The sequence below is a fragment of the Tursiops truncatus genome, chromosome 3 (assembly GCF_011762595.2).
Source record: "Tursiops truncatus isolate mTurTru1 chromosome 3, mTurTru1.mat.Y, whole genome shotgun sequence".
NCBI lineage: Eukaryota > Metazoa > Chordata > Mammalia > Artiodactyla > Delphinidae > Tursiops > Tursiops truncatus.
This window is the reverse complement of record NC_047036.1, coordinates 127,254,699-127,307,718: the sequence shown is the minus strand read 5'-3', so window position 1 is coordinate 127,307,718 and position 53,020 is coordinate 127,254,699. Positions and strand designations below refer to the sequence as shown.

Below are 53,020 nucleotides of genomic sequence, written 5' to 3'. Positions count from 1 at the left end.
TAAGATGATAGGTGTTAGGAGGACACAGCAAAGATGGTGAAGGCGGTGCCCAATGACTGAATCTGAGAAGCCCCGCTCAGGAGGACACACTGCCTCCTTGTATTTTAGGAGAAAGCCTCCCCTCTCTCCTGGTTCCCCCCGGCTGCCTTTCCTCTGGACCTCTGAGAGTTGCTGAGAAACATTAGAGAAATGATATTTTTCACTGGAAAGAGAGGAGAGGCCCTGGGAGGTCACTGGGTGAAGGACTCTGAGAGCCCCTGAAATGGATCTGTGCTCGCCTGGGCCTTCCACTGCCTGCTCCCCGCACCCCAAGCCCACTCCCTTGACTACTCTACCGGGGAGCACAGGGCCTCCTTTCTTATTCCCTGATCAGCTGAGCCACTGAGGGAAGGTGGATGCTGCCTGTCCTTGGGGCTGAAACCCTGGGCTGGAAACCAGAGAAGGACTTAAAGAGGTGGAGGATCCCCTGCCTGTACTCAGTGCAAGCCCCCTCTGGCCCTGGCTCACAGCCGCCATGGCCTGAGGGCTACGTGAGGACCTCAGAGAAAATCTCTCCAAGGATGGGGGAGCCAGAAAGCTGTATGATTCCAGGGTGGAAGGGATAAAAGAGACCATTCTAAAAGTAGGGAGCCCTCCTGCCTTTTCTTTGCCTTCCACCACTAGGTATAATCTCCTTTACTCAAATGAGCCATTGAGTCCTTCCTCTGGGCCCGGCACTGTGCGAACGCTAGGGACACAATGGAGAGCAAGGTATCATTTCCACATGCCCCCCCCCCGCCCCCCGCCCCCTTCGCCGGCATGAAACTCAGTATAGTGCGGAGGAGAGATGAGTAAATACTTACAGAGCCTGTAGGGAAGGTACCTAACCCAGTCCTTGGGAATCAGAGAAGCTTTCCCAAGGAAGTGATGTCTAGGCTGAGCACTGAAGGATGGTAGGAATGAGCAAGTCCATAGGGAAATTCTCCTACGCAGGGAAAATAGGATACACAAAGGCAGCTGCAGGTTCAAGAGATCCTGGTGTCATAGAGCAATTACAAGTGGGTCAGTTTACTAGAATGTGTGTGTGTGGGGGGGTGTTGGGCAAGGGATGGGAGGTGTTGAGGGATGAGGCTGGAGGGTAGGCAGGGGCCAGGCTATGCAGGAACTCAAGCTGCCTTAAAGGAGCTTGAAGGGTATATTCTGCGGGGAATGAAGTGTTTAGGCAGGGGAGTGACACCAGATTTGTGTTCAAGAGACTCTTCATGCTACCCTAGAGGTAGCCCTCAAAAGTGCCTTGATACTTCCATCCCCACTGTCATTCCCTGGACCCCTGCAACAGCAAGTTCTCCTCCTGAATCCCCCAGCATGTTGTGTTTCTGCTCTAGGTGAACCCCTCCCTCCCTCCTTCCTTCCCTCTCTCTCTCTCCCCAGTACCTCAGAATGTACTCTTATTTGGAGATAGGGCCTTTAAATACATGCTTAAGTTAAAATGAGGTCAATAGGGTGGGCCCTAACCCCATATGACTGGTGTCCTTATAAGAAGAGGAAAGTTGGACACAGACACACACCGAGGGAAGACCATGAAAAGACACAGGGAGAAGACAGCTATTTACAACCCAAGAGGAGAGGCCTTGGAAGAAACCAACCCTGATGACACCTTCATCTCAGACATCTAGCCTCCACAATTGTGAGAAAACACATTTCTGTAAAGTCACCCAGTATGTGGTACTTCGTTATGGCAACCCTAGTAACTAATACACCATGCAATTCACCTATTTAAGGTGTATAATTCAATGGTTTGTCGTATATCCACAGAGTTGTGCAGTTGTGCAGATCACCACAGTCAATTTTAGAATCTTTTCATCATGCCAGAAAGAAACCTCATTAGCATCCATTCTCCCTAGGACCCACACTACCGTCAAACCCCACCCCCAGCTCTAGGTAACTACTAACCATCTTTCTGTCTCTATAGATTTGCCTATTCTGGACATTTTATATAAATGGTATCATGCGATGTATGTATGGTCTTTTGTGACTACTTCTGTCACTTAGCATACTGTTTTCAAGATTTCTGTGGGCTGCTGACTATAGTGTCTCTCAGCTATGTGTACGTGTGCTTTTTCACTCCCAAAGCCATCAGCCACCTATGAGCACAATTCATGTCGGATTCATGCCTCTACTGCTCATAGCGCATGCCTGGAATATGGTGAATTCATTTTTCTGTGAAATCATTTTTATTGTGAATAAGGGGGAAAATATACATTCAGAAAAATAATGTAGAGTCTTTAGAAAAGATTACATTGTGTGACTTTGCCAGTAGTTAAAAACCAAATAAGGTCAGGGGAGGTGGGGGGAGAAGTGATAAATTAGGAGTTTAGGATTAACAAACTATTATACACACTACTATATGTAAAATAGGTAAACAACAAGGACCTACTGTATAGCACAGGGAACTATACTCAATATCTTTTAATAACCTATAATGGAAAAGACTCTGAAAAAGGATTTATATATATATATATATATATATATATATATATATATATACACATGAATCACTTTGCTGTACACTTGAAACTAACACAACATATACTTCAATTTTAAAAATACACTAAAAAACCCAAATCAAATTCCAGTTAACCTTAACATTCATTAGTGTTAATTTCTTAAAAATAATTATATCGCTATTCCTTAAGCCTTCTAACCTTTGCACCTAGTAAGACTGATTTTTTAAAGACTGTGATAAAACAAACATTCATATGGGGAGTTCTTGAAAATGGAAAAATCATCACCGTCGAGCAAATGTAGGCATTGTGTGAGGCCACAGGGCTGTACTGGTGATCAAGACATACAAGGTCCCTGCTCATGGGACACTTAGATTCTGGGGAGAGGGAGACAGAGAACAAGCCCACGAATAAACACACAAGGTAAATTTATCTTCTGATAAGTGCTATAAAGAAAATCTCCCCAGGGTGGTATGACAGAGTGACTGGAGATTAGGGGGTGGGTCATGAATCTTTTTGAGATTAGGTCATTAGTGAAGGCTTCTCTCAAGAATTAGTTGAGCTGAGATCAGATGGCTGGAGGGTAGCATGTCTGTGAATTCCTGGAGTTAGAACATTCTGGATGGGAACAGCTAGTGCCAGGTCCCTAAGGTAGAACGAGGATCTGCTTCGCAGAGAGAAGACCAGTGCAGGTAACGAGTATAAAGTAAGGGAGTGCGTAGTTTGAGCTGGAGGCTGATAGCTGGGATCAGATTACATAGGGCTTTGGGGGCCAAGAAAAAGAATTTGGATTAAAGCAAATGTTTAGGAAACATTAAGGGTGAATCAATTAGAATTAAGTTTGACTGCATATAATGGGAAACCCCAAAATAATAGTGCCTTAAAGAAGATAGAAATGATTTCTCTATCAGGTAAAATTCCACAGTTGATATGGCAGCTCCTTGGTCATCAGGGCCCAGGCTCTTTCTATCTTAGCTAATGGCTTCCATTCTTAAGGTCATTTTGTGGTCCAATATAGCCGCTGGCACTCCAGCCATTATGTCTGCATTCCAGGCAGCAGGAAGAAGGGAGGAAGGAAAGGCCAAAGGGATAGATTTCCAATCGCTAGATGAAAGTATTGCTGGAAATAACAACTCTGTCCTTTGGAGTCCTTTTTCATCCCACCAGAAATGAGTGCCTACCACATGATAACTTCACCACCTTGGGAAGGAGAAGGGATGAAGAGGACCAGCTGAGTCTGCTCTGCCTGCCAAGAGTGAGCATTTGAAGGATCTGAGGGGAATTCCCTGGAGGTCCAGTGGTTAGGACTCTGCACTTTCACTGCCGAGGGCCCGGGTTCAATCCCTGATCAGGGAACTAAGATCCCACAAGCCGTGCAGCATGGCCAAATTAAAAAAAAAAAGATATTACAATATCATTGAAGGACCTGAGGAGGAGAGTCCATGTCAAGAGTCTATTGAGGACACGATACATAAGATATTTGGATTTAGCCACAAGCAGAGCTGCCTCTAGGGTGTACATGGCCTTGGCCAAATTTTCGGGGGTGGATTAGAGCCCCTATCTATATAAATAATTTGATTTTTTAAAAAAGAAATAGATGGACTTCCCAGATGAGTCAAATTCCTGAAAGGATCCTTCTCAGAAACTCCATACATCTCATTGGCTAGAAAATGGATACTGCGGGAGAGAATTCTGCAAGGGTTTCAAGCAAGGCAGGGACATGAAGTGATGTGCATTTTAAAGGAGTCATTCTGGTTGCTGTGTGGAAGGGGCAAGAGTGGAAGGAATATCAAAGAGGGAGTTGCAGACTCAGTTCCTCATCCTGATGATATTCAAATTAACCATGTGACCTTGAACAAGTCTCTCCTCCTGCCTGGGCCTGAGTTACCTCATTTCTTAAATTGGGTTGGACATGACAAGCACTCAGTCCCCCTTCCCCTTAGGAGGCTGACGTACCAGACGTGGTTGCCTGTGGGCCTGGCAGCTCTCAGGGCAGTTTCCATGCCCTGGAGAAGCACCTCTGGGAGGCTCTCCTGTCCTCTATCTCCTAAACCCCACAGCTCTGAAAGGCACCTGCCCTCAGGCCTTGGCGCCCAGGTTCCGGAAGGAGGGAGAAGGCCCGGCCCTGGCTCCTGTGTGCCCCTCCACCTGCCCCGGATCTCCTGTTCCTGCTCCATCTGTGTCCTCCACGTCTGCCTCTTCTCTGCTTTCTCCGGCTCCCTCCCAGCCTCCCACCCAGACTTCCAGCAGTACCACACCCAGCCCGTGCCAGCCTCCAGGGCCTCCCTTCAAATGTCGCTTTCCCTACTTGTGCTGCTCTTGATGCCTCGTCTGTCTCTCTTTGGTGGTTTCTTCCTCACAGTCTCTCTTTGCCTTTCCCTCTATGTCTGATTCCCTCTTTTAAAACCATAAAATAACAGGCGATTACATGTCCATAAAAAATGCAATACAGAAGTATTAAGAAGTGAGCATGAAGTCCCTTTCACCTCGATTTTCCACTCCCATCCATCCCCTCTCCAGAAGCCACCACTATTTACGGTTTTGTGCGATGCATGTCCAACACTACATTCTGCTTTTAGCCCTTACGTCTCTCTCTCTCTTTCTCTCTCTCTCTGATTTTGTGTATGGGTTTGACTGGGTCTCAGTCTCTCTGCCTTTATCTCTCTTTTTTTTTTTCTCCTTTTGGCTGCACCATGACTTGAGGGATCTTAATTCCCCGACCAGGGATTGAACCCAGGCTCCGGCACTGAAAGCACTGAGTCCTAACCACTGGACCGCCAGGGAATTCCCATCTCTGCCTTTGTCTCTTTCTGTTTCTCTGTGTTGCTTTCTCCTGCCGGTCTGCCAGTGTCTCTCTCTCTTTCCCTTTCTCTCTCTGTCTCTGCGTCACTCTCACTCTTTCTTTATCTGTCTCATTCTATTTTTGCTTCTCTTGTCAAAAATATAGTTTCTTTAAAAGTTAAAAACACAACTTGCATAAAAATTTAAAATGGGCACATGTCAATGATTTATTTAACCTGTTAATGAGGAAATAAGCAGGGTGGTAAAGTTGATTCAAGGAGAGTTCAAAGAGAGATCATGTCTACAAAGGCATTGAAGGAAGGCTGGAAAAAATCTGCTAGGACATATATGAAACTGGTTAATGTCCTACAAGGCATTAAAACTGTAACCTCTGGGCTTCTTTCTTTAACTGGACAGAAATCTATGAGTTAGTATGTAACTTCAGAGCCAACCCCCAATCAATAGTAAACAGCAAGTCAAACAACAATATATCCCCTAGAGCAGCAGATCTTTGGACAGGCGTGTGTAAGCTTCAGTCTAACGTCAAGAGGATACACAGGGACTTCCCTGGTGGTCCAGTAGTTAACACTCTGTGCTTCCACTGCAGGGGGTGCGGGTTCGATCCCTCGTTGGGGAACAAGCCATGAGGCACAGCCAAAAAATTTTTTAAAAGATAAAAGACCTCTTAGCTTAGTACATTCATTTATTAAAAAAAAAAAAAGAGGATATGCAGTTACCCTTTTGTCTTATTGCTAAGTTTTGAGTCGTTTTCTCCACATCTGTTTCTCTGTGTCTGCCTCTTCCCCTCTCTCCTCACCTCTCTTGATCATGACAAACTCTGTCGGTGTCTCTCTCTTCCTCTCTCCGAGCCTGTCTCCCTTTCTTGTTTTGACTGTGTCCCTCTGTCTTGATTTCACAAACTCATTTTAGTCACCTTTACCTGGGAGTCAGCCATGTGCCAGGACCCGCACAGGAGCTACAGGGAAAGGCCAGAGCTGAATCCCAGAGCTGACATGCCCCTGCCACTCTGTCTGAATTTCTTTTTAGCCTTGGAAGGACATCAGATGGAAATTCTGAGCACTTGGAGGAAAGGAGCTGAGGGTGTGGGACGTGGCAGGAGAAGGGAGGGCCGGTGAGCTGTTGTGGGCTGCAGCAAGCTCCTGGCTTCAGCTGGCTGGGGCAGAGATGATTTCACACCACAAAAATGTCTGAATCAGGAGAATAATCCAACTTGGGATAAGGCTGGGAAGCTGGCCGTTTAGTGGGGGAGGGCAGGGGGTGGAGATCTCAGTGTTGCAACCAGGGGCCAAGATGGGTGGCTGGCTACAATTCCTCACGGCCCTGGGATTTCAGGAAACAAACCATTTTTTCTCCCACGTTGCAAGTGAAGGCGCACAGCCTGGTCTCTCGAGAGACAGCGGGACAGACTTAGGGTTGCCACCCTGGAGGATTGTTAAGTCTCCACTAGCAAACCTGAGGACCTGAGGGAGGGAGAGACGCAGGAGCAAGAATAGAAAAAGAAGAGGAAACACTGAACTGAAAGGCTGGAAGGCCTTGAGTTAAATGACTTGTGATTTTCAAGAGTTATTTAGCTGCAGAGCCTGATTAAAATAGCCAAACAGCTGCCTCTGGGGGTCTAAGGAGAGAACCTGAGTCCCCTCATCTTGGTCCTCATTCCCTGCTGTTTTGAAATTATGACCTCACCCAACAGCCTCATTTTACAAGTGAGCTAACTGCCCAGAGAGGGGAGATGACTTGCCCAAGTCATTTACAGAGTGAGGAACTCAGGCCCCTTGATTCTCGGTCCACTGCTCTTTTCAAAAAGATGGGAAGGACAGAAAGAGGAGGGGCCCAGGCAAAAAGGAAGAAGAAAAATGAGAAAATGGAGGCGAAGAGGAACAGATTAGCAGAGAGAAGGAAGCAAGAGGCTATGTCTCTTTAAAGTTTTCAAAACCAGAAAGTAAGATGTTGGCCCTTCTCCCAGAAGAATACAGAAGAGGGATGGTCCATTCCCTTAAAGAAAGGTGAACCAGCCCCTATCAGTAAAGGTGCCAAACTGTGGCCAATGGAGAGATTCCTCCTGAAGTTGCATTTTGTTTGGAGGGCAAAACATTTTTAAAAAGGGCAGAAGGGGGACTTCCCTGGTGGTCCAGTGGTGAAGACTTTGCCTTCCAATGCAGGCGGTGCGAGTTCCATCCCTGGTCGGGGAACTAAGATCCCACATGCCTCGCAGCCAAAAAACCAAAACATGAAATAGAACCAATATTGTAACAATTCAATAAAGACTTTAAAAAATAAATTCATCAATTAATTAAAAGGGCTGAAGGGATCTGAGCACCTCTGGGCGGGGCATGTTCTCTCCAGGTTGCTCAAGGCCCAGCCAATCCTTAGAGGGGCTGCTCACATCCATCACCACCTGCCCCTGAAGATGATAAATTTACCTCCCTGGTAACCCTTGTTTCTCCTCCAGGGATGTACCGGGCTGGTGGATGGAGCCCCTTCCTCATGGCTGCCTACCTGGGATGAGCGGACTGCAAGCTTCCGGGGAGTGGGTCTGACATCCTCCAGGGCTCATGCGTGGCTCTCGGAAACCTCCCTTTTCCCGTAGGGCCTGGTATAGTTTGTGAGTTTGTGATACACCGTGTCTGGGACAGATTACCCTCTTTTTCTCTATTCATTTTTTCTTCACCCATAAAGCCAGTGGATGAAAAATAAATTTGTACATTTCAATTTTTTTGTTAAGCAGCGAACCCATTCTAGGAAATGAAATGACATCTTAGGCAAAAGTCTGATATGTCAGACAGATAAAAGTAGTTCTGCTCTAGATAACTAATAAGAACCTGCTATACAGCACAGGGAACTCTACTCAATACTCTGTAATGACCTATGTGGGAAAAGAATCTACAAAAAAAAAAAAAAAAAGAGTGGATATATGTATATGTATAACGGAATCACTTTGCTGTACACCTGACACTAACACAACAGTGTAAATCAACTCTACTCCAATAAAAAAGTAGTTCTGCTCTGGTTGAAGTCAGGGACGGACTGGGACCTAGAGACCTGCCCCTTTGGCCTTCTTTCCATCCCCTTAAGACTCCTGCATGAAACTCCTATAGAAGGCAGTTTGAACACCACTGGCTTGGAAAGTCTTGAAGATTCATCACAAGAAGTTGCTGTCTGAGAACAGAAGCCAGAAGTGGGGAGAGGTGACATATTGGGGCCGTGTTAGATCAGTCTCAGAAGAGTGACGCGACCTGCTTTATCCAGGCAATGGTGGGGAAAAAACAGACTTGTGTTGGAGATGGGGGTAGAGGTTCTACTGGTTAATCCAGATCTCCCTTCCATGTTCCCTATCTGCCCAGCCCTGGGACCCGGAAAAGACCAATGGAGGCTCCAGGCTGCCCCCCAGGTCGGCTGAGCACAGCACCGGCTGCCACGTCGCTGGCCTGGCGGGGCTGTCATTACTCCTGGGTCTACAGCTGCTAAAACTGAAGAGAGGCTTGGTTTGCGGGCCACGTCAGGGAACATGTAAGAGCTGCCACGTTGTTGGGTTGGGTTATTGGGCTTTCCTTCTCCTTCAGAAAAGATTTCCAGGCGTGTGGGGTTTCCGAAGAAAATTGGTGCCTGCGTGGGAGTGTTCCCTGGACCTGGACCAGCAGCTGCAGTGTTACAGAGCCAGGAGTGGGAGGAGGCAGAACTAATCCATAGTCGAGCTCCTCCAACCCCACCCAGGGCTGCGGGGAGACAGCTCAGGCCAGAGGGAGCCTGGCATCCTCAGTCATGGATACAGAACCTCAGAGGAAGAATAAAAGGCTATGAAACCAGTATAGAAATCTTTGACATTTAGAGAGTCAAACAGCAGGAGGTGTTTTCTCAGCGTGCTTTAACAGAGCAACAGCCCAAAGAATTCGTTAGCTTGGGTCAAGTCCCAGCTCTGCCATTTACTGGCCACGTGACCCAGGACAAGTCGCTTCACCTTCCTGGACTTTAGTTTCTTCTTTGGACAAGGGCATTGGATCAAATAGGCATTCCCCTAAAGGTATTCTCATGGAACACGAGTTCTGTGGGACGCATTCAGAAGTTCATGGAAAAGAGAGATGTGTAAATGTTAGATGGAGTTAAACAGGCTTCTTTTCTGCAGAAGTTTTCAGAGGCTTTTATGCTCTCATGTGCCTGAGGAATAGCTATGAGGAAGGTGGCAGATGCCACATTTCCCAAACTCGCTCGAACCCAGGGTCCCCCTTTTTATCTGAGGACTAATAGTTTGTGGACATGCTTTGGGAAATGTTTAATGATCTAATGGTAAGATAGCTCACGTTTATTGATACTGTAGGATATGAACAGTGAGCCAAACACGTTACCTATATGATCTTATTTAATCCTCACAAGATAAAGGGGAGAGTTACACGTTACACTTGAGAAAACTGAACGTGGAGGTGAAAATAACATGCCCCCAGTTTTAGAGTTAAGTCACTTGCTACAGGATCCAGGCCCAGAGATCTGACTCCCAGGCTGGGACTTTTGACTTTGCTCATGCTAACTGACTCTCTGAAACTCATGCTCGCTTGAATCTTACACTGACCTTGCACCCAGGAGGCTCAGATAATTATGCTCATTTAACAGACAAGGAAACCGAGGTGGGGGCTTCCCTGGTGGTGCAGTGGTTAAGAATCCACTGCCAATACAGCAGACACGGGTTCGAGCCCTGGTCCGGGAAGATCCCACATGCCGCGGGGCAATTAAGCCCGTGCGCCACAACTACTGAGCCTGCGCACTAGAGCCCGCGAGCCACAACTACTGAGCCTGGGCTCCTAGAGCCTGTGCTCCGCAACAAGAGAAGCCACCGCAATGAGAAGCTCGTGCACTGCAATGAAGAGTAGCCCCCGCTCGCCTCAACTAGAGAAAAGCCCGCGTGCAGCAACAAAGACCCAGTGCAGCCAAAAATAAAATAAATAAATTTTTAAAAAAGAAAAAGAAAACCGAGGTGGAGAGGAAAGATGGGTCACTCAAGGACAGACTACAGGCAGGGCCACAGGGCACAGGTCCTACTAAGGGCAGAACCTAACTGGAACTCAATCACTTCTCCTTGGGTGGGTTTGTGTCAATGCAAGGAAGTGCAGCCAACACATTGTGAACAGTTTGTCACCTCAACGAAGAAGGAGATGGCTCGGTAAGCTCTCCCTGGACCCTGGGTGGAGGCAGCTGGTTAGTGGAAAGAGCCTCGGACCAAGGGTTAAGTTTGGAATTGTCATTTCAGTGCTACATGGGCCACCAGGGTGACCATGAGCAGGACATTCTGTCTGCTCAAGCCCCGAAAGTGCTTAGTAAATTCGGACTTTTCTACCTGAGAGACTGACTGTGCCGCTCTGTAAGACTAAGGGAATAAGAGTTCTTTGTGAATAGCAAAGAGCTGAGGGAAAATCTGAATTTGCCCAGTGGGAGTGTGCAAGTGGGGAGGGGTGCTGACATGAAATTTCATCCTCCTCTCCCTTTGGCCTTGCCCTAGTCAGTGGCCACTTTGCCCAGGGGACCAAGGGCCAGATGACAATGGGGTCTTTGTGCCCTTCAGCCAATAGGAGGGCTGGCCCAGGAAAAGATACAGTAACAGGACAACAGGCTGAGTCAGTCTCCATGTGCCCAGGCCGTCTTAGCTTGGCAGCCTTGACCTTCAGCCAGATGCACAAAGGGTGCATTTCAGAGTTTTGATACATAATCTTCAGCCCAAAGGATCAGCGGGTCCAGTCCCTGACTCCAGAGACTTGGAACAGCCAGAGCTGGCCTCCCCCTGGGCCTGGAGTTGGGAGGCCAGGGCTCTAGGCCTAGCTGTCTACACTGTGACCTTGGGCTCTACGATCCTCAATTTCCCCAGCCATACAAGGAGGTGCAGGGTTGGATAGGGCTGAAGGGCCTTATCAGCTCAAAACTTTGAAAGACTAGGAGAGAGTCAGCCTGAGCTCAAAGGATGGATGGGGGGCTTCCCCGGTGGCCCAGTGGTTGAGAGTCCGCCTGCCGATGCAGGGGACGCGGGTTCGTGTCCCGGTCCGGGAGGATCCCACATTCCGCGGAGCGGCTGGGCCCGTGAGCCATGGCCGCTGAGCCTGCGCATCCGGAGCCTGTGCTCCGCAATGGGAGAGGCCACAACAGTGAGAGGCCCGCGTACCGCAAAAAAAAAAAAAAAAAAAAAAGGATGGGTGGGTTTGGGGCAGATGGGGGAAGGGAGGCAGCCTCACCAAGAGCATGGCATAGACAGAGTTCTGATTAGGGAAGCTATGGAGAGGTGAGGTCTGGAGTTAAGCTACTTGTGTGCATTCCTGGCTTGACCACTGTGGGACTTTGAGCAAGTTATGTAGTTCCCTGAACCTTTGTTTCCTCATCTTTGGAATGGAAATGGTCATGGTACCTACCTATGGTAGGCTAAATCATGCCCCGGCCCCCCACCAAAGAAGTCCATTTCTTATTCCTGTAACTATAAATATGGCTAAAGGGACCAACTTTGCAGGTGAAGTTAAGGCTTTGGAGATGGGAAAATTATCCTACATTATCCGGGTGGGCCCAGTGTAATCACAAGAGTCTCTATAAGAGGGAGGCAAGAGGGTCAAAGCCAGAAAAAGGAGATGCAACAATGGAAGCAGAGGTTGGAATGATGTGCTTGGAGGAATGGAGAATGGGCCACAAGCCAAGGAATGCAGGTGGCCTCTAGAAGCTGAAAAAGACAAGGAAGCAGATTCTCCCCTCAAGCCTCCAGAAGGAACACAGCCCTGCCGACACCTTGATTTTAGGACTTCTGACCTCCAGAAATGTAAAGTAATAAATGTATGTTTGAAGTCACCAAGTTTGTGGTAATTTCTTACAGCAATAATGGAAAACTAACATCCTACGTAAGTGTGTATATTAAGTGAAGATTATATGAGAGGATGGACATCAGTGTCTTGCCCAGTGTCTGCTAAGAAATATTGGATATTATTCTCTCTCTTCCCAGTTTACTCATAATTGTTCCAACGGGACATGGTCCCCCCATAGGCCTTCAAGTTCCCACATGCAAAACTCAGTAAGTTTTTTACCTGCAAGCCCCCTTAGGATTTACAGCCTGGAGATCTGAACCACTGAGATCCTGACACTGTTTCCGATGTGAGGCCTTAGGGGATGTTTCCTGGCACTGCTTTTATTTACTTAACTTTCTGCTTGGTGGCCTTCCTTCCTGAGAGAAGTTAAATCGACAAGCGCCTCCCTGATCTATTCCAGAGATCAGACCTCTCGCTCCCTGTCCTGGTATTTCTGCCCGTACATGGGAACACTGGTTGCCCACCTGGCCCCAGTCCAGCCCCCAGAGATGGTCCATCAGGTGGTGCAGGTGACACAGACTCCGGAGTTACGAGCAGAAGGACAAGCAGGTTCTCAGTGGGGTTGAGACTCTGCCTCTGAGCCAGGGCTCAGGAGACCTGGTTTTGAGCCCTAGCTCCACTGGGTGACTTGGGCCTCAGTTTCCCCATATCTATAACATAGGTTCTAAGCCCTAGCCTGACTCCCTCACAGGATGGCTCTGTCATTCACTGAGAAAGTAGACGAAGAAGTACTTTGGAATGGCCGAAAGGGTGTAAAAATAATACGCATGAAGCAGAGGAAGAGGATGGAGAGAAGGAAGAGGAAGGCCAGGAGAAGGGAAATCTCTGATCGGTAATTCTAGCTACACTTTCAGTCACTTGAAGAAGCCAAGCTCTCCTCGCCTGGAGTCTTGGCACTTATTCGCCCCTTGCCTGGAACACTCCTCCCCCAGCCCTTCTCACTGACTCATGATTCAACTTTTTTTTTCTCAGAATTGGCCTCCTCCAAAGGCTTACCCCAGCTACCCTATCTAAATAGTCCCCCCCACTGCTTTCTCAAGTCATCTTGTTTATTAGTTCATTATAGAATTGATGACAAGCTGAAACTCGTTTATCACCTGCCTCCGGCTGTGAGAATGTAAAAGGCAAGAGGACAGCCTTTGTCCTACTTATTGCTATGGCCTCTGTGCAGTGGAGTCCATGAATGAGTGACAGAGGCCAGCCGATGTCCTGGGAGGTGTGGGGAGCCTGGATGCCGTGCACCTGTGGGTATTGCCCTGGAGTTCTAAAGCTGCGCTGGGTGCTAAGTCAGGAAGGGCGGGACCAAGGTAGCGGGGGTGGTGCCTAAAGGAACACGGCTGGTGAGAGGGTGGAAGGGGTGGTGGGCAGCTGGCACAGACCCCAAGGCGCTGACTTCTCATTCTGCAAGCTGAAAAGTTGATCCAATCTGATGCTGGGTCAGCAACATACTCAGCTAGGGAGACGGGCACCCAGTGGCTGTGTAGTCCAGAGTCCACAGATAGCAGAGCTGGAGAAGAACTTAGCAGAGGGTAGAGTGTAGTGGTTAAGGATGTGGGCTCTGGTATCCCTTAAACCTGGATCTGAATCTCTGATTTGACCATGTATTCGGTGCGTGAGCTTGGGCAAATTATTGATCTGAAATTCACTTTCCACATCTCTAAAATGGGGATACGAATAGTTCCTATTTTATAAAGGTTAGGTCAGAAAATACGTGCCAATCACCCAGCTCAGTGCTCGGTATATAGTAGGTGTTTAATAAATGCTGGCTCTCATTACTACTATTATGCTGTCCAATCTACTTACCGATGGAAAAAGTGTAGCTCAGACGGGAACGGGGATGAGCCCTGTGTCACTTGGTGACTCAGTGGCAGAGCGGGGACTGGCACCCCGATCTAGCACATCTGGCCCGGCTGCACGTCTCTCCCTTCTCTTGGTGGTGCCCTTGCTGGTGGCAGGAGGACCAGCCTCAGTCCTAATGGTCTTAGGTCAAAGTCATCTTGCTTCAGAGGCTCCTGTTCTCCCAGGGTGCTCTCACCCCTAGATAGAAAGCCTACCAAGTATTCCCCTGAGGGATCTGGGCTCTGGGTTCCCCCACAGGGGCTTGGGAGTGGCCCCCAGACAGGCTCTCTGTCCCAGAGCTTTAGCCTGGCCCCAACCGGCTTTCCAGTTCCTGAACCGAAGGTCATATGGGAACTCCAGCGAAACACTGGGAACGGTTCCATCAGCTCATTCTCATCAGCATCATTATCTTAGTTCATGAAGGAAAACACAAAGTTTAAGATAATTTTCGGGCCCCCGCGATCCCTGGGAGCTATAGCAACCAATCCTATGAAAACATACATCTGTCCACACTGCAAACAGGTACCTGAGGAGTCTGCTAGCACCCTGTACTGAACAGCTGAGGCAGAGAATGCACTTTTGGCTTCTGGACCAGGGAGGGGTCTTGGGGGTCAGTTGGAACAGAGAAACTTTCATGGATTCCTGACCAGTCCCTTTGGAAACCTGAAGGAAGCCATGGACCTTCTCTGAAGAAAAATGCACAGACGCCCAGACTTTGCAGGTTTGAGGATCTCTCTCTCTCTTTTTTTAAACTTTTTATTTTATAGTGGAGTATAGTTGATTAACAATGTTGTGTTAGTTTCAGGTGTACAGCAAAGTGATTCAGTTATACATATATATGTATCTATTCTTTTCAAATTGTTTTCCCATTTAGATTGTTACAGAATATTGAGCAGTGTTCCCTGTGCTATACAGTAGGTCCTTGTTGGTTATCTATTTTATATTTAGTAGTGTGTATATGTCAATCCCAAATTCCAAATTTATCCCTCCCCCCAACCCTTCCCCCCTGGAAACCATAAATTCCTTCTCTAAGTCTGTGAGTCTGTTTCTGTTTTGTAGATAAGTTCATTTGTATCTTTTTTTGTTTTTCTTAGACTCCACATATAAGTGATATCATATGGTATTTGTCTCTCTCTGACTTACTTCACTTGAAGACCAGTGAAGACCAGTGCTGGCACCATTGCAGGGCGGAACCCTAGGTAAAAGACAACTCCCACACTGATTGACAGCCAGCTTCGTGTTGGCCACTGCTCTAGACACTTGGAGCACTGCAGCACCTAAGACACGAGAAGCCCCATCCTCACGGAGTGTCTGTCTAGTACGGTTGACAAATAGCTCCTGATCGTGACATGTGCCAGGAAGGAAACAAAACAGTGAAAGGTGCTGAACTATGCCTGTGAGAGAGGGGGTCAGGAAGGGCCTCTCTTAGGAGATGACATTAGAACAGAGACCTGAAGGGTGAAAAAACTCCAGGTACACACAATCAGATGGAGGAAGTTTCCCGGCGGAGGTAAGAGCAAGTGCAAAGATCTTGGGGTGAGAATAACGTTGTGGTTGTTGAGGAAATGAAAGGAAGCTAGTGTGGTTGGAGTAGAGTAAAAAAGGAAGAGAGGGCTTCCCTGGTGGCGCAGTGGTTGAGAGTCCGCCTGCTGATGCAGGGGACACGGGTTTGTGCCCCGGTCCGGGAGGATCCCACATGCCGCGGAGCGGCTGGGCCCGTGAGCCATGGCCGCTGAGCCTGCGTGTCTGGAGCCTGTGCTCCGCAGCGGGAGAGGGCACAACAGTGAGAGGCCCGCGTACCGCAAAAAAAAAAAAAAAAAAAAAAAGGAAGAGAGTGGCAGCAGGAGAGGATGGCCAAGGAGGTGGAGGCCATATTGTATAGAAGTTTATGAGAATGTTCTCTGCCTTCTCCCTTTCCATGTTATTCAAACCCAGTTCATGCTTTGAGAGCCACCTATTCCAGGAAGCCTTCTCCACCTGCTCCAACTCAGAGATCCTGCTACTCTGAACCCCTGGGGATAGACCTCAGAGTCTGTACTCCTCATGTGAGTGGGTGGATGCCTAAGGCATGCCCTCTCAGCAAGATTCAAAGCTCCTTGAGGACAAGGACCAGATATTAATTCTTATACTTCTCAAAGTGCTAGGCCTGCACTCATAAATATTCAGACACTCATCAGTATTCTCATAAATATTCAACTGAGACCTGTTGCACCGAGAAGCTCATACAGCCTGAGTGAACCAAGCTGAATGTAGAATCAGCCTGCCCACCCCACTTCTAGCCACGTGATCTTGAGCACGTAACTCAGGCTCTTTGCGCCTCTGTTTCCTGATTAGTAAAACAGGCATAATAACAATACCTATGAAAATTCTAAGTCCTCAGTAAACCTTGGCCATCGTTACCTCTGTGATTGTAGTCGATATCATCAATTACCTTATCTGTTCTATACTGATGACATAGATCCCCCAGCTAGAAAGCTAACCCCTTCTGTGTCCATTGCTGGTGCAGCTAGAGTTTGAGTGGCTATTTTTAGACCATATCCCGAATCATCAGCGATGACGCATCAATGGCAGCTTCTCTAGTCTGTATAGAGGCGAGTCCTAGCCTTGCCTCTGTCGCAGATACACCCCCCTCCAATTGCTCTGCCCTCCTCAGCACTGACTAATGTTAGGGAGGCTCTTGTAAAGATCACTGGTCATACAATCAAGACCCTTGGGCCTGGCTCTGCCCCTGGGAACCTGGGGTGATCCCTTGCCTCTCCAGGCCTCAGTTCCCCTCTGAACAAGGAGGAGGCTGTTCTAGGTGATTCCCGCCGCCCCTTCTAGCCCTGGCGCACCGCTCCGTCTGTCTGTTTAGGCAACGGCTCCAGAACCCATGTGGCAGGCGGGGGTAGGGGAGGTGGGCCGTCCTGACCCACAAGGAGAGGAAGAAAGAAATGGAAGACAGAGACAGCTTTGGCTGTGGGGAGAAGGGGAGGGGGAGGGAGGGGAAGGAGGAGACACAGGAGGAGGAGGGACCGCGGGGTGGAGGGCGAGACCCAGCCCAGAGCTCCGAGTGGTTTCCTGTTACCAGGCTCTAAACCCCTCACATTCCTGCAGACCTTCAGACTGCCCGGAGCTCTCGCCTGCTGCCTTCCTGCCTGCCACTGAGGTATGCAAGACCCCTGCCCTGCCTGTCCCTTCTCTAGTCCCATAACCCCTGCACTCTGGTTCACTCCGCAACTTTGTGTACAGGGGAGGGGAAGCTATGCCGGGAGGTCTCTTGGATCAGAGACAGGGATGTGCATCTCCTTTGCTCCATCATTGCTCTCCTTAAGGGACCACGGATTTGCTGCCTGTCGCTTTTCAGGATAACTTGGTCTCCCTTTTAGGTTCGCAGAAAATAATCAGACTGTCTTTGAGGGAGTCTTTTCTCTCTGTCTCTCTCTGTGTCCGTCTCTCTGGTTTCAGAGGCTGCCTTTACAAATGTGGCAGCCTCTTCCTTTCCTGGGAATCTGATCTGGGCACAGCTGCAAGAGGGACCGGCCGGCAGCAGAGTCTGCCCTGCTTCCCATTCCAGAAGAAGAAACTTCCTAGACTTGGTTCTTGGTCAGCGGCTCTGTTTTCCAAAAGAGACTTTGCCTGAATGATACATTGATCTCTGGAAGGCAAAGGGGGAGTCTTCATTTTTAATCAGCACCTCTGGGAAGGCTCCTGTTTCCCTGGAATTTCTCCCCTCTCAAACCCCGTCCTCCAACACACACACACACACACACACACACACACACACACACACACACACTCACACACACACACACTGATTCCAGTGCCATTCACCCTGAAATAGCACTATCAGACAGTCAGTCTTATCCTGGGTTCCCTGGGGTGTAAACACAGGAAATGGTCAGCAGTAGCCCTCTGTGTATCTAGATCTGAAGACCCCAGACATCTGATATGGTCCAGCTGAGGCACTGGGTCTGATGGGAGGCTGGGTGGGGGGATGTGCTGTAAAGAGTGGAAGGGAGGAGGAAAGATGGAGAGGGTTCCAGGGCAACCTTCTCACACCTTGCTATGAGAAGCTCAAACGCTACACAGGCTGGTGTTAGGTCTTCTTCGGTCTACGGCTCCACTGGCTGGTTGAGAAGTGGACTTCCTGAGTCCCTGAGGACACCGAGAGAAAAGGGGGCATTGGGGGAGGCATGTCTTCTAGGAAGCCCACTCTGCCCCAAAAGAAACAGAGAGGCACACATTTTCCTCCGGAAAATTCTATTCTATGCAGAACACATAGAGAAAGTGTTTTCTCTGGGGTTAAACTTCTATACACCCCAAGTGCTGACAGTAGGGTGAGAAGCACATCAGAAGCAAGGTGGCAGACCGAAGGCACACATTTTATGTGTGATCTTAGGTAAGTGTCTCCTCTGGACTTAGTCTCCCTGTCTGTGAAGTAAGAGGAGTGGACTTGATTGATGGTCTTTGGGGTGCCCGGCGTCCTCTGAAACTTTCAAAGGAAGGTCTCTTAAACCAGAATCCACGGACTAGCTTTTGAATAGGCTTAAAGGCACCTGCAAACCCCTTAAATTGGTATACACAGTAATGTGTGTGTGGGAGAGACAGAGACAGAGACAGAAAGAGGCAGAGACAGCAGCAGTGTAGAAGAGGGTGTTCACAGCCTTCGGTCTTAACATATTCTCAAATGGACGTTGACCCTCCAGGTAGCCGGAGGGCATGATGTGGAAGATGGAGTGGGTGGGTACTGGAAGCAAAGGTGTATTTGCAGGAGGATGAAAAACTGAAACGGGAGTGGTTGGGGGAAGAGAGAGTTAACTCAGCCATCAGCTGCCACATCGACAAAGCCTGGAGCGGAGGGAGGGAGGGTGGGGAGGAAGGGGGCGGTGCCTGGGGAAGGAATCAACTTTTGAAACTTTTTCCAAGTCCCACCCACCAAAAGGCTCTTCTTTGCTATGACTCACTCTATGAGGAATGCGAGTTGCCACGGCAACCTTTTTTTCAGGGTCTCTGCCTGCTGGCTGGGGACTCTAGAAACACTTAGAACATCAGGCTCAGTCTGAATGTCCCCCACTCCACTCTGTCCCCAAACACCAGGACAGCAAACTCTAGGTCCTGCCCGTCTGATCTCCCAGCACCCCAGGGCAGCTGTGAGGCTGTGATATGCTTCCCGCTTCCTAGACAGGCAACTTGAAGACCTGAGTTTCAATTCCACCTCTGCCTCTAAAGTGCCATTTGACCTTGAACTAATGGCTTCTCCTTTCTGAGCCCCAGGTTCCTCTTTGGTTAAAAAGCAATAACAGCACCACCTCAAAGGGATACTGTGTGGACAAAACAGGGTGATGCACAGCGAAGCACTTGCTACACTGTGGCCCTCCCACTTAATCAGATGGGTTTTTAGAACTGATGAGTTTATGGCATCCAAAGAGTTGAAATCATCCCCAGCTTTTTTGTCTGGCAGCTTCATCATCTTGGGGTTTGGATATAACTTCCCTCTACTAAAAGTGCCGACAGGCACATTTAAACGAAATAAATATTGTTCAAATTCTTTTGATTTGGGCATCTTCTTGAGTATTTCCCAAGAGTGTTGTACGCTCCAGTGTGGAAAGAGCATTGGCCAAGGCAATGGCAGAGGTGGATCCTAATTCACAGTGAGTGACATTTGGAAAGACACTTCCCCTCTCTGGACCTCAGTTTCCCAATCTATTAAATGGGGAATGTAACCTAGATGGTCTCCAGGTACCCCTCCAGCTCTGAAGTCCTGTGAACCTAAATGCCAGGTGCTGCTTTCATTAGAAGGAATAGTTGGGCTACATTTTTAACACCTCCTGGCCCCCCAGTTGAAAACGAAACAAGGGAGGATGGGCTAGGGGGTCTTGGGTTACATAACAGTCCTGCTAAAATCTTTATCCATCTCTAGAGACTTGTCAACCAATAGCATGGCTGGGGTTTGCTATTCACAAGAGCAGTCTTCCTTGCTGAAAATAAGCTATAAATAGAAAAGGATGGTGGAGGAAAGAGCTGAGGATGTGAGGTAAACAGGAAAACATTTTATTTTTGAGGTTATTTAGATAGGTAGCTATGTGTGCAGAGATAAAAAACCCACGAGGATGCCAAATATATAAACATTGATTTCACCAACAGGCACCCACTGGCATAGCTAAAAATAAATGTCTCAATACATGAGCAGACACAGAAGGTCATGCACTCAAAGCTCTCCCTGAACGATACCCTGACTCCCAGACAAGGCCCAGGTGTCCATTTTGATGCATATGCAAACTCTGACCCTCACCAACACAGGCTGAAACCGACAGATGCCGGGTCAAGTAGACATGCACAGAGTCGCACACACAGCTTCACGCAGAGGTCCTCAGGGCCATAGGTCACTCATACAGATACACAACTGCTGTTTGTAGCCACACACGTATGTGCACAGCCAGCTCTAACTATAGGCCATGGCAGGGAGACAGACTCCTGACCGCCTGTTACATATTACAGACAGAAATTGAGACTCAGGAAGGGAGAATAACTCACTTAAGGTCACACAGCAAACTGTTGCCTAAGCCACACTTTCAGATGTCTGGAAACATCCAGATGTTCAATGCGTGTTCTGTTTGTTTCATCTGAGCAGGCTGGCATCCTCCATACACTCCTGCCTCTAGAGGCAATGAGCCCCGCGAATAGTAAGTGATGAGCAGGACTTCTTTCTCTCCTTTGCTGGCCTGCCATGGCCTAAGCCAGCCCGCATGGCTTTGTCATCAGGGCAGCAGGATGTGGCTAAGGGGCGGCTGCTCATTTGCTTCCTGCTGGCTCCCTCCCTAACCTCCTCTAAAGGAGGAAAGGGAAGGCTGGAGCTGAGTTTTCAGCCAACCCTGGGGATGAAAGAAATTACTTTTTCTCTACAGCACAGAGCCTGGGTCCTGACCCCAACCCTGAACTCAGGGACAGCTGGGCTGTGCAGGCCCAAGGCCAGCAACCAGTGACTTGACAGAATTATTTAGAAAAACAGCCTCCTTCTCACCCAGAAGATGTCTTAGACAGGAAATTAACTCTGCCCTCACTCATCAAGCTATAGAGCTTGATATCTATAGGGAAAATACAAATGGAAATAGCAACTCTCTCCAGAGCTGGGTTCTTTCAGAAACTTGGTATTAATTAACCCATCTCATCTGTGGATCCTTCTGGGCCATCTTGTGTTGGTCATAGCCTTAGGATCCTGACTTGATCAGATGAAAAATTAAAAACGCAAACATCTGGATGTTTCTGAACATCTGGGAAGTTTAGCTTGCCATCTGACCTCGAGTGAATTATTTTCCTTTTCTGATTCTCAGTTTCCCTATGTCTAAAATCAGAAGCATGGCAAAGAGATTTCCCATGGCTTGACAATGCCAATCCATTTGTAGCAGCTGCCAGAACTGTGTTCAGGATTTGAATGCCACTCTGGACTTTAGAGGAAAAGGTCGTATGATTGATTAGTAATGTCTGCCACGTGCACAGGAGGGGCAGGTGGAGGCATATATGCCACAGATTTGCTATCTTTAGGATGTGACAGCCTGGACACTTTGATGTTATTTTTCATCCCCTTCATTGCGGTCACCCAGATGCAGCAGTGGCCCCTAGGGGGAGCCAAGAAGGAGAGTCTGAAGCTCCACCCTGGGGCCTCTCCTAACCATGGTGAAACGTGGCATCTCAGATGTGTTTATAGAACCTCAGTCAGATTGATTCTAGTCTCACACTCTGGGGCTACTTCTGAGTTGCCTCTGAAGCTTTTCAAAGCTAGGCTTGAGCACTCATAATACCCTAAAAGTTTCCCTTAGCTTCTTCCCTTCCAGCAAGAAATGTTAGAAGTGGAAGCAGGGAGTCAAGGGGCAAGTTGGGAAAGGTGGTATTCTGAAAGATTTCTGCCTCAGTTGACTCAGAATGTCAGGGCTGAAAGGAACCTTAGGGACCCCCTGGCCCCAAGGGCTTCAAACTCCGTTCATGAAAGAACCTAGAGGCATTCCAAGGTGTCTCAGGGGGTGTCCAAGTGTACAGGATTTCCAGCCCCCATCTCAACACCGCTTTCACCTGCTTTTTATTTTTATTTTTTTTAATTTCAAGCTAATTCATTGAATAGATAACAGTACATTCACATGTTCAACAAATGCAAGAGGCTCTTAGCTGTTTCAGATTTGGACTTTTGCAGAAGACTTCATTGAGAGAAAGAGCTCCTGGCTTGTATGTTGAATACACTGGTCTAAAAGATCCCCCTCATTGTGCAGATGAGTGGCACTAGGTGAGGTCCAGGGAGTAGAGGAGCCTACCCTAACCTGCATGGTGAGCTGGGAGCAACATGGCCAAGACTCGAACCCAGGACCCGACTTCCACATCACCTCTGAATGGCTGCGTCTGCTCCCCCGGGGTGTGAGTGCCCATGTGGCTACACTGGCCGTGATGGTGCCTCTCTGGCCTGGCTCAGCCCTCCTTCTGAGTCCCAGCTCCCGGGCGGGCCTGGCTCACTCACGGGGTTCCTTTATTCGCCTCTACACTTGTTTTCCTCTCTTTGGGCTTGTTTACCAGGAACATGTGTTTTTTTGGAGCCCTTGTTTGCAAGCCAAACGGTGGAAGCAAGACGCCTGGTTTGCGTCAGCAGCTCAACTGAGAGGGCAGCCTGGGGCCGGCTCTGTCACTGTGCCCACTGGGGGCTGGGCTGGTGTGCCTGAGACCAAGAGGAGCAATGTCTCCTTTCTCCACCCCAACACCTTTTCTCCCTGGGCCACAGACAAAGAGCTGGTATTCTTGGCCTGGATTTTCAAGGGGGATGGAGATTCTGGGATCTTTGGATTTTAAGATGCTCTTCCATTGCTAACCTCTCGTATTCCCTCGGGCAAATCACCCATGAGCCTTTCAAGGTAGGTGTGTTATTTGCATTTTACAGATGGAGACATGAATTGAGGCCCAGAGAGGGAAAGTCACTTTCTGAAGGTCACACAAATGCTAAGTGGCAGAGCCAGGGTTTGAACCTGTATGTTCTATCCCAGAGCCCCTGGGCTTTGAACCTGTATGTTCTATCCCAGAGCCCCTGGGCTTTGAACCTGTATGTTCTATCCCAGAGCCCCTGGGCTTTGAACCTGTATGATCTATCCCAGAGGCCCTGGGCTTACCTTTCTACCATACTGACTCTATAAAAGTTGATAACCACCCTGTCTCATATGGTAGCCACTACCCACATGTGGCTACACAGATTTAATTAAAATGAAATACAGTGAAAACTTCAGCCCTTCATTTGCACTAGCAACATTTCAAGTGTTCAATAACCACTGGTGGCCAGTAGCTACCATATTGGACAATGCAGATATAGAATATTTTCATCATCTCAGAAAGTTCTATTAGACTGCATTGCTCCAGAAACTCTTCTACTCAAATAAGATTTGATGATTGCATCTCACATTCTGTGTTTCATGTTCTTAGGGGTCTATGATTCTAAGACCCACGATCTAAAATTTTATGATTCTGAGATTTTCCCCAGTTCTGACGTTCAGGGACTTTTCAGTGTCCAGCGAGAGCCCAAAGGAGGCCCGTTATATTTTGAGGGAGATGAACTGGGGGCACTGGCTGTACTTTTCCATCCCCAGAGAAGTGACCTCAGCTTCGGGTCCTGCTGGCAGCCAAGGATGGGTTTTCAGCCATCTCCAGAGCAAATAAAGGCAAAAGGAAGGGACTGGATGTACGGAACGGGAGGCAGGACAGGCGGCGGGGTGGGAGTGAGCGGTGTCTGCATCTGATGACCACTGAGCCAAGGGAAACACACCTCCTGCCCCCCTCATCCCCCCACCCCCCCCAGGCTCCTTTCCTTCCCTGTAACTTGGGCCAGTTCGCAGCCCAACTGGGCCCCCTTCAGGTGAGCACCTAGGGAGGGAGCTGCCACAAAGGGAAACAGTGTGTGAGGTGGAGGGCACGCCAGTGGCAGAGGGGGGCAGCCTGGGTCCTCATTCAGCCCTGCCGCTCGCTTCCTGGGGCTCTGGGCAGGTTTATTCCCCGGCTCCGGCTCCGGGCCTCAGCCTGCTCTCCTGTGTTAGAAGGCAGAAAGACATGACTTCAGCCCCCAGTGGGATGCCGGATTATGAAGACATTTTGAAAAGGATAAACACAGGTGTCATTACAAACTAAAGAGATACAAAGAAGGGAGTTTTCATTTAAAATTGCTCATTTATACAAAAGTATTTTTATTTTCCCTGGGCACGCCAGACCTAGGTTTGATTGGCAAAGGATGGGTACACAGCTGATAATTTCTGGATGCTGGGGTTTGACCCTGTGTTCTGACCTTGCTGGCATTACTGATGCACCCCCTTAGCTTTGCAAGATGGGTGCCTTGCCTCTTCGGCCAGTGATGGTTTACAGAATCTCCAAGAGGGAGGTCATAGGTATGCAGGGAGTATGGTCGCGCATCCGAGAACAGTCCAGCTGCCCCCCTTTCCTCCCATCCCATCATCTGGAGGGAGAGGGTTCTGGGACTGGTGAGGTAGCACTGGGCACTGGGCAAAACCTCAAATTTGGAGAATAACTCCTCCTCCAAGATTTCGTGTCCGTTTCTTAACACTCTCGCTTTCCGCTTTTCTCTCCCACCCCACTCCCATCTCCGAGCATGACCCCTGTGAGGCCCAAACCAACGCCATGGGAAGGGAGTTTGTCAGCTTGGAAGGGGCCTGCATGTTGCATGACTTTCTCCCTCTCAACCTCAGACTCCTTATTGTGACAGCAGGACTCAGAGCCCTCCCATGCCTGCCGGTGTGTCAGAGGCTCCAAGGGGACAGAGGACTATATGGGAGGCCTTTAGAAACTATAAAGTGCTGTAAGATGTAGAATTATTTTTCTCTTCCGGCTGCAGCATCAAGGATGGGGGTGGCAGAAAGGGTCAGTGTCTCCCTGGGAAAGAGCGCAGGTGGTGAGGCAGGACAGACAGAAGAGCTGACCCACAAACCCTTCCCTGGTCAAAGATGAGCAGTTCCTCTGCTCATATGAAGGACACAGACTCTGGAGACATCAGTCTTCCTGGCTCTCCAACCTGAAGCTTATTTCATTTCCAGTCCTAGTTGGGCTGTTTCTCTAAGGATATGTCTTCTCTGCAATTGGAGCCCAGACGAGATGACTTTTTTTGTTCCTGCTACGAGTCTCACTTTGACCCTTCAACTTCAAACAATCTCAGACAAGCCCTTCATTCATGCTTTCTCTCCTGTTCCCTTCGTCCAAAGCCACATACGGGCGTTGTTTTGCTTGTCTCTTCCAAATGTGGAAGGAAGAAGGGAGATTTTTCTACCTCAAGGCTTGCGGGGAGAGGGGGGAAGAAAAGCATACAGCTGTGTGAGGGGAGGAACGTTCCCAAAACTGCCTGGAAGGGGAAGACTGGATTCCTCTGGGAGTTGGGGACATCGTGAGGCAAAGCCAAGCTCCCAGGTTGATATTTTAAAATTTCTGTTGGTTTTATTTCTTGTATACTCTATGAAATAGTGAGGTTTAGTGTCTATTTCAATCCAATAAGGGACCATTATGAAGTCTGCCCTTCCCCTGTCTGTTTCCCCAAATACCATAATCCAAGTTAAAATGGAGGATATCAGAGGAGAGGATGTATGCCTAGACCAGCATATGCTGTGACAGTTTAAGGGCATCTTAAGGGCCCAGGCTACCGCAGTGTTCACCTAGTCTAACCCTCTCAACAGAAGGGGGAACCAAGGTCTAGAGAGGATGAAGGATTGAACCAATACACCAGGTTAGTATTTCGACAGAATCAGAATCCCTGGTATTTAGTTCCAAGCCAAGTGTTTCTTCCACGATGCCAGGGTACCTCCCACCAAGGTGCTTGGTCAGTTGAGAAGTCTTGGGAGGAACTAGGGATAATGGGACTGATATGGAAGTTTTTGGGGACAAACGAGGGAAGATACGGTTGTTGCTCACCTTGGCTAAAAGCTGCTTGGGGGCAGAGGGAGCATGCTTGCTGTGTGTGGCCACAGAAGGACCATCAGAGTAGACCAGGAGAAGCTTGAGGGAGGCAAACTGAACAGTATAAGGAAGACCTTTCTAAAGCCATTTGGAAACGGAAGTCCATTCAGTTAGAACAAGAAACGAAATGTCCCCACCATAGTTCCTCAGTTAGGGATGGCATTTTGGCAGTGAACCATCAGAGGAGATTCTGTTCCAAGATTCCTTCCAGTCATGAGATTGTTAGAGTCGAGAGCTCAGCATCTAGAGGAAGGTCACAGCAGTGACCAGGGCAGGAGAATTTTCTAGATCTCAGCTAACATCCTTTAACCGTGAAGGGGAAAGGGAAGGTACCATGCAACATATGTAAGCATTTGGATATTAGTTCTCACACAGGATCCAGAGAAGTACCATCCTCCTGGGTAAGTGGAGGAAAGTATGGCCACAAGTTCCACTGGCCACACTCAAAAACTATTGTTCTTTGTTTAGAATGTAGATCTCATTGTCTCAAATTGGCAAGAGGTTGCTGCCCGTTAGCTTCTCTTATTAGAGATGGGAAGGAAGCAGAAGGAAGAGGAGGGGAGGAGGAGAGTATGGGGTATAGGAAGAAAACAATCCTAGAACACCAGGGATTGAAGGGACCCTCGAACATGATCTGATTCAGCATTGCCCAGACTTGACGAATTAGCCAATCACCTTTGTCGAATCACTTTTTAAAAACTTAAGTAAATGTATTGAAGGGACTTCCCTGATGGCGCAGTGGTTAAGAATCCGCCTGCCAATGCAGGGGACACGGGTTCGAGCCCTGGTCCGGGAAGATCCCACATGCCGCAAAGCAACTAAGCCCGTGCGCCACAACTACCGAGCCGGCACTCTAGAGCCCGCGAGCCACAACTACTGAGCCTGTGAGCCACAACTACTGAAGCCCGCACACCTAGAGGCTGTGCTCCTCAACAAGAGAAGCCACCGCAATGAGAAGCCCGCGCACCGCAACCAACAGTTGCCCCCACTCACTCCAACTAGAGAAAGCTCGCGTGCAGCAAGGAAGACCCAACCAGCCAAAAATAAAAATAAATAAATAAATTGTAAAAATAAATAAATAAATGTATTGAGAAAGGAGACTTAAGATCACTACCATAAATGGAAAAATCTGTGTACCTTTGTCATAAATAGAAGGAAACTGTAAAACTAAACACAAAGGAGACAAAACAAATTTATCGAATTCCAGCTGGATGTAGTTTCCTGTGGAGGCTCTGAGCCAGAGGCATACTCTCCGTTCAAAAGGGATGAGTGTTAGGTGTTAAAGACACATTAGCACCAAACTGAGACTCTCTCATATAATCAGGATTGAAAGAGAAATGAGTAGAAGCAACTTACTCCCGTGTCTTTCACTATCCTTTAACATGGACCACCTAAAATTACCTTGCATATCACAGGAATTCAGCGTCAAGAACTCTCCATCGAGCATCCTGCCCCTTGGGGACTTCCCTGGCGGTCCAGTGGTCAAGACTCTGCACATCCAATGCAGGGGGGTGCGGGTTCGAGCCCTGGTCAGGGAACTAAGATCCCAAACAAAAAGAAACCTCCCCCTCACTGAACTCTCCGTCTCTCTCCTCCCCACAGGGTTCCTAGCACCATGAGGGCCTGGATTTTCTTCCTCCTTTGCCTGGCCGGGTGGGCCTTGGCAGCCCCTGTAAGTACCTAAAGGTCACATCTGTTTGGTCTTACCTCCCATCACCAGCCCAGGGGCATCGAATCTGCCAGCCCTAGATGCTCAGAAGGGACAGAGACTTCCCCATCTTGATGTAACTGTCTAATTTAAAAAAAAAAAATTTTTTTTCTTTAATAAGCTCCGAAGTAAAAGTGAATGAGGACCATTGGGTGGAAATTCCAGAGAAGAGAGATTTCCATGTAACATGAAGATGCACTTTTTAGCAATCAGAGCTTCCCAGAAAGGGACTAGAATTGCTTTAGAAGGAAGTGACCTGTCTGTCATATGAGGAATTCTAGCAGAGGGGGGGATGCTGATGGGGATGATGCTAGAAGGGATTCAAGCCACAGAGAGGGGTCTGGGTTAGTTTCTGAATCAGTGAGGGCTACTTGGTTGCAAGCAACAGACTCCAATCTGACTAAATTAGGAGGGAAAAGGATATAGGGGTAGATTATAAAATCCAAGGCCTTGGGGAGAACTAGAAAAGGGCAGCTCTGGGATCTGGGAGGTAAGATCTAATGGACGGTCATGGAGGTAAGATCTAATGGACCATCATGGAGGTGTTGCCATTTGAATGTCTCTACTTCGACAGTTTTCACATCTTGAGAAAATGTGCCAAGAAGATTAAAAAAATTCAAAGAGAGCCAATCTAGTTGAGCTTGGGTCCTGGGCCTGCTTCTTGGCCAAGGGACTGTGAGGCACCTTGACTGACAGGCCCTCCAAGAATCGCATGGAGAGGGCCAGCAGTGGTCATCCAATGCTACGCTGGAAGCTGTGACCAGAAGACGGAGGAAGAAACGTGAAGCGGGCAAAGAAAAGTTTTCCACCTATGATTCCCTCACCCTCTCTTCACTAGAAGGTGTGATGATGGTAGTTGCTGGCAATCCTGATCAGGCAGTGAGATTTTGGCAAAAGATCTGGCAAGTCAGCATCACTTTTAGAAGAAGCCCCAGCCAGCCAGGCACCTCAAAGTCATATGCTATCTTGCTTCTTCTAACTCCAAGTTGACTCCAAGAAGGAATCGCCAAATAATAATAATAATGATGATGATATCATGCTTGTGGGGAAGATGATGACCTCTGTTAAAATTCAGTGTTCATCCCCTCTGGGTCTCAGTTTTCCCATCTGTAAGATGAAGGGAGTTGGTCTGCATTAGCGGTTTTCACACTTCATGGGAGCCTAAGCGGCGGAAATGTTTTTCCAAGCCAAATCTTAGAAGCTCCAGATAGGGCTTCCCTGGTGGCGCAGTGGTTGAGAGTCCGCCTGCCGATGCAGGGGACACGGGTTCGTGCCCTGGTCCGGGAAGATCCCACATGCCGCGGAGCGGCTGGGCCCGTGAGCCATGGTCGCTGAGCCTGCGCGTCTGGAGCCTGTGCTCCGCAACGGGAGAGGCCACAACAGTGAGAGGCCCGCGTACCACAAAAAAAAAAAAAAAAAAAAAAAAGAAGCTCCAGATATAACTATAAAGGGAGGTGCTCCAGAGCCCCACAGGGCCCCCGTGTTTGGCTTCTCCTGTGCCTCATCCCTGCTCACAGAAGTCCCTGAGGGGCTCTGCTCATTGGAGACCCCCAAGTGCACAGCCTTGGGGGTCTCCAACGAGCCGCTCTCCTAACTCCCCAGCTTTAGAGGTCCAGGCCGAGGCACTTCAGCAGTGAAGCTGGCCTCGGCCCTGACCTCTCCAAACCCCATTTTCACTTCCCAACAGCAACAGGAAGCCCTGCCTGATGAGACGGAGGTGGTCGAGGAAACCGTGGCTGAGGTATCCGAGGTAGGTGGGGAGGGACCCCAGACCTGCGGCCCCTCTTTGCCATCTGCTCCCTGAGAAAGCCAAACAGGTGCTGTGGGTCTCCTGCTGGAACGGGCGCAGCACAGATGTAAATCCTGTGTGTCCCCCAATCCTGACACACTCCTGAATGCTCCCCAAACCTTCCACGGAACCTAACAGTTGGGAGCTATGATTTTGAATTTTGTTTACTTTTTAAGCCGTGGGACATTTTTTCGTAGATGATCGCCCACGGTCTTCCCCATATGTCAAACAGATGAAAGAGGAGCTGCTCTGGTGTGGCTGGAAGGGTGGAGAGCTTGGCACCCCCTCTTGCTCTGACCCCCCTGGCGGCCTCTGAGGCATCTCCCTAGAGCTCTGGGGCCCTAGAGGCACAGCGGCCTGTAAGATTCAGTCTCACTTCTGGACCTGGCAATTGTGCTCTCTGTGACCTGGGCCCAGTGCCCCTCTCCAGCTTGTCTCTCCCCATCCCTTTGTGGGTACCTGAGGCTCCAGGCAAGCGCCCTCCAGGCTTTGCCCTTTCCTTGCAGGTCTGGGATGGGGGTAGGGCCATTTGACTCATTCTTCCTCCTCCACCCCAGGTACCTGTGGGAACCAACCCCGTCCAGGTGGAAGTAGGAGAATTTGATGAAGGTCCTGAGGAAGCCGAGGAGGAGGTGGTGGCTGAAAGTAGGTCCCTTCCCCGTGTCTGGTCACATGAAGCCTCTGCCCTCTGCCACCTGGGCCTAAAGCGTGGGCCCAGCGTGCATGAAGTTCCTTCCCAAGGAAATGCAGGGTGGGGTCCTCGCTGAGAAACTGCCTTGACTGAAAGGTTGGGATTATTTTCTGGAATCTGGAAAGATCTATTTATAGCCAGGCCTTGAGTGTCAGGAAGGGAAGTTCTCCAGCTGCAAATGGCCTTCTCCCCTTATAGCCCTTTACTGTAATTCCAAAGTTGGGTTTCCCATTCCCACTGAGATCCCCAGTCCCATCTGGTCACTCGATGGCCCCAGAAGCTTTCACACGCGTGAGCTTATTTGATTTTCACACAGCCGTGGGGAAATAAGTCCTGGAAACCTGACATAACTCATATAAGCCTACCCGTGGAGTTAGCGCCAGGGCCACAGCAATGACCCAGGGCCTCTGGCTCCCACCCACAGTGCCAGCATTCCCATCCCACACAGTGGAGATGCTCCGTACCCCAGGGGCTAGTAGCACAGACTCTGGAGGCAAAGCAAACAAGGCTTACCTCCAAACCCCGCCTCTTTCTGCGATGCCCTCCGACAGCCTGCGAAGCTTCTCTGAGCCCAGCTTCCGCATGTCTTACTTGGGGAAGGGTGAAGATGGTAGATCCTTGCCCCAGGGCTGTCAGAGGATTATGAGATAAAGCAGAAGCGCCCTTGGCCCAGGGCCTAGCAGGGCAGGCATCCAACAAAGCATGACTATGATACCCCAGCCAAGCACCAGGAGGAAAAGGCTAGACGGGCTCGCATCCTGAGGGCACAGAATATTCTCATTGGAGCAGAGGGGCGTCTACTGAGTCACGTTCCTTCCCCTCCACGCCCCTCATCCAGTGTTTACCAGACACAGGCAGGCTCTATTGTTCAGCGTGGGCCTTGGGGCTCTGCTCCCTTTTCCGCTACAGCCGCTCAAGTCTGTTTTGTTGGGCCTCACAGCTCCCTGGCTCCGTGACAACAGCTGACTTTCCAAGTCATTCTAGAAAGTCTATTCTAAAATCCCAAAATGCCTTGCGATGACTGATCCACCGACAGCTGAGGACACAATGGTTGCTTCCATCCTTGGGGGAGCTATATGGTACCTGGCGCTCCTGGGTCCCAGACTGAGCCCCCAGCCCCCCAAGTGTGCCTGGCCCTGACCTCAGACTGAGTCTCTAATCCCCAGACTGAGCCAACCGCTCCCCTACATGCCCATTGCTGGGTTCAGCAGAAGAGAAGGGAGGACGCAGGGCTGCTCAAAGCCCGAGTGGGGGCCACAGCCTAGGACTTCTGTCCAAGGATCCACTGTGGGGTGGGGTGGACGTGCTAGCCCGGGTGATGCTAACCGGGTGCCCTTGCGCTCTACCAGACCCCTGCCAGAACCACCACTGCAAACATGGCAAGGTGTGCGAGCTGGACGAGAACAACACCCCCATGTGCGTGTGCCAGGACCCCACCAGCTGCCCTGCCCCCATTGGCGAATTTGAGAAGGTGAGCCCTGAGGGACAGGGGCAGGGTGGGGGGCTGGGGTCCTCAGAACACAGAGCATCTGCCCAGAACACTGCTGGCTTGGTGGTCCCACGGGGCAGCTCCAGTCTCAGAGGTCCCCTCGCTAGGTGTATTCACAGCAAGTGAGTCGGAGGGGAGGCTCTTCCCGTCACTGGACTCTCCAGCAACCACCAGGAATTGACGTGACGCCACCAGCTTCCAGCTCTACTCAGACTCCAAAGGGAATGAATGCATCAACACCGCCAGGCACCGAGATAGGGGCTTTCTATGTGGGAGCAGCCTGGCAAAGCAGCAGGTCCGAAAATGTGCATTCTGGGTCAGACTGAAGGCTGACACCAAACCCCGTCGCCACCACTTGTTAGTGTGGGATCTTAGCGATGTTCCACTCCAAGGTTTCTCACCTCTAAAAATGGGACAGAAATAGACTTTATCTCATAGGGCTATTGTGGGGACTTGTCAGGTGATGTCTGGTACTTAGTAAGTTCTCAATATGTGCTATTTTTAAAAATCTTTCAAACCTGTTCATTGCACCTCCAGTAGGACTCAACCATCCATCCATCCATCCATCCAAGTAAATACTTATTGAGCACCCATGCATGTCAACCATTGTGCTAGTGGTAACCTAGCTCAGGGCAACAAATCGAGTACCAGTATCATTCTCACAACCTCCCACCTGGCTTCTCCATCTTCAATCTCTCCCCAGTACAGCTTATTCCCTGGGCTCCAAATTTTAGCATCTTTGTCAACTCTCCCCTCCTCGTCACCCCTTCACCCCCTACCGCACTGGTCACCAATGCCCATCAGTTCTCCCTCTGCAGTGATAATATAAGCAATAAGCGTGTGCAGGATGTTCAACGCAAGGCTCCCCTCCTCCTGACACAGCCACTTACTCTGCCACTGCCTTTGTTCAGCCCACGGCATCTCTGCTCCGCCACCCACTCATGCAGAGATTCGCTAGGAGGACCAACATAACTCAGCATACAGTTGCACTCACCGCTAAGACTTAAGGGTATGTAGCTGGATGAAAAGGGAACAAGATACAGGCAGAGTGTGGAGGAATCCATGCACAGTCTTGCTTACTCTTCCCCCTGCCATGAGGGGTCTCACAGAACCCACTCTTTCCCCAGCTACAAAGATGAGATGTAGCCACATGTGAGCAAGGCTTCTGCCCAAGGAAGCCCTTTAGAGACTCAGCACCCAACGTTTAACTGAGGGCTAGTCACACAGACATCCTCTCCCTAGCATGTACCCGAAGTCCAGACTCCAAGCAGGAAAACCGATGTTCAGCATGAACCATATTATTTGTACAAGCAATCTAGGCACAGTGCGCCACTTTCATCATTGTGGACAGTTTTCTAACAGTGCAGGGAATTGTTCACCAGCCACGTTTTCAGACGCCAGCCAAGGGCCAACCTCATAAGCACGCCTTTCTAAGGATAACAATCCCAGGCCTGCTGTATTAACTCTTCTGCACACCCTGCGCTTTACCCATCCTCACCTTCAATTCATCCTTTCCATATCTCCCAGGTTTGCTTTCCCATGTCTCAGCCCTGACTCAGTCATACCACAGCTCAGAGACCAGCAGTGGCTCTCAGCATGGGCTGAACATTGGCCTGGGAGCCCAAAGAGTAGATTCCTGTCCGGGCTCCACCACTAACTCACTGTATGACCCTGGGCTAATCACGTTCCTTGCCTGGCCTTCAGTGTCCCCATCTCTGAAATGGGCAAGGATGGCGGTACCAGCGAAGGGCTCTGGGAATGAGTGTGACGCCCTCTATGCTTTGCCGCCAGGTGTGCAGCAATGACAACAAGACCTTCGACTCTTCCTGCCACTTCTTTGCCACCAAGTGCACGCTGGAGGGCACCAAGAAGGGCCACAAACTCCACCTGGACTACATCGGGCCTTGCAAGTGTGAGTCTCTCCTCGGACCCTGCCGAGCCTCCCATCTCAGGGAGGAGGCACTGAACTGGCACGGATGCTGGCTCTGCCACTCCTGTGCTGTGTGCTCTTGGGCAGATCTCTTCCCCTCCCTGAGCCTCAGGGTTCCCACTTATAAAATGAGATGATTGTCTACGAATAGGTATCTGCGTGCAGGACATGTCCAGGGAAGAACTGAGCAGTTGTGGGAGCACAAGATCAGGGAGGATTTCTGGAGCCCCTCACTAGCATCCGAGACAGCTCATTTCTTTCCTGTAAAGATGAGGAAGTTCTTCTATAGGGCTAACCACAATCTTTCCTGCTTCAACATGTGAAGCAAAAGTGATGTTCTACCTGGGCCTATAAAGTGTTTTAAAACTACTTGAATTTGAATGCTTTAAAATTGGGGCAAGGCTGTCAGTTCCCCTTAGGCCCTGTTACTCAATATTGTCATATCCTTGGCCATTTTACTCCATTACATTCCTGTCTGCCTGCATAAGACATATGATTCACCACCTTCTCCTAGAAACCTGGGAGCCGGGTGTTTGGCGGGAGGGATGCCAGGGTGTCGTCGGGCCCTTTGTTAGTGATCCCAGGTGCAATCTCAGCTGGCCGAGGCTTCTGCTTCACCGTGGCTGCCTCCCTATCATCGGAAACACCCGAGGCCACCTCTGCTCCCCTCCAAGACAACATCCACGTGGTGTGTCTGGTACATTTGGCACCAGATGACCCTGGGGAGGGCCCCTCACCTGCCTCAGGTGTGCAGCGTGCAGAAAGGTGGAGGAGGGGGAATGAGGTTCTCCTGTGGTCAGCCCTGCTCTCCCAGTTACGGGGCCCAGGGTGTGAAATGAGAAGGCACAGCCTAGAGAAGGAAGGCAGCGGGAGGAATGCTGGTAGGAATTCCTGGGCAGTGAGACTGACACACGTGCTGAGAGGCTCTCCCGTCCTCTGGGGCGTATCACTCACTCCCTCCAACTCCTAGCATCTCCCACCCATATCTTCTCTTCCATTCCCCAGATGCTGGTGAAGAAGGTTGTGGCCCTAATCACAAGAGGGGGCTTTCCATAGGTGAAAGGATGAGGGAAGGATGGACCCCTAGGCCCTCAGGCACCCACATGCTCTGGTGCTGGATGAGGCTCTGACAGTGTGGCCTTAGTCAAGCCCCTTCTCTCCACACGGACCTCTAATAAGTCCAACAAGAGGGAAGACTTGGATGAAATCTCCAGGTCTGACATTCTGGGATCCTAGGTTCCAAAGACCAGGATGGAATCGTATCGCTAAGAATGTTCTGGTGATCAAGCATAGCTGAATCCCCACCCCAGCTAAGCGGGGCCTATGGGTGGATGCTATCCCTCAGTATCCCAGCTTCAAACACCTCTCAAGAGGCAACATCATCATCGAGGGTCCTGGCCTCTGTCTTCAGGGCGCAACACCCAGAAAAATGCAAGAGCCATTGGAGGGAACCATTTCCCTCCGCAGATCAGATGAAGGTCAAGGGGACAGCAGACGTGCCCTTTGCACTTGCCCATTTGCAGAGTATTCTTCCCCCCACACAATCTCTTTTGTTCAAAATGTGTGAAGACACTGTGGCCCAGAGAGGCTGAGCCCTGTGCTTCAATCAAGGTCGCTGATTGAAGCTTCTTGCTGGAGGAGGGCGTGGGGCGTGGGGCAGGGAGAGCCGCCCAGCCAGCATGTTGGCCCTCAGGCAGGGAGAATCAGGGTCTGTGCTGACCATCCTTGTGTGTTGGACCCTAGACATCGCTCCCTGCCTGGACTCTGAGCTGACTGAATTCCCCCTGCGCATGCGGGACTGGCTCAAGAACGTCCTGGTCACGCTGTACGAGAGGGATCAGGACAACAACCTTCTGACCGAGAAGCAGAAGCTGCGAGTGAGTGTGGTACCTTTTCCTCCTGTCCCAGGGCCCCTGAGCTGGACACCTCCTGGCCCCAGGCTGGCTGGGATCCACAGTCCCATTCCTAGATCTAGACCCCCAAGTGTAAGCCCACATCCCCACTCCAACGAGTGCCTGTCTTCTGGGCGCTAGGACACAGACTCCTCCTTGCTGCCTTTGAAGGCTCCTAGAGTACATTCACGCCTTAAAGGCTCTGAGGAGTCCTGTAACAAAAAGACCTGCTGGGCTTCCCCGGTGGCGCAGTGGTTGAGAGTCCGCCTGCCGATGCAGGGGACACGGGTTCGTGCCCTGGTCTGGGAAGATCCCACATGCCGCGGAGCGGCTGGGCCCGTGAGCCATGGCCGCCGAGCCTGCGCGTCCGGAGCCTGTGCTCCGCAACGGGAGAGGCCACAACAGTGAGAGGCCCGTGTACCGCAAAAAAAAAAAGACCTGCTCACTTTGTCTCCATAAGAGACATAAATAACTTTATTCCCTTTTCCTTCTGAGTCTATGGATCTTAAACTTTAATGGACACACCAAGCACTAAGAGTACTGATAAATGCAACTTCCGGGGCCCCCTCAGTGTCTCTGTGAAGTGAGCCCCAGGAAGCTGCATCTGAACATACTCCCCAGTCATTCTGGTGTGGCGGCCCTACGGAGAGCCCTTTGAGATCGCCCCAGGCCTTCATTTTTGTGGTCGAGATGCTGGTACCCATCTACGCCACTTCCTTTCCTCATTTTGAACCGTGGCCTTGGCTGGCGTCCGCCAGCTCTGGCCTCCTGTCAGAGGGGGGAGGGGCCTTGACTGGTCTGCACAGCCTCCCCGGACTCTGTCCCACGCGTCTCTGCTCCCACAGGTGAAGAAGATCCACGAGAATGAGAAGCGCCTGGAAGCCGGGGACCACCCCGTGGAGCTGCTAGCCCGGGACTTTGAGAAGAACTACAACATGTACATCTTCCCTGTGCACTGGCAGTTCGGGCAGCTGGACCAGCACCCCATCGATGGGTAAGACCCCAGGCCCTCCGGATCCCGGGGAGTTGCTCTGGCTTGGCTCTGGAGTGGACAGTCATGGGTCAGCGTTGCTAGGTGCACTAGATGCGGTCAGAAAACCTCCCAGTGGCCTCTGCTGCTCCCAGCCCTAGAGCCCACGGTTTGCCTAAGGGCTGTGGCAGGAAGGGACAGGTGTAGGAGAAAGGTTGCAGGACCAGGAGGGAAGAAAGCCATGAGACACTCCCTCCTGCCAGAAGAGGCAGAAGCTATTGGAACTGAAAAGCCGTCCTTAACCTGGTGAGTGTTGGCCTGGGGTATCCATTCACGAAGGGAGAGCGAGCTAGGAAGGAACGCCAGACTCCTCGGGGCGGCAGAGCCAAGGTGGGGCGGGCTGTGTGCTCACGGTCCTTCAGCAAGACCCTGAGACCCAGCCCTAACAGGGCAAACTGGCCCTGGAAGTTCTCAAGAAACTCACAGAGCCAGCCCCATCCCCAAGGCAAGCCCTTGGTTTGATTGCAATGAGTTAGGAAGTGCTGTGTAACTGCCCTGCAGGATAGGCAGGGAGTTGGTCAGTGAACAAACACTGAGTGTCTATTACACGCCCAGCACGATGCTAGGCAGGGGATTGGACAGTAATCGGAACTGACATGGCCCTTGCCCCCATGGAGCTCACACTCTGGGTGAAGATCAGTTTTTTCCCAATCGAAGGAAAAAGTAAAGAAGGCTCCTGGAAGTTGCAGGCGGAAGCTGGTGCACCTAGAGCTGAGCAGGGGTGGTCACCCTCACTACCGCCTTCCGGCCTTCTTTTGCTGTGTGTTCTTGGAGCAGCACGAAAAGGAAGGCCACCCTGCTCGCACGCTGTGCCCAGGGATGCTCCCCTCGGGGAAGCTCACCGCTCCCTCCTGGTCCAGCCCCTGTGCCTGGAATCTGCCCACCCTGTGGGTGATCCCGGGGGCCTGGGGTCTCCTGAGCACTGGGAAACTCCCTGCTGCTTCTCTCCCAGGCTCTTTCCGTGGCTGGGATCCATCTGAGTCATACTGTGGCGGGGAGGGCAGAAGTCAGGGGACATCTGGAGCTCAGGCTGAGCGAGGAAGGGGCCAGGAGGGAGGCTTCTGGATGGAGCTGCAAGGACTGTGAGTCTGGGAAAGCTCTTCAGCCTGGGTCAGGGGATCCATCCTTCCCCTCTCCTCGTCCCAGAGCTGCCTGGTGACCTTGCTTGGGTCCCCGCCCCTCTCTGGGGCTCAGTTTTCTCACTGGTATACAATGAAGCGGGGGAGGGTTCAGTTCAAACATTGTGTGATTCCTTGCATGAGTTGGGTGGGGCAGGAGGGCCTGGGGTTCAGAGAGATAATTGGAGTCAAGTTGTAGTCCCTTGGGGAAGAGTGTTTTTTCAGGAAAACGAATTGAGGGCTCTGGGGAACAAGGAAAAAAAATCATACATGTGCTCTGGAGTCCAGGCCAGCTGGAAGGACAGTGGGAGAGAAATCAAAAGGCCTGCTTCTTACACATGACACAGTGTACCAACAATAAAGTTCCGTCCACCCTCCCTGCCAATCCCAGTCTCTTCCCACGCTCCTCCCCGGAAGTCAGCACTTTCTTCATTTTGATGCATCTCTTTTTAGCCTCTTTAATGTGCATTTGCAGCTGTAAAAACGTGTCCACAGAAAACATGCATCGTTGTTCCATACCAGATTTTGATCTACCAATAGCAGAAATGCTGAATATTTTCAGTTTAAGTTTCTGTGCCCTCAACTCTTAGCCAATTAGGAAACCCATGCACCAAGAGACCTGTGTTATGAACCCACGGACATCAGAACAGAAAGGGCCCTTAGACATTATGGTCAACTCCTCCCCCTTTGAGGGAGGGGCAAACCGAGGCTCAGGGTGGGGCAGGGCTGTGCTCTCAGAAACACAGCAGGTCAGTGGCAGAGCTGGGGGGAGACCCAGGATTCTGGCTTCTCATCTCGCATTGAGCATCCTTGCCTTTGGCCCCGAGGGGCAGGCTCCCTGCCCCTGGCTCCCCATGCAGGGGTGTGGGGCTTTCTCAAGCTCTCAGGCTCTCCCCACCTCATCCCCTGCAGGTACCTGTCTCACACCGAGCTAGCCCCACTGCGTGCGCCCCTCATCCCCATGGAGCACTGCACCACCCGCTTTTTCGAGACCTGTGACCTGGACAAGGACAAGTACATCGCCCTGGACGAGTGGGCCGGCTGCTTCGGCATCAAGGAGAGTGAGTGTCTGGGCAAAGGGGCCGCCGTCCTCTCCCTCCCTCTTCGCTGCCCTCTCTGCCGTCTGCGTGTCTGTCCTCTCTGCCCATCTCTGCTCTCTGTGCCTCATTAACTTCTGTCTGCTCTCCCTGCCTGGGTGGGCCTCGCTCTCTCAGGCAGCTTCCTGATCCTTCTCTGTCCATCCATCGGTGTCTCCTCTCTCCCTTCCTCGAGCATCAGCTCTCACTCTGTGTGTAGCACTACTTTGGGAACTGACAGGCACCTAGAGAGGAGACAGGGAGCGTAACTTGGCAGTGGGTGGAAGTGACAAGGACCGGCCAGGGAGGGGGAGACCAAAGTTCTCAGTCATAAGCTCCCTGGTTGACCTTGGACGGGTCACCTGGCCCCTGGTCCCGGGGATCGGTGGGATCCGCCAACTCTCTGGGAAGCACATCTCCATCAACACGGACCTCCAAGTCTAATGCTGCTGCTTCTTGCTTTACAGGGGACATCGACAAGGATCTCGTGATCTAAAGCCACGTCTCCACCTGCAGAACCAGATTCTTTCTCTTTGACCTTCCCCCTCCTGTTTTCCCCAATGTTTAAAATGTTTGGATGGTTTGTTGTTCTGCCTGGGGTCAAGGTGCTAATATAGACTTAAATGAATACATTAACGGTGCTAAACATGGAAATTTTAACCCAAGTCATGACATTCTTAGCTGTAACTCAGCTAACACGCCTCTTACTCATCTACTAACGGTCCCACTTTTGTCTTAACCTTTGCACCTCTCTGCCCATCGTCTTAGTGGCATATAGGTGGAAATTTTGATCTGTTCAAGTCTGCCTTCAACACACGTTGCATCTTTAGATTTTCACTTTTCTGTTTGAAACTAATACTCACTGTATCAGACTTTTTGTTAATTTTATTTCAGGGTATTGGCTGCCAGGGTGGTCATCCCTACGTGGCCTGAAGTTGGGCAAAGGGAAGTAATAGACATGTGATGTTGGCAAGGATGTTTCTGGGGCTAGAGGATCAGTGGTGGGGAAAACCTGCAGAACCCACCAGCCAGAACCGTGGATAACAAATCTTGTTTGCCCGGGGCTGTAACTGAGAGAAAGAACCCAAGACTGTGTTCTGGGAATACATAAACTCTCACGTCAACCCGGTTCCTCACCATTCCCCACCCCCCTCACTTTTCAGTGCTGTTTCTTTTCATATTAGGCTGTTTGTTCAAACTTTTCAGAGCCGTGGACCATCAGTTCTCTAGAATCCACCACACCTCTGGGGGACAGATCACCACATTGTACAGGGCTGCTCCCCTCTGAACTGTCTTTGGGAGATGCAGGAGCAGGAGGGTGTTTCAGCCAGAAAGGCCAAAATCAAGAAGAGAGGCTCAGAATGTTGGAAAACAGAAAAAGTGCAGTTGGTGAATCGGTTTTGTTTAGGGTTTTTTTTTTTGTTTTTTCCTCTTTTTTCACATCTGGATGGCTGTCATGAGGGATCTTTCCTGTGGTTGCCAGCACGTTCCTCCTCTTCTCCCCCACCCCTCTCTTTTCTTTCTGTTAATCAAAAGAAACTTCAAAGTCAATGGGATGGTCGGATCTCACAGGCTGAGAACTCGTTCACCTCCAAGCATTTCATGAAAAAGCTGCTTCTTATTAATCATGTAAACTCTCACCACGATGTGAAGAGTTTGACAAATCTTTCAAAATAAAAAGTACTGACTTAGAAACCGCCTTCCTGAGTGATTTTGCATGTGTCTTAGTGACCTCATTTCCCTGACACGCCAACACATGGACATTCGTGTCCATACACAACTGTACAAATGCAAAGTTTTGCAAACACACTTTTCTGCTTTTGTACACACACATGCACACACACACAGGCTTGCTTATACACAGGGAATGCACGGTGCTTATAAGCACAGATTTAGCTTACTCTTAATTTTATGACCTGGGGGCTGACCTTTTTCACGACTGCACTTCATTATCAGAGCACCAGGCTAAGCAACTCTCTCCCTTCACTAACCACTCACTCATTCATCCAGCCATCCATTCAATAGATGTTTATGACATACCTACTCTGGACAGATCCCATTCCAGGTGCTATGGGCACAAATGTGGCAAAGCAGACAAAGCATTTGTTCTTCTGGCTTTTACAGCCTAATATGGAATGGGTTAAAAAATGTACAAATAAATATAAATTACAAGAGGTGATAGGTACACTGAAGGGAGAGTATAAGAAACCAGGAGTGTGTGTCACAGGAGGACACAGGATTATACTAGAGTCCCACTATCCCACATGGTAGCTACCACCCATGCATGGCTATTGAGATTTAAATTTAAATTAATTAAAATTTAAAACTGAGTCCCTCAGTCACCCTAGAGACTTTTCAAGTGCTTAATAGCAATACATGGCTAGTGGTTACCCTACTGAACAGGTAGATCCAGAACATTTTCATCAACACAGAAGGTTCTATTGGACAAAGCTGTTCTAGGGCTTCCTTAAGAAAACTTGAGCTGAGTCACAGAGGAAGAGAACGAATGAAGCGTTTGGAGGGGCAGAGGTGAGAGAGGGGAGAGGTCTGGGAAAGGGCGTTCCAGGCAGGGGGAACAGCACAGGCAAAGGTCTTGAGGGGGTGGGGCGCACTATGAATCCCACGCCAGTGTGGCTGGTGTGCAAAATGAGGGCTTATCCTGGATGAAACTGAAGAGGTGGACAGAGGCCAGACCCTGCAGTCTGCTAGGCCATGATATGGAGTTTGGATTTTATTTTTTTGTTTGCAATGGGAAATTGTTGGAGGGTTTTAAACCAGGAAAGAGACAGACAAGATTAGATTGGCTTTAAAAAGAACACCCTGGTTCTGGAAAGATAACGGCATCCTAAGTCCATAGAGCACATTTCGAAGCTCTTTTGTGCCCACCACGCTGGTGTGATATTTCAGGCTGGTGTTCCGAGGCACCCCTTCGAGACAGAGAAACAGGTCCAGGAAGTGTGCTCCGTTGCAATGGACCACAGAGCTAGGTCTTCAGATGCCAAGCCTAGAGTTGGTTTATTCTTCTCTTATTTTAAACTATTTTCAAACTACTAACATAATACAAACTCATTAAAAAAAATCATAAAACTCATCTCATAAACTTGTATTCTGGTGTTCTGTTTTCACACCAGAAGGAGGAGAGACTGGCCATTTGAGGAACTCAAGACCAGCACTAGTCTCATAATCTCTGGGAATCTAGGCAGAGACTGATAGCGTAAATTTCGGTAACGGCTCATTCATTCATTCGATGACGTTCACCAGATGCCTGCACTATGCTAGGCATGTCCTATGTTCTCATGAGTAAGCTCGGGCATGGCCCCTGCTGCCCTGGAGCTTTCATTCTGGCTAAGCAGACAATGCACAAGTCAGACCATTTTGGGTAGAAACATGTGCTGTAAGGGAAATAAAGCCAAGAGCTCTGATGGAACATGGCTTCGATGGGTTGTTCCTTTGGGTAGGGAGGGAGATGTGATGTGACATTTTCCCTGAGACTGTAGGATGCAGTCCTTGTGCCTTGGTCAGCCTGGGGCAGATCACCCGTGCAACACACAGCACCCACTATCACGACAGCTCTGCCACCAACTTACTCACAGATGAGGAAACTGAGGTTCACGGAGATTGAGTGACTTGACCATGTGATGAGGCAATGAAAAATGGGGGGAACTGGAATCCAGAGCTTTCTCCCCCATATCTGGATGCCTCCCTCTAGGGAGTTTCTCAGTTTTCAAGGGAAAGGCAGCATCAGAGAGAGGCAAGGAGCATGAATCAGCCTGGGGCCCTGGGAGGACAGGGTGGGGCTTCACTGACTGCTGGCTGCAGCAACATGGATCAGCTGAGTTGAGAGGGGCCCTCAGAATCCGTAAAGGCAGTGTTTTCACATTCTCCTTCTATCTGTGCTTCTCCTCCCTTTAAGTCAAACCTCTTAAAAACAAACAAAAAACAAACCAAAACAAAAACTTACCATTTAAAAGAAATTATCTCATTACCTTGGGTGGAAAACCAGTATCATTTACCATAGAGATAAACCTTAAAGATAAATTTTAAAAAATACAGTGGAAAAAAATGTCACCCAATCATGAATGTCCCCTGTGCTTGAAGGATGCTCTGTTTCTTGTCAAAAGAAGAAATCTAAGAGACTTTCTCTTTGATAATCAAATGGTCCAGAAGAGAACTGAATTACACTTAATTCAATGTTAATTCATGCCAAGTCTGTAAGTCTCCTAAAATCACCTCCTGCTCTGAAGTGGTGGGTATCTCTCCCTTTGAGCAATTCCTCTTTTCCTTGAAGGGGGTATGGGTCCCTTGGAGATCATCTAGATCCTGGTAACAGAAGCCAGCCTCCCTCCCTCCCTCCCAACATCTGCTGCAGAACTGGACTGAGCCCCGTTCAGTCCAATGACCAAACACTGAGCTTGTTTTCCTCATCTGTAAAATCCTGATGATAATGGTCCCTGCCGCATAGGTCATGGTCCCTTCCTCATAGAGGAGGATGATGATATTCCCAACTTAAATGTGAGGGGCCTGGTCTTTCTCCACTGCCTGGACTGGTCCTTTACCCCTGGTCCTCTCTCATTTGTAAGGTTTCAAGACCACATCCCCTTTGAGAAGAGACTCAGGCAGGTCACAGTTGTTAGGCTGTGCTGGGCTGCCTGGTGTCTGTGTTGGTTTTGGCTTTAAGACAGCAAGGGTAGGGCTTCCCTGGTGGCACAGTGGTTGAGAGTCCGCCTGCCGATACGGACGACGCGGGTTCATGCCCCGGTCCGGGAAGATCCCACATGCCGCGGAGCGGCTGGGCCCGTGAGCCATGGCCGCTGAGCCTGCGCGCTCGGAGCCTGTGCTCCGCAACGGGAGAGGCCACAGCAGTGAGAAGCCCGCGTACCACAAAAAAAAAAAAAAAAAAAAAGACTGCAAGGGTTAAAATATGTCCAACAGGAAGCAGAAATAAGGGCACCCTAAGGAGGTAAAGAGGCTCTGGATAGGGAATCATAAGTCTAGTTTCCAGGACAGGGGTGTGAGCCTGGACAAGTGCCTTCCCCTCCGGGGTCCAGTCTCCTTTCTATATAATGGTAGAGGGGGAGCTGACTGAGATGGTTTCTTCTTCAGAGACTCTAAGAGATCTCCCCATGTCTCCTTCTGAATAAGCTATCCTAGGGATGAGTAAGGACCTGGGGCCATCGAAGCCTCACAACCCGGTTTCCAGATGGCCACCCAGAGCCAGAGGGACCGAGCAGTCCGCTCCCTGAGCCATAGGCCTGGAGCTCGCTGAGCTGAGCCAGGGCGCCCTCTGGTGGAGCACGGGAGAAGGGCTCCCAGAACAGTGGGATGCCTCTAAACTGACTGCTACAAGCATCCGAGCCGTAAGAACCCACAGAAGTCATCAAGCCCAGGCCCCCTCATCTTCCAAACGGGGAAACTGAGGCTTGCAGGAGCTGAAGATACCCCCTCAGGTAGGATTTCCAGATAAAACACAGGACTTCCAGTTAAACTTGAATTTCAGATAAACAACAATTTTTTTTTTTTTTAGTGTATGTCCCATGTAATGTTTAGAACATACTTCTATTAGAAAATTATGCATTAGGTATCTGAAATTCAAGTTTAACCAGGTGTACTGTCATTTTCTTTGCTAAATCTGGCAACTCAACCTCCAGTCCACCCACTGGGACTGCAGCCCAGATATGGGTCAGGTCTTCTTCCCCACAAATACCTGACCAACGTCTTTTGCTAGCAGCTCTGCCCAGCAGTCAGGCGCATGGGAAATATTTGTTGACATTATTCTGGGGGAGAGCAAGTGGAAGGATATCTGAACATGACTTTGATGATCCTAGCAATGCTTCAAACAGAACAAGGGAGATGGGTCCTCCCCACTCCATGCCCTGCTCCTCCCCACCCCTGGCAACCATCAAAAATCCACGTTTTGGGGCTTCCCTGGTGGCACAGTGGTTGAGAGTCCGCCTGCCGATGCAGGGGACATGGGTTCGTGCCCCGGTCCGGGAAGATCCCACATGCCGCGGAGCGGCTGGGCCCGTGAGCCATGGCCGCTGAGCCTGTGCTCCGGAGCCTGTGCTCCACAACGGGAGAGGCCACAACAGTGAGAGGCCTGCGTACCGCAAAAAAAAAAAAAAAAAAATCCACCTTTTTGAGGTTTGGGTCATAGAGTTGCCTGACATCCCTGCCCCAAACTGATTCACAAGGTTAGGGAGGAGACTGGGCATCTGCATTTCTAAAAGTTCCCCAGGTGACCCTGATGCATAGCAAAGATTAAGACCTCCTGAGTTGGCTATAAGGAAGAACAGGCAACTGCTTGATGGGGCAGATTTTAACTGGCATATATCAGTAATTGTCAAACTTCACTATGCATAGGAATCGTTGTGGGTGAGAGAGGAGGAGGGAGGATGGATTGTTAAAAATGCACATTGCCAGCTCTACTTCCAGGGATTTTGAGCGAGTAGACCCAGGCTAGGGCCTTGGAATCTGCACTTCAACAAGCACTCAGTCTTCACCTGTATTTGTAACGTGTTTTATTTCTTAAGAAACAAAAACAGAACTGCAGCAAATATGGACGAATGGTAAAGTTCTTGAAAGCAGATAGTGAGCATATAAATATATGTAATTCTATTTGCTATAACTTAAACATTTCACTAAAAACACTTTCAAAACTTAGGAACATTTTAGGGGACTGTGATACAGGTGGTCTGAAGACCATAAGAAACCATAAGACCTTGAGAAACATTGGCAAGAGAGTGAACAGAGCCGCCTGCTTCAACACATACTAGGCGTCCCCCCCATCCCCCATGTCTAAGAGCTGGGAGAGTCAGGGGAGTTTCTGGGAGGAGATGGATAGGAGCTGGTCTTGAAAGGTGGGTAAGATTCAGAGAAGTAGAGGGAAGTATCATGGTCAGGAAGCAAGCAGTCTGAGCAGACGGGAAAGTAAGTGCCAGGAGACAGGGTTGTGTCTTGTTTACAGATGGTGTCTAATAAATGACCCCTCCAGCCCTGTCTCCTAGCACACACCCGTCAGCCACTATACTGGAGCCACAATGGCCTCCTCTGTGTTCCTGAAACAACCGAGGTCTGCCCTGCCTCAGGGCCTTTGCACTTGCTGTCCCTGCCATTGGAACTACACTCTTTCCCCAGCTTTTCATTAGTAGGCACATTAAAACACTTTCATTAGTAGGCACATTAAAACACTTTCATTAGTAGCTTTTCATTAGTAATGAAAATATTGCCTCTTCACCACCGTCAGGACTCACTTCAAATGTCACCTCCTCAGAGAGACCTTTCAGGTCTACCCTTCTTACTCCCATTTCCTCTCCTTCATATCAATAATCACAATTTGTAATTATTATCTTGTTTATTAACTTTTGTTACCTGACACCCCTCCCCCAATGAAAATGTAAGGTCCCTGAAAACAGGGACCTGATCTCTTTTGTTCACTGCAGTGCCCCTAACCCGGAGCACATTTCTTGGAACATATTAAGATTTCAGTGAATATCTGTTACGATAATTAATTAATTAATTAATGAGAGGTGGGGCAAGGTCAGAGTAGGAAAAGCCTTGTAAACAAGAAAAAGGGCAGGTGGACACTGGGTCTGAGAAAACGGGGAAAAACTCCTTGACGTTGGTCTTGGCAAAAATTTTTAAGTATGACACTAAAAGTGCAAGCAACCAAAGCAAAAATAAACAAGTGGGACTGCATCGAACTCAAAAGCCTCTGCACAGTGAAAGAAACAATCAACAAAATAAAAAGGCAACTTACAGAATGGGAGAAAATGTTTGCAAACCATCTATCTGATAAAAGGTTAATATCTAAAATATACTGGGAACTCATACAACTCAACAGCAAAAAACCAAACAATCTGATTAAAATATGGGCAGAGAGCTTGAATAGATATTTTCCAAAAAAAGATATTTAAATGACCAACAGGTACATGAAAAGGTGCTGAGCATCATTTATCATCAGGGAAATGCAGATCAAAACCACAACGATGTATCACCTCACGTCTATTAGAATGGCTGTCAGTAAAAACACAAGGGTAATGAGTATTGGTGAGGGTTTGGGAAAAGGGAACCCTCCTACACTGTTGGTGGGAATGTAAATTGGTGCAGCCACTATGAAAAACAGTACGGAAGTTCCTCAAAAAACTAAAAATAGAACTTCCACACTATCCAGTAATCCCACTTCTGGGTATATATCTGGAGGAAATGAAAACACTATTTCAAAGAGGTATCTCCATCCCCATGCTTGTTGCAGCATTATTAACAATAGCCAAGACATGGAAACAGCCTAAATGTTCATGAATGGATGAATGGATAAAGAAAATGTAGAAAAAAAATGATCACGTGGAAACTAAACAACATGCTACTGAAAAACCAGTGGGTCAACAATGAAATCAAAAAGGAAATCAGAAAATACCTGAGACAATGAAAACACAGCCTTACAAAATCTAAGGGATGTAGCAAAAGCAGTTCTAAGAGGGAAGTTCATAGCAATATAGGCCTTCCTCAAGAAATAAATCTCAAATAAACAACCTAACCTACCACCTAAAAGAATTTAAAAAGAAGAACAAACAAAACCCAAAGTCAACAGAAGGAAGAAAAAAATAAAGATTAGAGAGGAAATAAAATAGAGATAAAAAAAACAATAGAAAAGATCAACAAAAACAAGAGTGGGTTTTTTGAAAAGATAAACAAAACTGGCAAACCTCTAGTCAGGCTCACCAGGAAGAAAAGAGAGAGGACCCAAATAAACAAAACAAGAAATGAAAGAGCAGAAATACCAACCAATACTGCAGATATACAGAAAATCATTAAGAGAATACTATGAACAGTTATATGCCAACAAATTTGACAACCTATAAGAAATGGACAAGTTTCTAGAAACATAGAGGCTATGAAAATTGAGTCACAAAGAAACAGATAATTTGAACAAATTAATCACTAGAAGTGAAATAGAATGTGTAATTTTAAAAAAACAAAAAACCAGGCTTCCCTGGTGGCACAGTGGTTGAGAGTCTGCCTGCCAATGCAGGGGACACGGGTTCATGCCCCGGTCCGGAACGATCCCACATGCCGCAGAGAGGCTGGGCCCGTAAGCCATGGCCGCTGAGCCTGCGCATCCGGAGCCTGTGATCCGCAACGGGAGAGGCCACAGCAGTGAGAGGCCTGCGTACCGCAAACAAAACAAAACAAACAAAAATAAAAAACAAAAAAACAACAAAAAAACTCCCTGCAAACAAAAGTCCAGGACTGGACAGCTTACTGGGGAATTCTACCAAACATACAAAGAAGAACTTATACCTATCCTTCTCAAACTATTCCAAAAGACTGAAGAGGAGGGAACACTCCCAAATTCATTTTATGAAGCCACAATCACCCTAATACCAAAATCAGAAAAAGACACTACAAAAAAGGAAAATTACAGGCCAATAAGTTTGGTGAATATAGACGTAAAAATCCTCAACAAACTATTAACAAACCAAATCTAACAATACATAAAAAGGATCATACACAATGATCAAGTTGGATTCATTCCCGGGATGCAAGGATGGTTCAACATAACACAAATCGATCAATGTGATACACCATATTAACAAAAGAAAGGACAAAAGCGACATGATCATTTCAATAGATGCAGAAAAAGCATTTGATAAAATTCAACATCCATTCATGATAAAAACTCTCACCAAAGTGGATATAGAGGGAACATATCTCAATATAACAAAAGCCATTTATGACAAACCCACAGCCAACTTAATACTCAATGGTGAAAAGCTGAAAGCCTTCCCACTAAATTCAGGAACAAGACAAGAACGCCCACTCTCACCACTTCTATTCAACATAGTATTGGAAATCCTAGCCACAGTGACCAGATAAGAAAAGGAAATAAAATGTATGAGACTGGAAGGGAAGAGGTAAAATTGTCATTATATGCAGATGACATGATACTCTATACAGAAAATCCTAAACACCCCACACAAAAACTATTAGAACTGATAAATGAATTCAGCAAGGGAGGAGGATGCAAGATTAATAAACAGAAATATGTTGCATTTCTTTAGGTTAGCAATGAAATATCAGAAAGTGACCCCCAAAAATCCCATTTAAAATTGTGTCAAAAAAAAATACCTAGGAATAAACTTAACAAAGGAGGTGAAAGACATATACCCTGAGAACTATAAAACATTAATAAAGGAAACTGAAGATGATTCAAAGAAATGGAAAGATATCCCATACTCTTGGATGGGAAGAATTAATATTGCTAAAATGGCCATACTACCCAAGCAATCTTCAGATTTAATGTGATCTCTATCAAAATATCCATGACATTTTTCACAGAACTAGAACAAATAATACTAAAATTTATATGGAACCACAAAAGACCCAGAATTGCCAAGGTAATCCTGAGGAAAAAGAACAAAGCTGGAGGCATAACCCTTTCAGACTTCAGACAATACTACAAAGCTACAGTAATCAAAACAGCATGGTATTGGCACAGAAACAGATACATAGATCAATGGAACAGAAGAGAGCCCAAAACTATATCCACACACCCACAGTCAATCCATGACAAAAGAGGCAAGAATATACAATGGAGAAAAGACAGTCTCTTCAGCAAGTGGTGTTGGGAAAGCTGGACAGCTACATGTAAACCAATAATATTAGAATACTCCCTCACACCAAATACCAAAAAAACTCAAAATGGTTTAAAGATCTAAATATAAGACATGGGACTTCCATTGTGGCTCAGTGGTTAAGAATCCACTTGCCAATGCAGGTGACATGGGTTCAATCCCTGGTCCAGGAAGATCCCACATGCCACAGAGCAACTAAGCCCATGTGCCACAACTACTGAACCTGCACTCTAGAGCCTGTGAGCCGCAACTACTGAGCTCACGTGCCACAACTACTGAAGCCTGCATGTTCTAGGGCCTGTGTGCTGCAACTACTGAACCCGCGTGTTGCAACTACTGAAGCCTACATGCCTAGAGCCTGTGCTCTGCAACAAGAGAAGCCACCACAATGAGAAGCCCGCACACCACAACGAAGAGTAGCCCCTGCTCGCCGCAACTAGAGAAAGCCCACATGCAGCAACAAAGACCCAATGCAGGCAAAAAAAATAGTAAAATAAATAAATAAAAGACATGACACTGTAAAACTCCTTGAAGAAAACATAGGCAAAACAGTCTCTGACGTAAATTGTAGCAATATTTTCTTAGATCAGTCTTTCAAGGTAAAAGAAATAAAAGCAGAAGTAAACAAATATGAACTAAGCAAACTTAAAAGCTTTTGCACAGCAAAGGAAACTGTCAACAAAACAATAAGACAACCTACAGAATGGGGAAAAATATTTGCAAACCATGTGACTGACAAGGGGTTAATATCCAAAATATACAAACAGCTCATACAACTCAATATAGATAAAACAAACAACCTAATCAAAAATTGGGCAGAAGACCTAAATAGACATTTCCCCAAAGAAGACATACAGATGACCAACAGGCACATAAAAAGATGCTCAACATAGCTAATTATTAGAGAAAGGTACATCAAAACCACAGTGAGGTATCAGCCCACACCTGTCAGAACAGCTATCATCAAAAAGTCTACAAATAATAAATGCTGGAGAGGGTTTGGAGAAAAGGGAACCCTCCTACACTGTTGGTGGGAATGTAAATTGGTGTGGTCACTATGGAAAATAATATGGAGGTTCCTTAAAAAAAAGCTAAAAATAGAGTTACCATATGATCCAGCAATCCCACTCTTGGACGTATATTCAGAAAAGACAAAAACCCTAGTTTGAAAAGATATGTGCACCCCAATGTTCACAGAAGCACATTTACAATAGCTAAGACATGGAAGCAACCTAAATGTCCATCAACAGATGAATGAATAAAGAAGATGTGGTATATATATACAATGGAATACTACTCAGCCATAAAAAAGAATAGAACATTGCCATTTGCAGCAACATGAATGGACCTAGAGAATATCATAATAAGTGAAGTAAGTCAGACAAAGAAAGACAAATATTACATGATATCACTTATATGTGGAATCTAAAAAATAATACAAATTAATCTGTATACAAAACAGAAATAGACTCACAGATATAGAAAACAAATTTATGGTTACCAAAGGGGGTTAGAGGAGGGGAAATAAATTAGGAGTATGAGATTAACAGAAACAAACTACTATACATAAAATAGAGAAGCAACATGGGTTTACTGTATACAGGGAACTATATTCAATATCTTGTAATAAACTATAATGGAAAATAATCTGAAAAAACTATAACCGAATCCCTTTGCTGTACACCTGAAACTAATACAACAGTGTAAATCAACTATACTTCAACAAAAAGAAAAGAAAATGTACACACACACACACACACACACAGAGACTGCAATATTATTCAGCCATAAAAGAAGGAAATCCTGCCTTTTGCGACAACATGGGTGGAACCTGAGGGCATTATACTAGGTGAAATAAATCTAACAGAGAAAGACAAACACTGTATGTTCTCACTTCTATCTGGAATCTAAAAAGCTGAACTTACAGAGGGTAGCATGGTGGTTGTCAGGGGCTGGGGGGGGGTAGGGAAAATGGGGAGATGTTGGTCAAAGGGTACATACCCCCAGCTATAAGATGAATAAGTTCTGGGGATCTAATCTACAACCTGGTGAATATAATCAAAATGTGCTATATACTTGAAAGTTGTTAACAGAGGTCTTAAATGTTATCACCACACACAAAAAAAGAGGTAATTTTATGAGGGGATGGAGGTGTTAACTAACCTTATTGTGGTAATCATTTTGCAATATGTACGTATATCAAATCATCACATTTATGCCTTAAACTTACATGTTATATATCTCTAATATCTCAATAAAGCTGGAAAAAATTAGAAAATAAAAAACAAACAAAATAAAACCTCTGCATTTCATATACCTCTGCTAATTTAGTAACATTTAGTTCTCCATCTGTTAAAAGACCTCTCAGGTCTCTCTGGTTACGGATTTGCCAAGGAATATGGCTACAAATGCACGCAGATACAAGTGGGTGGAAATGGGGACCACACAGGAGCCCCTGGTGACGTGGTTTTATGAGATGGTGAACAACTCTTGGTAAAGTTCTAGACAAAGCAAAGAGCAAGCATCATTGATTTACAGGATGGTTGCAATTCAGTAGACCCTAAAACAGTGCAAAACAGAACAGCAACAAACAAAAATGCAAAAGACTTTGTTAATGTTTGTAAAGTAGAGTGAGTTTCAGGCTCAGACAATTATGAACAGGATTTCTTCATTGGTTCATTCAAAAGCCATGCAGGATGTGAGACAATTCTTCACTGTGCAGTACTGTCTCAAGACTTGGAGGATGTCTAGGGTCTCTCAGCCCCTGCCCGTTAAATGCCAGCTGCCCCCCAACACCGCCACATCCCCAAACAACTCCACACATCTCCAAAGGACACCCAAGGGGCGGTACAACCACCCTTGAGAACCTCTTTCTTGGAAGCTTCCTGAGCACTTCCTGAGAGGCCAGCAGGGGGAAACCTGACACAACAAATGGGAACTCCCAGGCTTGAGCGCCCCAACTCTGGACCTATGCCAGGAGCAGCCTGGCCTGTCTGCCCCTAGGACACTGAGAGATCACCTGCTCCACCACACTCCCTGACACACACACACACACACACACACACACAAACACACACACACACCATGTTACAGGTGGGGAAGCTGAGTCTCAGGGAGGAAAAGGGAAAGTGACCGGCTCCATATCTACTCTTAGTGGCACAGCCAGGAAAGGAATTCCAGAAGCAGAATCCCAAAGCCCTACAATGTCATCATTCCTGTGCCTGTAAGTATCATGAAGTATCATGGACATAATAAAAACCTACCCAACAGCAAACTCCAAACTGTGCAGAAGGACATAAAATGTAAACAAAAGGTCTTCTCCTCAGCTCCCATTTCATTTCCTCAGCTGTTAATATTCTTCATACATCTTTTTGGAAATATCATAATAACACACAAGAATATATGTGTGTACATACATATGTATATATGCTTTTTGTTGCACAACTTGGATTATACCATATGCTTTATTGTGTGCTTTATTTTTCATTTAAAATATCACCAGTAATCTTCCCAGAGCAATGATGTATATTTGCCTCCTTCCTCCTCCGAGTGCCTGCACAGTATTCCATAAAACGAATGCCCCACAGGTTAATGCTGCACCTACCGATACCCATGCCCCGTGCTGTCGCTGGGGTTCTTGCACCGACAAAATGTGCACTACAGTGAACCTCGTCCATACAGCCCTGTGCACACATGCAAGCATTTCTGTAGGATGGATTCACAGAGTGGAATTTCTGGCTCCAAGAATATATGTGTGTTTAAA

The 53,020-nt window shown here is 48.2% G+C and overlaps 1 protein-coding gene across 1 annotated transcript; it reads left to right on the top strand.

Annotated features, from left to right (window-relative positions):
• The first annotated feature begins 16,968 nt into the window (after positions 1–16,968).
• On the top strand, positions 16,969–40,325 carry SPARC (secreted protein acidic and cysteine rich). Its single transcript, XM_033853494.2, has 10 exons — positions 16,969–17,093; positions 27,506–27,575; positions 29,299–29,361; positions 29,958–30,045; positions 31,441–31,562; positions 33,372–33,492; positions 35,254–35,387; positions 36,248–36,396; positions 38,463–38,611; positions 39,094–40,325. Exons 2-10 carry the CDS (start codon positions 27,519–27,521, stop codon positions 39,120–39,122), a joined length of 912 nt encoding a protein of 303 aa, XP_033709385.1. The 5' UTR covers positions 16,969–17,093; positions 27,506–27,518; the 3' UTR covers positions 39,123–40,325.
• Positions 40,326–53,020: the final 12,695 nt, after the last annotated feature.

Bases quoted from the DNA above. Each gene is read 5' to 3' on its own strand.
- SPARC (XM_033853494.2), top strand. From the start codon at position 27,519: ATGAGGGCCTGGATTTTCTTCCTCCTTTGCCTGGCCGGGTGGGCCTTG. The intron at 33,493-35,253 runs GTGAGTCTCTCC...GTTGGACCCTAG, and splicing joins CTACATCGGGCCTTGCAAGT to ACATCGCTCCCTGCCTGGAC. The intron at 36,397-38,462 runs GTAAGACCCCAG...CATCCCCTGCAG, and splicing joins GACCAGCACCCCATCGATGG to GTACCTGTCTCACACCGAGC.